The sequence below is a fragment of the Oncorhynchus gorbuscha genome, linkage group LG03, assembly GCF_021184085.1.
Source record: "Oncorhynchus gorbuscha isolate QuinsamMale2020 ecotype Even-year linkage group LG03, OgorEven_v1.0, whole genome shotgun sequence".
NCBI classification, from domain to species: domain Eukaryota; kingdom Metazoa; phylum Chordata; class Actinopteri; order Salmoniformes; family Salmonidae; genus Oncorhynchus; species Oncorhynchus gorbuscha.
In genome coordinates, this window is record NC_060175.1 from 23451745 (window position 1) to 23522344 (window position 70600).

Here is a 70600-nt window from a genome sequence, read left to right on the forward strand (position 1 = left end):
ATATCTACCAATTCAGAACAATAAAAAAATGTAAAAGTAAAAGAATAGGATAGTGAAATATATAAATATTAGGATGAGCAATGTCGGAGTCCGGAGTAAAAAATGAATAAAACAATGTGGAAAGTATTCAGACCCCTTGAATTTTTCCACATTGTGTTACATTACAGCCTTACTCTAAAAATTATTTTGAAAAATCTTCAGCAATCTACATACAATACCCCATAATGACAAAGTGAAAACAGGTTATTTACATAAGAATTCAGACCTTTTGCTATGAAACTCAAATTGAGCTCAGGTGCATCCTGCTCCCATTGATCATCCTTGAGATGTTTCTACAAGAGTCCACCTGTGCTAAATTCAATTAATTGGACATGATTTGGAAAGGCACACACCTGTCTATATAAGGTGCCACAGTTGACAGTGCATGTCAGAGGAAAAACCAAGCCATGAGGTCGAAGGAATTGTCCATACAGCTCAGAGACAGGATTGCGTCGAGGCACAGATCTGGGGAAGCGTACCAAAACATTTCTGCAGCATTGTAGGTCCCCAAGAACACATTGGCCTCCCTCATTCTTAAATGGAGGAAGTTTGGAACCACCAAGATTCTTCCTAGAGTTGGCCGCACGGCCAAACTGAGCTATAGGGGGAGAATGGTCTTGGTCAAAGAGGTGACCAAGTACCCGATGGTCACTGACAGAGCTCGAGTTCCTCTGTAGACTTGGGAGAACCTTACAGAAGGACAACCATCTTTGTAGCACCAATCAGGCCTTTATGGTAGAGTGACCAGATGGAAGTCACTCCTCAGTAAAAGGCTCATGACAGCCTGGAGGAAACCTGGCACCATCCCTTCGGTGAACAGTAGTGGTGGCAGCATCATGCTGTGGGGATGGTTTTCAGTGGCAGGGACTGGGAGACTAGTCAGGATCGAGGCAAAGAGGAATGGAGCAAAGTACAGAGATCCTTGATGAAAACCTGCTCCAGAGCGCTCAGGATCTCAGACTGGGGCTTAGGTTCACCCCAGCTACCAAACTAACCGTGATTCAGATGACCATCCTACCCATGCTAGATTGCAGAGACGTAATTTATAGATCGGCAGGAAAGGGTGCTCTCGAGCGGCTAGATGTTCTTTACCATTCGGCCATTTGATTTGCCACCAATGCTCCTTATAGGACACATCACTGCACTCTATACTCCTCTGTAAACTGGTCATCTCTGTATAACTGTCGCAAGACCCCCTGGTTGATGCTTATTTATAAAAACCCTTTTAGGCCTTACTCCCCCCTATCTGAGAAACCTACTGCAGCCCTCATCCTCCACATACAACACCCATTCTGCCAGTCACATTCTGTTAAATGTCCCAAAAGCACACACATCCCCGGGTCGCTCCACTTTTCAGTTCGCTGCAGCTAGTAACTGGAACGAGGTACAACAAACAAAATGGACAGTTTTATCTCCATCTCTTAATTCAAATACTCAATCATTGACACTCTTACTGACAGTTGTGGCTGCATCGTGTGATTTATTGTTGTCTCTACCTTCTTGCTGTTGTCTGTGTCCAATAATGTTTAAAGCATGTTTTGTGCTGCTACCATGTTGTGCTGCTGCCATGTGTTGCTGCCATGCTGTTGTCTTAGGTCTCTCTTTATGTAGTGGTCTCTCTTGTCGTGATGTGTGTTTTTTCCTATATTTTTATTTTTAATCCCAGCCTTTTGCCTTTTAGTAGGCCGTCATTATATATAAGAATGAGTTCTTAATTGACTTGCCTAGTTAAATGAAGGTTAAATTAATAAAATAAATAATAACACTCAGTTTCAAAAACAGAAAATCAGAAAGGGGGCATATACTTTTTCACCACACTGTATATGTGTGTGAAAGTGTGTGTGTGTGTGTGTGTGTAAACACCCATTGGAGAAGGCACAGATCACAGACAATAGAGGTCATGATGTGGGGTAAATGAGGTAGCATGAAGAACCATCAGCTTGACCAACAGTAGTGTTTTAGGATCCATGTTTTGCATTGAATTTGCAGTGATAAAGTATTCATAAGAACTTGGGTGCCCTTTCTATACTGTGACCAAAATGTATGAGTGTGTGAATAAGCTAAATGTACAGACAACAGGACTAATGATTAAGCCTTTTCTATAATGAATTGTGGGTCAGCATGCTTGTGTATGAGTAAATGAGAGATCCTGCATGTGTTTGTGTGTCAGCATGCTTGTGTATGAGTAAATGAGAGATCCTGCATGTGTTTGTGTGTCAGCATGCTTGTGTATGAGTAAATGAGAGATCCTGCATGTGTTTGTGTGTCAGCATGCTTGTGTATGAGTAAATGAGAGATCCTGCATGTGTTTGTGTGTCAGCATGCTTGTGTATGAGTAAATGAGAGATCCTGCTTGTGTATGAGTAAATGAGAGATCCTGCATGTGTTTGTGTGTCAGCATGCTTGTGTATGAGTAAATGAGAGATCCTGCATGTGTTTGTGTGTCAGCACATCATTCCAACACACAGATTCATATCACTCAGATCTAGATAACAGAGGGAGGAGCATAGGTCACTCCTCGACCTCCTACACAGGTTGCACTGTACACCTCTGGCAGGAAGCCAGCTCCTGTGAATGTCTCTTTGTTCATCAGATTAGTAAACCAAGATGACAGCTGATTATACTAACAGTGAGGTGTGTTGTTTTAGTTATGGCTAGAGCCAGCCACCCTATCAGCCACAAGCACAACAGATGAGAGGTCTTATGACATCAACCAACCCAATCAAAAACATTTTTGTTGTTTATGAGACCCACCTAATGCTTTTAGGCCACCAAGTCAACAAAACCACTGTTAAGTCAGCAAGTAGTCAAAGTATCCTGAAATTGTAATCTGAAGGGAATTCTCCCCAACCCACCAGTCCCAACGCACTATTTATGAAACACTAGTCTGGCATCACTTAGCTGAAGGAGGTGATTATAGGCTATAAGGGGGTTTCACTGAGTGTTTGACTTCAGGGAGTTTGTGTGTGAGATGAGTGTGTTTTGGTGCTAGGCCTTGAGATGTGTGTGTGTAGTTGTGTGTGTTGGTACTAGGCGTAGGCCCTATTCTCCTTTCAGACAGGATGCAGCCAAGGCCGTTCTAACACGTGTCAGTAATCACAAGAACTACAGGAAGCGAGGGAGCACGGAGAGCAGGGAGGACCACAATAAAGTAGGTTCTCCTCTCTCTCTGGCTCTTCTCTATATTTCTCCTAACCTCCTCTTACGTGTCTTTCTTTGTACCTCTCCTCAGTTCTCCTGTCTCAAATCTCTATTTACAGTTTCACCTCTCACTCTCCCTTTACACCAACTCCTTTGCCTCTGCTCTCTCACTGCAGCTGTTGGTCCCGATGAGGCGTTATGTCACAGCCGCCCCTGCCAATCAGGTGCTGTTGTCGAGGGAGAACGGAGCAGCAAAGCAGAGGAAAGGAAGTAGGAAGGGTTTGGTGTGTCCTGTGGTCTGCCTGGTGTAGATTATGGGTGTGTTCCTCTGCCCAGACGTAGCTGACGCATTACAGATCTAACTACACCTGGCAAGGTACTGTACATATCAGATAACCACAACATATGTTATAGCAATCTGTCTGACGATGACGTGGCATCCGACCATTGGTTGATGCATGTAAAGTCTGAGCAGGGGAATGTGACCAAAACACGGTTGTTAAAGGCTCTCCTCCTTCTGAACAGCGATGAGATCCAGATCACCATACCTCCGTGTTTAGTTCATTTTCTTGGCCTGAACAACAACCACCACGAGTTGTGATAAAGGGGGGACTAGTTGGAGTGTGGCGGTGCTGGAATGCACTGATCCTGGGGATGAGAGAGGGCTGCTTTGCCATCTGCCCCTTTGTGTGAGAGGCTGGAGGGTGCAGAGAGGGGGTGGGCACAACAAGTGGCAACCCATAACAAATGAGAAAGGTGGAGACAGCTAGTGGTGGAATGCAAAGATTCAATGGTGACCACATGTTTTGTCTCCCATTTGTTTTATTCCCAGGTTATTTTTCCACCCTTTTTTCTTTAGCCATGATTGGAGTTGTTTCATTAAAACATGCATGAATGAGTGAATTATCATTGAAGACTCACCTGTCTCTCCTGTTTCCTTGACCTATTATTACATTAAGATGCACTGTTTGTACAGTGACGTTTTATGGTGTTACTGTCTTTGTCTTGTTAAAAAAATACTTTTAAACACGCACATTATGCTGTGAACAAAACATTGCATAGGAGAAACTTAAACAAAGACAAGAAGCTAATATTTATGAAAGAAGGAAAACACCATAGCTGACAGGTCTTTCTCAAAAACATTTTCTTGGTTGAGGGGTATTTTAGGTGCGAGTCTGCCCTCTGGTGGTGAAGACAATCAGAAATAATATCATCCAGAAAAGCATTGTGAGAGACACACAGCAACGGTAAAGCTATTTATTGACAAATGTACACCTCGGCAACGTCAGCATAGATCCAGATACACGTTGCAGCTTGACACCGCTGATTTTGGGCTCTGTAGTTTTGCAGTTCATTTCTTCAATGACGTAGACAAGGCCAACTTTTAGCTCCTCAGACAGACAGTCTACCTCTGAACAGTTTCACAAGTGTTTCAGTTGAAAGAATCCATCTGTTTAAGAGCACTCTACTCTTCAAACCAAAACTTCAGAGTAGACGCAGAAGTACACAGTACTGGAAAACTCACTGCAATCAGACAAATACAAAACCAAAGTTCTTGTATCATGATATGCCAATTTGAAGAACGTATAAAAGCGTCTGCTATCACAATATGCCTATTTAGCAGACACTTATCTGTTCTTGTATCACGATATGCCCATTTAGCAGACACTTATCCATTATTGTATCACGATATGCCCATTTAGCAGACACTTATCCATTATTGTAGCATGATATGCCCATTTAGCAGACGCTTTTATCCATTATTGTATCATGATATGCCCATTTAGCAGACGCTTCTATCCATTATTGTATCACGATATGCCATTTAGCAGACGCTTTTATCCATTATTGTATCACGATATGCCATTTAGCAGACGCTTTTATCCATTATTGTATCACGATATGCCATTTAGCAGACGCTTTCATCCATTACTGTATCACGATATGCCATTTAGCAGACGCTTTTATCCATTATTGTATCACGATATGCCATTTAGCAGACACTTTTATCCATTATTATGCCATTTAGCAGACGCTTTTATCCATTATTGTATCACGATATGCCATTTAGCAGACGCTTTTATCCATTATTGTATCACGATATGCCATTTAGCAGACGCTTTCATCCATTATTGTATCACGATATGCCATTTAGCAGACGCTTTTATCCATTATTGTAGCATGATATGCCATTTAGCAGACGCTTTTATCCATTATTGTAACATGATATGCCATTTAGCAGACGCTTTTATCCATTATTGTATCATGATTATGAAGACTAGAGGTAAAATCAAACTGGAGCTAGCTTTAGTGCAGGTGCTGCTTCTCAGAAGCAGCAGGATGAGTATGCTACTGTATTGTGGCTAAAACAAACAAAGAAAGATCAATCTGCTCATGCTCACATCTGAACATTCTAAAGCCAGTCTCCATGACAACAGCTTCTCGGAGTCTCTCTCTGATTGGTTCCGAGATAGGAGTTCTGCTCACTCTGTGCCTGTTGCAGGAGACAGGGCTCCAGGAGTGCTGTGGAGCTGGTTGGCGCTAAGCAGGTACCGTGTCGTACCCAGGGAAAGATGCTCTGTTTGGGGGAGGTAGGTGTGTCTCAGCAGATCCCCTCATGTGTCCTCGTCCTGAACCAGCCCTCCCTGCTGGATGGCAGCTGTCGCCATGCTGATGGCCTCCTCCAACGTCTGCTGCTCCTCCAGCTACACACACACACAATTAACAAATCAGTGTAATGCTCAGTGTCACTTACAGGTTGTCAATCTTGGTGTGTGTACTCTATACTGACCTGAACAGCAATCTGGGTGCCGTTAGCCGTGGCCAGCAGTGCGACCTGCTGGTAGTGAGGGCCGGAGCCCTGCAAGCCGCCTGTCATAATACCCTCCGATGTCACTATGGCAACCTGAAGAGGAAAGACAAACCACCAATAACATGATGATCCACTTTACAGGACAAACATTGACATGCAAGAACAAATACTGATTCACACAGATAGCTTTAGTGTGGGCCAAGATGTGTGTGCAACATACCGGCTGCAACTCCTTGCCCTCCCCTGTAACCATGGTGATGTGGTGGTGTCCCATGGCGGCCATGTCTGTCTGGTGGGTCGGCAGGGAAATGGTTGTGCCGTCCTGCGTTACCATGGTGATGGCCGTGCTGAGTGCCTGTAGGTCCTCTGTCGACAGACCCACCTGCCAGAACAGAACCAATCAAACTGAAGGACAGAGAACCAACCGTTTTTTATAATACAGTAAAGCCCTGATAAATGCAACAGCTTGAGGTTGTCTTGACAGCATGTGCTAAACCGAAGCATGCTGCAATCAAATGAATGGGAATGGAAAACTATTGCATGTTTCAGGAGTTGACTGCATCCACAAGTCTTTGGTGGGACAGCTGAGAGCTTATGCTATTTTCTATCTATATCACAAGCTGAATTACTAGATAGGAAATTATTAACTACCTGAGAACCAATGATAACCTGGGAATCCGACCCATCCTCTTTCTGCTCCGCCCCCTCCAGGAAGGAGGCCTGTGATTGGTCATCCACCGCTTCTGCAACAGAGACAGAGGCAGCCAATGAATTAATGAATACTGTTCAGACCTTCTGTCCTCAGCTGGTGTTTGTTACAGGAGTGTGTGTGTGTACCTTCCCCGTCCTCTGTGGCCTCAAAGTCTCCGTGCGTGGTGCGTTTGTGCATGGCCAGCGTGGAGGTCTGTCTGTAAGTTTTGCCACAGTGGTTGCAGGTGTAAGGTTTGCAGTGTGTGTGAACCACATGGTGCTTGTACAGGCTGGAGTACTCTGTAAATCGCTTCCCACAACCAGGGACTGTACACAGGTAGGGCTTCTCCCCTAGAGGAGAGAGAGAGATAGAGAGGGAGGGAGGGAAAAAGAGTGGAGCACTTAGTTAATGTTAATTTTAACCGGGTGGTTCGAGCCCTGAATGCTGATTGGCTGACAGCTGTGGTATATCAGACCGTACACCACGGGAATGACAAAACATGTATTTCTACTGCTATAATTACGTTGGTAATCAGTTTATAATACCAGTAAGGCACCTGGGGGTATGTGGTATATGCTGTATCCAGGCACTCTGCGTTGCGTGGTACATAAGAACAGCCCTTAGCTGTGGTATATTGGCCATATACCACACCTCCTCGAGCCTTATTGCTTAAGTATCTAACAAAGCAGTAATGTAACCTCTCACCTGTGTGTACTCTCATATGATTTAAGTAGTGTGTGTGTCTTACCTGTGTGTATTCTCATATGATTTAAGTAGTGTGTGTGTCTTACCTGTGTGTATTCTCATATGATTTAAGTAGTGTGTGTGTCTTACCTGTGTGTATTCTCATATGATTTAAGTAGTGTGTGTGTCTTACCTGTGTGTATTCTCATATAATTTAAGTAGTGTGTGTGTCTTATCTGTGTGTACTCTCATATGATTTAAGTAGTGTGTGTGTCTTACCTGTGTGTATTCTCATATGATTTAAGTAGTGTGTGTTTTACCTGTGTGTATTCTCATAATTTAAGTAGTGTGTGTCTTACCTGTGTGTATTCTCATGATTTAAGTAGTGTGTGTCTTACCTGTGTGTATTCTCATATGATTTAAGTAGTGTGTGTGTCTTACCTGTGTGTATTCTCATATGATTTAAGTAGTGTGTGTGTCTTACCTGTGTGTATTCTCATATGATTTAAGTAGTGTGTCTTACCTGTGTGTATTCTCATATGATTTTAGTAGTGTGTGTGTGTGTCTTACCTGTGTGTATTCTCATATGATTTTAGTAGTATGTGTGTGTGTCTTACCTGTGTGTATTCTCATATGATTTAAGTAGTGTGTGTGTCTTACTAGTGTGTATTCTCATATGATTTTAGTAGTGTGTGTGTCTTACTAGTGTGTATTCTCATATGATTTAAGTAGTGTGTGTGTCTTACCTGTGTGTATTCTCATATGATTTTAGTAGTGTGTGTGTGTGTCTTACCTGTGTGTATTCTCATATGATTTAAGTAGTGTGTGTGTCTTACTAGTGTGTATTCTCATATGATTTTAGTAGTGTGTGTGTCTTACTAGTGTGTATTCTCATATGATTTAAGTAGTGTGTCTTACCTGTGTGTATTCTCATATGATTTAAGTAGTGTGTCTTACCTGTGTGTATTCTCATATGATTTAAGTAGTGTGTCTTACCTGTGTGTATTCTCATATGATTTGAGTAGTGTGTGTGTCTTACCTGTGTGTATTCTCATATGATTTTAGTAGTGTGTGTGTGTCTTACCTGTGTGTATTCTCATATGATTTAAGTAGTGTGTGTATGTCTTACCTGTGTGTATTCTCATATGATTTAAGTAGTGTGTGTCTTACCTGTGTGTATTCTCATATGATTTAAGTAGTGTGTGTCTTACCTGTGTGTATTCTCATATGATTTAAGTAGTGTGTGTCTTACCTGTGTGTATTCTCATATGATTTAAGTAGTGTGTGTCTTACCTGTGTGTATTCCCATATGATTTAAGTAGTGTGTGTCTTACCTGTGTGTATTCTCATATGATTTAAGTAGTGTGTGTGTGTCTTACCTGTGTGTATTCTCATATGATTTAAGTAGTGTGTGTGTGTCTTACCTGTGTGTATTCTCATATGATTTTAGTAGTGTGATTTAAGTAGTGTCTTACCTGTGTGTATTCTCATATGATTTAAGTAGTGTGTGTCTTACCTGTGTGTATTCTCATATGATTTAAGTAGTGTGTGTGTCTTACTAGTGTGTATTCTCATATGATTTAAGTAGTGTGTGTGTCTTACTAGTGTGTATTCTCATATGATTTTAGTAGTGTGTGTGTCTTACTAGTGTGTATTCTCATATGATTTAAGCAGTGTGTGTGTCTTACTAGTGTGTGCTCATATGATTTCAGTAGTGTGTTTCTTACCCGTGTGTATTCTCATATGATTTTAGTAGTGTGTCTTACCTGTGTGTATTCTCATATGATTTAAGTAGTGTGTCTTACCTGTGTGTATTCTCATATGATTTAAGTTTTTAGTAGTGTGTGTGTGTGTGTCTTACCTGTGTGTATTCTCATATAATTTAAGTAGTGTGTGTGTCTTACCTGTGTGTACTCTCATATAATTTAAGTAGTGTGTGTGTCTTACCTGTGTGTACTCTCATATGATTTAAGTAGTGTGTGTGTCTTACCTGTGTGTATTCTCATATGATTTAAGTAGTGTGTGTCTTACCTGTGTGTATTCTCATATGATTTAAGTAGTGTGTGTGTCTTACCTGTGTGTATTCTCATATGATTTTAGTAGTGTGTGTGTGTGTCTTACCTGTGTGTATTCTCATATGATTTTAGTAGTGTGTGTGTGTGTCTTACCTGTGTGTATTCTCATATGATTTAAGTAGTGTGTGTGTCTTACTAGTGTGTATTCTCATATGATTTAAGTAGTGTGTGTGTCTTACTAGTGTGTATTCTCATATGATTTAAGTAGTGTGTGTGTCTTACCTGTGTGTATTCTCATATGATTTTAGTAGTGTGTGTGTGTCTTACCTGTGTGTATTCTCATATGATTTAAGTAGTGTGTGTGTCTTACTAGTGTGTATTCTCATATGATTTTAGTAGTGTGTGTGTCTTACTGTGTGTCTTACTTACCTGTGTGTATTCTCATATGATTTAAGTAGTAGTGTGTCTTACCTGTGTGTATTCTCATATGATTTAAGTAGTGTGTCTTACCTGTGTGTATTCTCATATGATTTAAGTAGTGTGTCTTACCTGTGTGTATTCTCATATGATTTTAGTAGTGTGTGTGTGTCTTACCTGTGTGTATTCTCATATGATTTAAGTAGTGTGTGTGTGTCTTACCTGTGTGTATTCTCATATGATTTAAGTAGTGTGTGTCTTACCTGTGTGTATTCTCATATGATTTAAGTAGTGTGTGTCTTACCTGTGTGTATTCTCATATGATTTAAGTAGTGTGTGTCTTACCTGTGTGTATTCTCATATGATTTAAGTAGTGTGTGTCTTACCTGTGTGTATTCTCATATGATTTAAGTAGTGTGTGTCTTACCTGTGTGTATTCTCATATGATTTAAGTAGTGTGTGTGTGTCTTACCTGTGTGTATTCTCATATGATTTAGTAGTGTGTGTGTGTCTTACTTGTGTATTCTCATGATTTGTATTCTCATATGATTTAATAGTGTGTGTCTTACCTGTGTGTATTCTCATATGATTTAAGTAGTGTGTGTGTCTTACTAGTGTGTATTCTCATATGATTTAAGTAGTGTGTGTGTCTTACTAGTGTGTATTCTCATATGATTTTAGTAGTGTGTGTGTCTTACTAGTGTGTATTCTCATATGATTTAAGCAGTGTGTGTGTCTTACTAGTGTGTGCTCATATGATTTCAGTAGTTTTAGTAGTGTGTCTTACCTGTGTGTATTCTCATATGATTTAAGTAGTGTGTCTTACCTGTGTGTATTCTCATATGATTTAAGTGTGTGTGTCTTACCTGTGTGTATTCTCATATGATTTTAGTAGTGTGTGTGTCTTACCTGTGTGTATTCTCATATATGTTTTAGTAGTGTGTGTGTGTGTCTTACCTGTGTGTATTCTCATATAATTTAAGTAGTGTGTGTGTCTTACCTGTGTGTACTCTCATATGATTTAAGTAGTGTGTGTGTCTTACCTGTGTGTATTCTCATATGATTTAAGTAGTGTGTGTCTTACCTGTGTGTATTCTCATGATTTAAGTAGTGTGTGTCTTACCTGTGTGTATTCTCATATGATTTGAGTAGATTTTACCTGTGTGTATTTGAGTAGTGTGTGTGTGTCTTACCTGTGTGTATTCTCATATGATTTTAGTAGTGTGTGTGTGTCTTACCTGTGTGTATTCTCATATGATTTAAGTAGTGTGTGTTTTACCTGTGTGTATTCTCATATGATTTAAGTAGTGTGTGTCTTACCTGTGTGTATTCCCATGACTTAAGTAGTGGTGTGTGTCTTACCTGTGTGTATTCTCATTTTAAGATTTACCTGTGTGTATTCTCATATGTTTAAGTGTGTGTCTTACCTGTGTGTATTCTCATATGATTTAAGTAGTGTGTCTTACCTGTGTGTATTCTCATATGATTTAAGTAGTGTGTCTTACCTGTGTGTATTCTCATATGATTTAAGTAGTGTGTCTTACCTGTGTGTATTCTCATATGATTTAAGTAGTGTGTCTTACCTGTGTGTATTCTCATATGATTTAAGTAGTGTGTGTGTCTTACCTGTGTGTATTCTCATATGATTTAAGTAGTGTGTCTTACCTGTGTGTATTCTCATATGATTTAAGTAGTGTGTCTTACCTGTGTGTATTCTCATATGATTTAAGTAGTGTGTCTTACCTGTGTGTATTCTTTAAGTAGTGTTTACCTGTGTGTATTCTCATATGATTTGAGTAGTGTGTGTGTCTTACCTGTGTGTATTCTCATATGATTTTAGTAGTGTGTGTGTGTCTTACCTGTTCGTATTCTCATATGATTTAAGTAGTGTGTGTGTGTCTTACCTGTGTGTATTCTCATATGATTTAAGTAGTGTGTGTCTTACCTGTGTGTATTCTCATATGATTTAAGTAGTGTGTGTCTTACCTGTGTGTATTCTCATATGATTTAAGTAGTGTGTGTCTTACCTGTGTGTATTCCCATATGATTTAAGTAGTGTGTGTCTTACCTGTGTGTATTCTCATATGATTTAAGTAGTGTGTGTCTTACCTGTGTGTATTCTCATATGATTTTAGTAGTGTGTGTGTGTCTTACCTGTGTGTATTCTCATATGATTTAAGTAGTGTGTGTCTTACCTGTGTGTATTCTCATATGATTTAAGTAGTGTGTGTGTCTTACTAGTGTGTATTCTCATATGATTTTAGTAGTGTGTGTGTCTTACTAGTGTGTATTCTCATATGATTTAAGCAGTGTGTGTGTCTTACTAGTGTGTGCTCATATGATTTCAGTAGTGTGTGTCTTACCTGTGTGTATTCTCATATGATTTAAGTAGTGTGTGTCTTACCTGTGTGTATTCTCATATGATTTAAGTAGTGTGTGTCTTACCTGTGTGTATTCTCATATGATTTAAGTAGTGTGTGTCTTACCTGTGTGTATTCCCATATGATTTAAGTAGTGTGTGTCTTACCTGTGTGTATTCTCATATGATTTAAGTAGTGTGTGTGTGTCTTACCTGTGTGTATTCTCATATGATTTTAGTAGTGTGTGTGTGTCTTACCTGTGTGTATTCTCATATGATTTAAGTAGTGTGTGTGTGTCTTACCTGTGTGTATTCTCATATGATTTAAGTAGTGTGTGTCTTACCTGTGTGTATTCTCATATGATTTAAGTAGTGTGTGTGTCTTACTAGTGTGTATTCTCATATGATTTAAGTAGTGTGTGTGTCTTACTAGTGTGTATTCTCATATGATTTTAGTAGTGTGTGTGTCTTACTAGTGTGTATTCTCATATGATTTAAGCAGTGTGTGTGTCTTACTAGTGTGTGCTCATATGATTTCAGTAGTGTGTTTCTTACCCGTGTGTATTCTCATATGATTTTAGTAGTGTGTCTTACCTGTGTGTATTCTCATATGATTTAAGTAGTGTGTCTTACCTGTGTGTATTCTCATATGATTTTAGTAGTGTGTGTGTCTTACCTGTGTGTATTCTCATATATGTTTTAGTAGTGTGTGTGTGTGTGTCTTACCTGTGTGTATTCTCATATAATTTAAGTAGTGTGTGTGTCTTACCTGTGTGTACTCATATGATTTAAGTAGTGTGTGTGTCTTACCTGTGTGTATTCTCATATGATTTAAGTAGTGTGTGTTTTACCTGTGTGTATTCTCATATGATTTAAGTAGTGTGTGTCTTACCTGTGTGTATTCTCATGATTTAAGTAGTGTGTGTCTTACCTGTGTGTATTCTCATGATTTAAGTAGTGTGTGTCTTACCTGTGTGTATTCTCATATGATTTAAGTAGTGTATGTGTCTTACCTGTGTGTATTCTCATATGATTTGAGTAGTGTGTGTGTGTGTCTTACCTGTGTGTATTCTCATATGATTTTAGTAGTGTGTGTGTGTCTTACCTGTGTGTATTCTCATATGATTTAAGTAGTGTGTGTCTTACCTGTGTGTATTCTCATATGATTTAAGTAGTGTGTGTCTTACCTGTGTGTATTCCCATGACTTAAGTAGTGTGTGTGTGTCTTACCTGTGTGTATTCTCATATGATTTAAGTAGTGTGTGTCTTACCTGTGTGTATTCTCATATGATTTAAGTAGTGTGTCTTACCTGTGTGTATTCTCATATGATTTAAGTAGTGTGTCTTACCTGTGTGTATTCTCATATGATTTAAGTAGTGTGTCTTACCTGTGTGTATTCTCATATGATTTAAGTAGTGTGTCTTACCTGTGTGTATTCTCATATGATTTAAGTAGTGTGTCTTACCTGTGTGTATTCTCATATGATTTAAGTAGTGTGTCTTACCTGTGTGTATTCTCATATGATTTAAGTAGTGTGTCTTACCTGTGTGTATTCTCATATGATTTAAGTAGTGTGTCTTACCTGTGTGTATTCTCATATGATTTAAGTAGTGTGTGTGTCTTACCTGTGTGTATTCTCATATGATTTAAGTAGTGTGTCTTACCTGTGTGTATTCCCATTTGATTTAAGTAGTGTGTGTCTTACCTGTGTGTATTCTCATATGATTTAAGTAGTGTGTGTCTTACCTGTGTGTATTCTCATATGATTTTAGTAGTGTGTGTGTGTCTTACCTGTGTGTATTCTCATATGATTTAAGTAGTGTGTGTCTTACCTGTGTGTATTCTCATATGATTTAAGTAGTGTGTGTGTCTTACTAGTGTGTATTCTCATATGATTTTAGTAGTGTGTGTGTCTTACTAGTGTGTATTCTCATATGATTTAAGCAGTGTGTGTGTCTTACTAGTGTGTGCTCATATGATTTCAGTAGTGTGTGTCTTACCTGTGTGTATTCTCATATGATTTAAGTAGTGTGTGTCTTACCTGTGTGTATTCTCATATGATTTAAGTAGTGTGTGTCTTACCTGTGTGTATTCCCATATGATTTAAGTAGTGCGTGTGTCTTAGCTGTGGGTATTCTCATGATTTTAGTTGTGTGTGTGTGTCTTACTAGTGTGTACTCATGATTTCAGTAGTGTGTGTGTGTTTCTTACCTGTGTGTATTCTCATATGATTTTAGTAGTGTGTGTGTCTTACTAGTGTGTACTCTCATATGATTTTAGTAGTGTGTGTGTCTTACCTGTGTGTATTCTCATATATGTTTTAGTAGTGTGTGTGTGTGTGTGTGTGTGTGTGTGTGTGTGTGTGTGTGTGTGTGTGTGTGTGTGTGTGTGTGTGTGTGTGTGTGTGTTTCTTACCTGTGTGTATTCTCATATGATTTTAGTAGTGTGTGTGTCTTACTAGTGTGTACTCTCATATGATTTTAGTAGTGTGTGTGTCTTACCTGTGTGTATTCTCATATATGTTTTAGTAGTGTGTGTGTGTGTGTGTGTGTGTGTGTGTGTGTGTGTGTGTGTGTGTGTGTGTGTGTGTGTGTGTGTGTGCTTACCTGTGTGTATTCTCATATGATTTTAGTAGTGTGTGTGTGTCTTACTAGTGTGTACTCTCATATGATTTTAGTAGTGTGTGTGTGTCTTACTAGTGTGTACTCTCATATGATTTTAGTAGTGTGTGTGTGTTTCTTACCTGTGTGTATTCTCATGTGGTTCTTGTAGTTGGTAGCACTGGCAAAGCCTCGTCCACAGGATGGTTCAGGGCACATGTAGGGGCGTTCTCCTGTGTGTGTTCTGATGTGGACTTTTCTGATGTTAGAGGTGGTGAAGGAACGACCACAACCTTCAAACGGACACTTAAACGGCTTCTCACCTGATAGAAGGAGAAGTGTCAGGGGAAGATATGAAGAGAAGGAATGAAAGACAAAAGAGGGAGACGAGTGGGATATTAGATATGGGGACAGAGCACCTACAGCCCTAGAACACACCTAAACACTGTCCCATCGAACAAAGAGGGCGGGGAACAAGGAGGGAGAGAAAGAGTGTAAGAGGATTAGACAGGGTGGAGAAATACAGAGATGAGGAGACTGAAGAAAAGAGAAAATTACAGTAAGAGGAAAAGTAGTGGTGGGGGAAAGTGTGTTTGTGTCCGGGCCCTACCACCCGTCCCTGTCCGGGTCCTACCTACCACCCGTCCCTGTCCGGGTCCTACCTACCACCCGTCCCTGTCCGGGTCCTACCACCCGTCCCTGTCCGGGTCCTACTACCCGTCCGGGTCCTACCACCCGTCCCCGTCCGGGTCCTACCACCCGTCCCCGTCCGGGTCCTACCACCCGTCCCCGTCCGGGTCCTACCACCCGTCCCCGTCCGGGTCCTACCACCCGTCCCCGTCCGGGTCCTACCACCTGTCCGTGTCGCCTACTACCCGTCCGTGTCCTACCTGTGTGTGTCCGTGTCCTACTACCCGTCCGTGTCGCCTACTACCCGTCCGTGTCCTACCTGTGTGTGTGTCCGTGTCCTACCTGTGTGTGTGTCCGTGTTCTACTACCCGTCCGTGTCGCCTACTACCCCTCCGTGTCCTACTACCTGTGTGTGTGTGTGTGTCCTACTACCTGTGTGTATGTGTGTGTGTCCTACTACCTGTGTGTATGTGTGTGTGTCCTACTACCTGTGTGTATGTGTGTGTGTCCTACTACCTGTGTGTATGTGTGTGTGTCCTACTACCTGTGTGTATGTGTGTGTGTCCTACTACCTGTGTGTATGTGTGTGTGTCCTACTACCTGTGTGTATGTGTGTGTGTCCTACTACCTGTGTGTATGTGTGCGTGTCCTACTACCTGTGTGTATGTGTGCGTGTCCTACTACCTGTGTGTATGTGTGCGTGTCCTACTACCTGTGTGTGTGTGCGTGTCCTACTACCTGTGTGTGTGTGCGTGTCCTACTACCTGTGTGTGTGTGCGTGTCCTACTACCTGTGTGTGTGTGCGTGTCCTACTACCTGTGTGTGTGTGCGTGTCCTACTACCTGTGTGTGTGTGTGTCCTACTACCTGTGTGTGTGTGTCCTACTACCTGTGTGTGTGTGTGTCCTACTACCTGTGTGTGTGTGTGTCCTACTACCTGTGTGTGTGTGTGTGTGTGTGTGTCCTACTACCTGTGTGTGTGTGTGTCCTACTACCTGTGTGTGTCCTACTACCTGTGTGTGTGTGTGTGTGTCCTACTACCTGTGTGTGTGTGTGTGTGTCCTACTACCTGTGTGTGTGTGTGTGTGTGTGTGTGTGTGTGTCTACTACCTGTGTGTGTGTGTGTGTGTCCTACTACCTGTGTGTGTGTGTGTGTGTCCTACTACCTGTGTGTGTGTGTGTGTGTCCTACTACCTGTGTGTGTGTGTGTGTGTCCTACTACCTGTGTGTGTGTGTGTGTGTCCTACTACCTGTGTGTGTGTGTCCTACTACCTGTGTGTGTGTGTGTCCTACTACCTGTGTGTGTGTGTGTGTGTCCTACTACCTGTGTGTGTGTGTCCTACTACCTGTGTGTGTGTGTGTCCTACTACCTGTGTGTGTGTGTGTGTGTGTCCTACTACCTGTGTGTGTGTGTGTGTGTCCTACTACCTGTGTGTGTGTGTGTGTGTCCTACTACCTGTGTGTGTGTGTGTGTGTCCTACTACCTGTGTGTGTGTGTGTGTGTCCTACTACCTGTGTGTGTGTGTGTGTCCTACTACCTGTGTGTGTGTGTGTCCTACTACCTGTGTGTGTGTGTGTGTGTCCTACTACCTGTGTGTGTGTGTCCTACTACCTGTGTGTGTGTGTGTGTGTGTGTGTGTGTGTGTGTGTGTGTGTGTGTGTGTGTGTGTGTGTGTGTGTGTGTGTGTGTGTCCTACTACCTGTGTGTGTGTGTGTGTGTCCTACTACCTGTGTGTGTACGGACATGCTTCTGGAGGTCTCCGGAGGTTTTGAAGGCCTTGAAGCACATGTCTTCAGGACACTTGTATGGTTTCTCTCCAGTGTGTGTCCGTAGGTGACTCTTCAGGCCGTAACCTGTAGCAAACGCCTTTCCACACGTCAACACATCACACCTGTATGGCCGGACACCTGTGTGAGCCCTCTCATGCACCTGACAAGACAGGGTCAATGTTAATGTCACATGAATATATTCTCAAGTGGGAACAAATGTGTGTACAGTGGCAAGAAAAAGTATGTGAACCCTTTGAAACTACCTGGATGTCTACATAAAATGGTCACAACAGACAGTCTGCTTAAACTCACACACAAATTATTGTATTTGTCTTGTCTATATTAAATACATAATTTAAACATTTACAGTGTAGGTTGGAAAATGTATATGAACCCCTAGGCTAATGACTTCTCCAAAAGCTAATTGGAGTCAGGAGTCAGCTAACCTGGAGTCAAATTAATGAGACGAGATTGGAGATGTTGGTTGGAGCTGCTTTGCCCTATAAAAAAACTCACAAAATGTGAGTTTGCTATTCACAAGATGCATTGCCTGATGTGAACCATTAAGAATTGTTGCCTTGCATAAAGCTGGAAAGGGTTACAAAAGTATCTCTAAAAGTCTTGATGGTCATCAGTCCACAGTAAGACAAAGTGTCTATAAATGGAGAAAGTTCAGCACTGTTGCTACTCTCCCTAGGAGTGGCCGTCCTGCAAAGATGACTGCAAGAACACAGCGCAGAATTCTCAATGAGGTTAAGAAAAATCCTAGAATGTCAGCTAAAGACTTTTCTGGAACATGATAACATCTTTGTTGATGAGTCCACGATACGGAAAACACTCAACAAGAATGGTGTTCATGGGAGGACACTACAGAAGAAGCAACTGCTGTTTAAAGAAAAATTGCTGCACATCTGAAGTTTGCAAAAGTGCACCTGGATGTTCCACAGCACTTCTGGCAAAAATATTCTGTGGACAGATGAAACTACAGCTGAGTTGTTTGGAAAGAACACACAACACTCTGTGTGGAGGAAGAAAAGGCACAGCATACCAACATCTCATCCCAACTATAAAGTATGGTGGAGGGAGCATCATGGTTTGGGGCTGCTTTGCTGCCTCAGGGCCTGGACAGCTTGCGATCCCTTTTCTGTCCATGAATTCCCAAGTTTATCAAGACATTTTGCAGGAGAATGTTAGGCTATCTGTCCGCCAATTGAAGCTCAAGACAAGTTGGGTGATGCAACAGGACAACGACCCAAAACACAGAAGTAAATCAACAACAGAATGGATTCAACAGAAGAAAATACACCTCCTGGAGTGGCCCAGTCAGAGTCCTGACCTCAACCCGATTGAGATGCTGTGGCATGACCTCAAGAGAGCAGTTCACACCAGACATCCCAAGAATATTGCTGAACTGAAACAGTTTTGTACAGAGGAATGGTCCAAAATTCCTCCTGACCTCTGTGTAGGTCTGATCCGCAACTCCAGAAAACGTTTGGTTGAGGTTATTGCTGCCAAAGGATTTTGCACTGTGAATGTTCACACTGTGTGTTCAATAAAGATAATTGTGTGAGTGTTATTAGTTTAAGCAGACTGTGTTTGTCTATTGTTGTGACCTAGACAAAGATCAGATCAAATTTTATGACCAGTTTATGCAGAAATCCAGGTATTTCCAAAGGCTTCACATACTTTTTCTTGCCACTGTATGTGTGTGGTATCTTAAGGTGGGGTACTGTGGTCCGAGGGTCAGTGTGTGCTGTAGAGGGTGTATGTGTGTGGTATCTTAAGGTGGGGTACTGTGGTCCGAGGGTCAGTGTGTGCTGTAGAGGGTGTATGTGTGTGGTATCTTAAGGTGGGGTACTGTGGTCCGAGGGTCAGTGTGTGCTGTAGAGGGTGTATGTGTGTGGTATCTTAAGGTGGGGTACTGTGGTCCGAGGGTCAGTGTGTGCTGTAGAGGGTGTATGTGTGTGGTATCTTAAGGTGGGGTACTGTGGTCCGAGGGTCAGTGTGTGCTGTAGAGGGTGTATGTGTGTGGTATCTTAAGGTGGGGTACTGTGGTCCGAGGGTCAGTGTGTGCTGTAGAGGGTGTATGTGTGTGGTATCTTAAGGTGGGGTACTGTGGTCCGAGGGTCAGTGTGTGCTGTAGAGGGTGTATGTGTGTGGTATCTTAAGGTGGGGTACTGTGGTCAGAGGGTCAGTGTGTGCTCTAGAGGGTGTGTGTGTGGTACCTTGAGGTGGTGTGCTGTGGTGTAGAGACGTCCACAGCCCTCGTAGTCACAGCGGAATGTCTTCTCAGCCGTCTGCTGACCCTTAGGGGAACCCCACGACCCCATCACCTGTACAATAGGCTCTATGTCCTGCAGTCCATTGGTACTGCTCATGGTCTCATCCACCTCCACCTCAGACCCCGTCATCTGGGGAGAAAACAGGGGAGAACAGTGTTTGAGAGCATTATATTGATTAAAAGTACAACATGACTTATTCCACCAGAAGTAGAACTGCATAGTATCTGTGAGAGAGAAAGACACATGGGGGGGGGACTGAGCGTTCAAGAAAAATAACTGACAGGAAACCGTGAGTGACAGAACACATGAGTGATACAACAGCAGGAAAAGAGCGAGACCTTGGCGTAGTTCTCCAGGGTGGTGATGGTGTCTGTGTCCACGGTGTCGTCTGTAGCTAGCTCCTCCAGGCCACCCCCTGGCTGCAAAGTCAGGATGGTGCTGCCAGTCTGCAGGCCCGAGGGGTGGTGGATGTACGCCGTGCTGCCATCCTCCAGCTGCACCGCCTCCACCGCACTGGGATCATACCCGTCTGCAGGGGTAAGAGGTTAGATGGTCCTCTTTGAAAATGTTTGAGATGACTTCCCTTCCATCCTTTGCAGAAGTAATAATAACTGATGTGTGGCTGGATAATGATAAAACAAGATGATGATGACCACCCTATTGCTTCAACAAGCCAACCTTTCCTAGAGTGGTGAATACAGCATCTGGTTAGATGCTAATATACCTTTGGGTGTGTGGTGGATGTATGCCGTGGTCCCGTCCTCCAGCTGCACTGCCTGGCCGTCCTCAAAGGGCAGGGGCTCTGGGGAGACGACAAGAAAACAGCATCAGGAGAGGTATGAGCTCACAGAACACATAAAAGTTTATTCACAAACCCTCCGGCAGACATGTTGTTCTGAGGGTGTACACTGACCTTTCTGCTGTACAGTAACCTGCTGAATGTAGGCTGTAGTACCATCCTCCAACTGAATAGTATCGCCTTCCACTAGGTTGCCATCTGATGAAATCAGTATATTGTTGATATCAGTGGCAGTCATACATACTCATACTGGTGGACATGTAAATGTTAGCTTTGAGTTGTGCATTGCAGAATTTTTTTGCAGTGTGTGAACGTGTGAGTTTGTCACCTTTGATGGCTTGTTCAATGTAGGCTGTGGAGCCATCACTGAGGGCAACAGCTTGCAATCCCAAACTCTCCATCCTTCTGCTCAGCTACAGATGCTCTTTCTGACAATAAAAGAGAGAGACAGAGACACATAGCTACTGAAACTCCATTGCCGAGACAGGCAGTTGCTATGAGCTGACACTCTCCTACTACACGCGCACACACACACACACACACACACACACACACACACACACACACACACACACACACACACACACACACACACACACACACACACACACACACACACACACACACACACACACACACAATGGAGGATCCCCAGCAATCCTGTGTACTGCTGCATTGTGTTGTTTATTATGTAGCTACTGTCCTAACATCTTGCTCTGTAGCAAGGTTATATTCCCTGGGTCAGCTGATGTGACCTCAATGCAGTGATGATGACCTAGGGGTTGTGTGGTAGCTTGACACCTCAATGAAGAGAAAGGGAGGTGAGTGATGTGTTCCCAAAACGTGGCTGGCCTAGACACTCAGGTGCATACACTATTATGTGTATGCACCTAGGATAGGTTGAAGATGAGTCTATGGGTGGGGGGGGGGGGGGGGGGGATTTATTTTACTGTCAATGGACATAGCTATCTGCTTATGATCAAGTTTCTACAAGGGTTTATGGCAGTCCGGTTGTCCTGTGCTATTATTGAAAGTTTAGGTAGACACAGGTCAAGAGACACACTCTTGCCTGCATCTAGCTGGTATAGGGTGTAATCATTATCATCCAAGAGTTGCAAACGAGAGTTTCTATTTGACAAATTCAGGTATGTTTATCCCTGTTTTGTTCCGGTTAAGAATAGTTTTTCATCAGAATCGGAGGAACAAATACACCCCTGATCACAGGTAAACAGAGTACACTTTCATAGCAGCCACGTTGTATTCCTTTCTCTTCCCTTCTGGACTTTAATGCACAACACATCAGCTGTATGTGACCAGTTGAAAGCCAAACCTCTACACAGCTACTGTACATCGTTGTCACCATATTAGCTAAAGCAATGTCATAGTCAGCATAGCTAATAGAACTAACACGTTAGTAAACCCGCTACAATCATGCAGTAACGTTCACGTACAGTCAGTAAGCAGTTACACAGGCAGGCCCCAGTGGCAATAAATTAGTAACACCAAAAGCTTACCTTGAGTTGGAAGAGTTCCAGTGTTGTGTTGGAAAGTCATAGCCAGCTAGCTAACATAGCATCCCTCTGTTTGAGCAGGGTGTGTCAGTAGGCTACACTAGCTAGCTGTATTTGCTAGCTAAGTAAGAGAAACTGAAAGTGCTTCTTCATTTTGAAAGAAATCAATTTGTTCAAAACTGTTCAACTATTGTCTTTCTCTCTCTGTTGTTCTGCCCCTGAACAAGGCAGTTAACCCTGTTCCCCGGCCGTCATTGAAAATAAGAATTTGTTCTTAGCTGACTTGTCTAGTTAAATAAATATATTTTTAAATGCTCCAATATCTAGTGGAAAGCCTTGTGTTATAGCAACAAAGGGGACCAACACCATATTAATGCCTGTAATTTTGGAATGAGATGTTCGACGAGCAGGTGTCCACATACATTTGCTGTATTAGTGTACACCGAGTGTGCAAAACATTAGGAACACTGGCTCTTTCCATGACAGGCTGACCAGGTGAATTCAGGGAAAAGCTATGATCCCTCATTGATGACACTTAAAATCAGTGTAGATGAAGGGGAGGAGACAGGTTAAAGTTTTTTAAAGACTTGAGACCGGTTGTGTATGTGTGCCATTCAGAGGGTGAACCTTTATTTAACTGGGCATGTCAGTTAAGAACAAATTCTTATTTACAATGACGGCCTACACTGGGCAAACCCGAACAACGCTGGGCCAATTGTGCGCAGCCCTATGGGACTCTCAATCACGGCCGGTTGTGCTACTGCCTGGATTCGAACCACGGTGTCTGTAGTGAAGCCCCTAACACTGAGATGCACTGCCTTAGATGGCTGCACCACTCAGGAGCAAAAGATTGAAGTGTCTTTAAACAGGGTGGTAATAACTTCAATACTGCTGGGTTTTTCACACTCAACAGTTTGTGTTTATCAAGAATGGTCTACCTGCCAAAGCACATCCAGCCAACTTTGGGAAGCATTGAAGTCAACATGGGCCAGCATCCCTGTGGAACGCTTTCGACACCTTGTTGAGTCCATGCCCTGATGAATTGAGGCTGTTCTGAGGGCAAAGTGGGGTGAAACTCAGTATTTGGAACGCATTCCTATGTTTTTTTCCTCCACTCAAATCACATGTTATTACTGGTGTAGCAACATGCTTTTGTTTCTAGCCCCGAAAGTGCAGTAATATCGAACAAGTACACTCAGTATATACTACAGGGATCTACACTAGAGCTAATTGTCACTGTACCGGTTTAGATGGGTTCTTTGCTGGTAATGAGAGGTTTGTGAATGGTTAAATTCGTTATTCTACAGCTGGTTACTGTAGCGGACCTAACTCCACTAAGCAGACCACACAGCTAACGTTAGCTTTCATCCGAGTCAATAATTACTGGGAATATAGTATAACAATATGCCATGAATCCTATAGTTAATTAGTCAAGAAGAAATGTGGACTCAAGTCAATTTCAAATGGCAAGCTAAGTTAACTGCTTAACCAACAGGCTAGAGGTCGAGTGACAGCTAGGCATCTAGTAAGCTAACGTCGCCATTACACTGAAAGGTAAAGTTAGCTGGCTGGCTATTGGTGCTATGGCTAGCTTTAACTTCAACAAACACATTTTCTTCGCCAACTAAGTCACATAACACCATAAATTACCCTAATAGTAAATAGCTAGCGCCACAACTTTGACTACGCTTACAATATGTTTTTTTTGACGTGACTAACTAGCTAAATAGCTAAGGCGCACGGCAGTAGAAATTACAACCAGGCCTCATTCACTACAACACGTTTGCGCTTGAATCAGACATTTGCAACGCAACCGGGTTACTCCCATCGGTAACGCCGATAATCGATCCCTAACAAAGCGTTTTCTATTTCTTGATATTTCTTCTCAAACGCTAAAGAAATCCAGAAAATCACAAGCTCTTTATTTTCCCCTCCATATCCCCCATTTTTATATCCCATCTCTCCCTCGGTTTGACAAGTTGCAGCGCAAACTGGGATTACTCACCTCCAGCAGACCGCCATGCACCAGGCACCACAGAAGCACCCGGGAACCTGAATGGTATGAAAACGAGTTGGATCATTACACCACCAGTCACCAGATTGATCTAGGGTCAGTTTTTGTCGTACTGACCTCAAAGGTGTTGTTCCCGGGGTGCGTAGGACTGGTTATATATACGTTTTAGGATCAGCAATTTCTGCAGGCTGTTCAGATATGTATGTAAAAGGTGAACATTTACTTCTTGAAAATATGTAGCAGTAGCCACATAGGAAAAAGCCCTGAAAGTACTTACTTTTTGTCAATCTCTGCATATAACTGACAAGCAACACAGCACACAGTAGAGCAGAAAACATTTATTTATAAACATTATATAAACATTCAGCATCTGACAAGAGTGCAGAAAATCAAACTATTTGATATAATGCTCTCTGATTACAATCCAACACAGATTATTGCACATTTTATAAGGTCTCATTTTTTCAAGGGATATCTGAAAATACAATGGTCAAATCAGTGTGGATTTCCATGACACCTATTAGACACGCACACGTACGCACACACACACTTGTTTTGGTTGTGTGTGTAAACCTTGACTCACATTGCAATTTGATCATACAAAGCTATTATTCAAAGCCAATTTAAACAAGTTGAATTGTCTTAATTGTATTTTCAGCTGATGTACAAACTGAAAGTAAAAGGCACACAAACAAAATGTAAGAATGGGAAGAATAGAAATCCATCACATAACTCTACTACCAATTCTTAGACTTGCTTTCAATGAGAATGACAGATATATAACTCACATTTCTATGTGAATTTGGTCAGGTGGCCCAGAAAGTTAAATATTGCAGCTTTAAAGGCTGCGACATACATTACCCTGTTTTCATCAAAGTATCCAGTGCAGCCTGCTTGAAGGACAACATTAGTAGTAGTCTTAACCTTGCTAACAGAAAAAAAAAATAATAATTTAACATACTCTAAGTAAGGCGTGATAAGAAAAAGGCAAGCTTGAACTCAAGGCAAATTTTTCAGGATCAGGAAGGAGATGATAGCGGTTGGTGAAAGCTGAGGGACTTGAACCACAAATATACTTTGAGCAGCAAAGACAATGATAAAGATCTCACCCACCCAACTGGGCTTCGAGTAAAGAGATCAAACACCACCCAACTGGGTTTCAGACTGGGTTATCCACCCAGAAAACTGACTCAAATAAGGACATTTTTGGCACTATCCTCAGAGTTCATACAAAGGGAATTGGATATGTGTACTACCAAAGAACAGTTGCATTCACAGTATGTATATACACAATATGGCAGTAGTACATGCCAATACATCCCCAGTCATGAAGTCTAACTGTAATAACCACTGTTAATAGTTTAGGCTTCAATACATGGACATCATTTGAACATGACAAAATAATAAAAGCAGCTCTGATAACAGAATTCCCTTGAAAATACACAGGTACCTTCTCAAATAAAGGAAACACCAACATAGTGTCTTAATATGGTGTTGAGCCACCAGAACAGCTTCAATGAGCCTTGGCATAAATTCAACAAGTGTCTGGACCTCTATTGGAGGCACCATTCTGCCACGAGAAATTCCATAATTTGCTGTTTTGTTGGAGGAAAACGCTGTCTCAGGTGCTGCTCCAGAATTTCCCATGTATTCAATTGAGTTGAGATCTGGTGACACACCACTTAAACCCCCTATGCTCCTTTGAGACCCTTATTTCAAAGTCACTGACATCTCTTCTTCTAGCCGTGGTAGATAATGGGCAACTGGGCATTTTTATACATGACGCTAAGCATGATGGAATGTTATTTAATTAACTGAGGAACCACACCTGCTTTCAATATACTTTGTATCCCTCATTTACTCAAGAGTTTCCTTTATTTTGGCAGTTACCAGTACATAATCACATTGTTATTGATGCATTGAGAAAACCAAAGTGACAAGTCTAAAAACAGATTTACTTAAAACGGTGACAATGTATAACTTAACAATATGGCCATATCTTGACATTGTGTAAAATTGTGAATTCTGAGAGATTAAAACTGTATAAATATTATGTTCAGCAATAGAACAGGATCAAATGTCAGAACAGCGACAGTGTGACACAACATCAAACACTGACATTGTCAACAAGTTCCGGATAGCTAAAGTGCTTACATGGGCGGATGGACGACAGGGGAAAAAAGCAGAGACAAAACAAAAACAATAAGTGAAAAGAACATTAACATACAGCATTTAAAATTATGGCACAAGCACTTACTGTCAACTATATATTAAATACAATTTCTGCACTTTGTTGTCAAAAGCAATTCACCTTAAATGTCGAAATCAATTTGACACATCCTCCTAACCAACTGTCATTGTTACACTAGCAGCGACATGTTGAACTTAGATGAATACAGACCAGTTCATAAGTGAGTAGATGAGGGAGGACAGCACTGCAAAACTGTCCAATTCTGGATGTGATTTGATCGCAAAAAAAAATACATAACCGAAATAATCTTGAACATTCCAACTGAACACAGCATAGGAGCAAAGGCCTTCTGATGTTCCAAAAAATGAGTTCAGTCACCCTCTCCATTTCTCTTCTTTGGGCTGAATGGGAGAACGTTCCAGCCTCTTCCTAACCAACACACATCTCCCAGCCCGAGTGTGGTCCCTCCCTGCTTATAATCATCCAGTTACCGCAGATCTGTGAAGGGATATCAATGAAGAGGCACAGGTAGGGGCTAGAGATGAGTTTGATATTAGGCCAGAGAGGGGTGAGGTTTAGGGATTGGTTTGGTATTAGGCAAGAGAACAGTAGGGGCTAGGGCTGCGTGTAGTATTAGGGGAAACTTCAGTCTCTTTTGTGCCTGTGGAAAGTATACTTTTCCAGACCTAGAGAGGAGGGTGGGACAAGCCTACAAGGGACAGTTAAAAGGTCCAATCACAGGAAGTGATATATTCTCAGCCAGTAAGAAGTCTGGACTGGAGTGAGGGTTTAAGAGTTCTGGATGGCAAGTCCAAACCCTCCATCCTCCTCCCCTTTACTCCCATTCTGTCTCGTTCAGTTTTTCCTCTCCTCCCTCAGAAAGTGGAACCGTCACAAACAATGTTCTGGTCTCGGCCGGGGAACAGCTCCATCTGCCAGTAGCGCGGGTCAGCATATACTGGCAGGGTCAAAGCACAAAGGTCAAACTAAATGCAAACTTGTATAGGTCTATAAACATACGTTTTTAAAAAAGGATTTTGTTACAGCCTAGCACAAACTAGAGGTCGACCGATTATGATTTTTCGACGCCAACACGGATTATTGGAGGACCAAAAAAAGCAGATACCAATTAAATCGACCGTTTAAAAAAAATGTATATACATCTATAATAATGACAATTACAACAATACTGAATGACCAATGAACACTTACTAACTTAATATAATACATAAATTAAATCAATTTAGTCTCAAATAAACAATGAAACATGTTCAATTTGGTTTAAATAATGCAAAAACAAAGTGTTAGAGATGAAAGTAAAAGTGTAACACATGCCATGTAAAAAAGCTAACGTTTAAGTTCCTTGCTCAGAACATATGAAAGCTGGTGGTTCCTTTTAACATGAGTCTTCAATATTCCCAGGTAAGAAGTTTTAGGTTGTAGTTATTATAGGACTCTCTCTCTATACCATTTGTATTTCATATACCTTTGACTATTGGATGTTCTAATAGGTACTTTAGTATTGCCAGCCTAATCTCAGGAGTTGATAGACTTGAAGTCATAAACAGCTCAATGCTTGAAGCATTGCGAAGAGCTGCTGGCAAACGCAGGTAAGTGTTTGAATGAATGCTTATGAGCCCGCTGCTGCCTACCACCGTTCAGTCAGACTGCTCTATCAAATCCTAGACTTAATTGTAAGAAATAACACGCAGAAATGAGCCTTAGGTCATTAATATGGTCAAAACCGGACACTATTATTTCAAAAACAAAACGGTTATTCTCTCAGTGAAATACAGAACCGTTGCGTATTTTATCTAACGGGTGGCATCCATAAGCCTAAATAGTGCTGTTACATTGCACAACCTTCAATATTATGTCATACTTATGTAAAATTCTGGCAAATTAGTTCGCAACGAGCCAGGCGGCCCAAACTGTTGCATGTACCCTGACTCTGTGTGCAATGAACGCAAGAGAAGTGACACAATTTCCCTAGATAAATTCATGTTACCAGGCAATATTATTAAAAAAATATACTTGTGTATTGATTTTCAGAAAGGCATTGATGTTTATGGTTAGGTACATCCGTACAACGATTGTGCTTTTTTCACAAATGCACTTTTGTTAAATAAGTAGGCTGTGATTCAATGATAAATTAACAGGCACCGTATCGATTATATGCAATGCAGGACAAGCTAGATAAACTAGTATTATCATCAACCATGTGTAGTTAACTAGTGAATGTTAAGATTGATTGTTTTTTATAAGGTAAGTTTAATACTAGCTAGCACCTTACTGTGGCTCCTTGCTGCACTCTCAGAACAGGTAGTCAGTCTGCCACGCAGTCTCCTCGTGGAGTGCAATGTAATCGGCCATAGTCGGTGTCCAAAAATGCCGATTGTTATGAAAACTTGAAATCGGCCCTAATTAAATTGGCCATTCCGATTAATCGGTCAACCTCTAGCACAAACACACCATATTCAATTAATGAACTAAAAAATAAACACAGTATACATCTAAGTACGTTTGTGTTCTCACCCATATCTCCCGGTCCCAGCCAGAGGTTGAAGGAGCTACAGTGTTTTTGACAGCGGTGGACAGGGACCACTCGAACCGTGGGTAGCCCTTCTCCTACCACCAGCCAGCCCAGCACACGCACCCCCTAAAACACACACAATACCACTGTACCAACATGCTGCTGAATCACACCAAACACCATAACAACAAACATGCATGTTTGTATATTTGGGCTGTGTTAGAGGCCAGACTCACTCTGCTCTGAGAGTTGGCATTATGTGTGACCATGCAACGCTGCAGTGTTGTTCCAGCGCTATCCAGTAGAGGACATAGCTCAGCTTTGGGGAACAGCCACCTCAACACCTTCTCTCTGGCACCAGATGCAAACCTCCTAAGGAGTGGAGGGCGGAGGAGAGGTGATTTAGTCAGATGAGAATAACAGAAATGCTTCCTTGTTTTCTTTCCTTGGAGACATGTTTTTAAAGTGACCAAGTCATGCTCATTACAGTGCAGTCAGAAATAGTATTCAGACCCCTTGATTTCCCCCCCACATTGTTACGTTACAGCCTTATTCTAAAAACATGTATATTCCCCTCAATCTACACACAATACCCCATAACAACAAAGCCAACAGGTTAGAGATTTTTGCTAATGCATGTTTATTTTTAAATATCACATTTACATAAGTAGTCTGACTCATTAGTAGGTACTTTATTGAAGCACCTTTAGCAGTGATTACAGCCTTGAGTCTTCTTGGGTATGACACCACAATTGTATTTGGGGAGTTTCTCCCAGTCTTCTCTGCAGATCCTCTCTAGTTCTGTCAGGTTGCTGCACAGCTATTGTCAAGTCTCTTCAGAGGTGTTCAATCGGGTTCAAGTCCGGGCTCTGGCTGGGCCACTCAAGGACATTCAGACTTGCCCGAAGCCACTCCTGCATTGTATTGGCTGTGTGTTTAGGGTCGCTGTCCTGTTAGAAGGTGAACTGTTGCCCCAGTAGGATGTCCGGGGTAGGTTTTCATCAAGGATCTCTCTCTGTACTTTGCATCGTTCAACTTTCCCTCAATCCTGACAAGTCGTCCAGTCCCTGCCGCTGAAAAACATCCCCACAGCATGATGCTGCCACCCCCATGCTTCATCGTAGGGATGATGCCTGGGTTCCTCCAGACATGACACTTGGCATTCAGGCCAAAGAGTTTAATCTTAATTTCATCAGACCAGAGAATATTGTTTTTCATGTTCAGAGTCCTTTAGGTGCCTGGCAAACTCCAAGGGGGCTGTCATGTGCCTTTTACTGAAGAGTGGCTTCCATCTGGACACTGCAGAGATGGTTGGGTTTCTGGAAGGTTCTCCCATCTTCACAGAGGAACTGACCAAGGCCCTTCTCCCGCGATTGCTCAGTTTGGACGGGCGGGGCCTCTAGGAAGAGTCTTAGTGGTTCCAAACTTCTTCCATTTCAGAATGATGGAGGCCACTGTGTTCTTGGGGACCTTCAATGCTGCAGACATTTTTTTCTCTTCCCCAGATCCTGTCTCAGAGCTCTACGGCCAATTCCTTCAAACTCATGGCTTGGTTTTTGCTCTGACATACACTGTCAACTGTGTAACCTTATATAAACAGGTGTGTGCCTTTCCAATTCATGTCTAATCAATTGAATTTACCACAAGTGGACTCCAATTAAGTTGTAGAAACAGCAAGGATGTTCAATGGAAACTTTCAACTTTCAAATCTCATAGCAAAGGGTCTGAATCATTATGGAAATAAGGTATCTGTTTAACATTTGCAAACATTGTTTTCACTTTGTCATTATGGGGTATTGTGTGTAGATTGCTAAGAAAAAACATTTTTTTATTCAATTTTATAATAAGTCTAATGTAACAAAATGTGGAAAAGGGAACTGAATACTTTCCAAATGCACTGCATGTGTGTGTAGTTGTGTGTCTGTGTTTATCTACATATGCATGCACACACACACCAGGTAGCCTAGCGGTTAAGAGCGTTGGGCCTGTATCCCAGAAAGGTCTCTGGTTCGAATCCCAGAGCCAACTAGGTGAAAAATCGATGTGCCCTTGAGCAAGGCACTTAAACCTTAATTGCTCCTCTAAGTCACTCTAGATAAGACCCAGGGTGGAAATAGTACTTTTTGTTCCAACGGCCACTGTGGCATGCAGATCAAAACAAATCTACCAGTCACTCTTATTTTCTTACCAGCCTAAGTGTTTTTTCATCATAATCACACCAAAAATCACAAATGACAGATGAGTATGCTTTGTAATGTGGTATATTGCTGAATTCAATTTCATTTTTGTGACCTGTCTTTTAACCAATGTATGTCAAATAAATCATTTAGATACAATAGTAAAAAGTAACAATTCTACAACTGAAAATCAACAAGTGCCTTCCCCGCCACAAAATTCTGAGTGATACGACTTGTTAATTATTATTACTTCAGGGTACATATGTTTATTTATGAGCACACAAATAAATTCAGGAGCACAATTAAATTGTGTGAGTCTCTTAATGATAAGACATGACTAAACATTTATGAATAAAAAGGTTTTTGCAGTGTTCCATGCTCAATCAAGCACAATGTACCCCCAAATATTTGAGTGATTAGGTGACACAATTTTTCAGCTGCCCCTTTAAGGGCAGGCCATTACTGTGGTGGCAGCACTCAGTATCTGTCAGGGATGAGATTGAGAATCTCAGTGTCAGACAGTTGCAGAAAACACAAAATAATATTGAACAACTAGCCAAGAAACATGAGGACAAAGCCACACTTTAGTAGCATTTCATGTCAATTTGACCAACTTCTACATTTGGGCTTCGGTTTAAAATAAAATTTAAATACATATTTAAAAAATGTTCCCAAATGCTGTGTGACCAGCCGCCAATGTGGCTGGTGATATTTTTACCCGCCAATGTAGCTGGTGATACTTTTACCCGCCAATGTGGCTGGTGATATTTTTACCCGCCAATGCCAAAATCTACCCGCATTTGGCGGGTATTAATTTCCCAATCTGCTAAATGTCTAAAATGTCAAATGTAATGAAAATGTACCAGAGCAGGGTAAAGTTTGCGGGGCCCTGTGGAAAACCCTCATCATGTGACAGTAGGTTATCTTCCTCCAGTAGTATACTCATGGAGCTGGAGTGGGCTGAGTAGAGCTCCTCTAGCTGCTGCCTGTGCAGACACAGAGACTCCCCACCCTACATAAAGACAGAGGACATATGTCAGGCACAGCCGTGAGACTAACTGCTGATGTTAGCTAAATGAACTAGCTCAATAAAGATAATTCTGTGGTGGATCCGTAAACAATGAGCAGACTTGACCCTCACTTTCAGGTAAATTGTTGTTTTTCAGTCTTTCTTTATTGTTAGTGGTGGTCGTACCTTGAGCAGCACAGGCTGTGGACCTCTGCGCATGGCTGCAGACTCTCTGAGTGTCTCAGGGACCTCCAGCACAGAGGATACCTCAGCACAGCCAGAACAGTTGACCAGGCCCTGTCGCAGAGCCCCTGCACTCCACCACTCATGGAAACCTACAGGAGAGAGAGAAGCTGCTGTTACACACACTGGCTAGGAACAAAGACCCATTGTCTATACTGAACAACTATGAATAGTGTCTAAAATGGTGTTTTAGACTTACTGTACCTTGCAGGTTGTATTTCTTGGCAATGGGCAGAGCCAGCAGTCTGATGTGGCTGAGGGGGGAGGACCAGTTATGTCCTCCCGTGTACGTCACACCTAGCTGGGGCCGAGTCTGGGGGTAAGTGAAGGCCAGCACCACCACCACCAGAAAGCCTACTGCTACCACAAACTACAGTATGGAAAAAGAGGAACTAGTGAGAGGATGGTTCATCAATGCAGGGATTGATATTAAGGGTTGCCTTATTGACCAGGGCAAGTGACCTGAGCAATCTTGCAAGATGAGCCTGCTCTGTGGTTTCCCCATTGGGTAGGTGATAGTGTTTTACTGATAACAAACAAAATGCAAAGAATTCTAGCAGTCTGTTCTTTCTGGTTCCTCCCATGTAGGTGCAAATATCCACTTTAGATTTTTCTGCAAGCAATCAATCTTTGGGCAACCCAAAAATACTCCTGACTTTCCCGATGGGCAAGTGCGTTTTAGACAGTCCCAGGGTATGATCTTACATGAGTGTGTGTGTGTGTGCGCATCTTACCTTGATGGTGGCTCGAAGGATGGGGAATTGTGGTGGATCTCTTCGAGGCTCGTTGGTCTCCAAGACTTGTTTGATAAACTTCTCGATCTCCCTCTCTGACATGCCATAGCGATACCCCGACTGGCGGAGAATATCGATGCTCTCAGACAGCTTGTCGTAGATGCAAGGCTCACTCAGTGTGGTGCCCATGGCAAACAATGTGGTCCAACTGATTTCAGTCAACAGTTAATTTAGGAGGACAGTGCCTCTAGCCTTCCGGTTGCAGCTGCGTCACTCATATTGTCTTCCCTGTTTGAAGTTGAAGAGGTTGGTAAGACAGCACTTCCAAAGCCCCAGACAGAAGATACACAAACAATCCTGATTATTTGGCTGAACATGGCATTGGACTGTGGTCAAAACAGACACCGTGTCAATGTCAACACATGCATTCAGAGGCCCATGTGAACTGTATGCAATAAGTAGTCATTTGCATGTGTGAACAATATCAACAAACAATTGAGAGGTTAAAAAAAGAACGTTGGACAGAAGCTAAACAGGCAGATAAATATTTCCTTAGAAATCCACTATGTACAGAACGCATCTAACGTTACTAAGTTCAACTCGATGTCAATCTAACCATTGTATATATTTATGTTATTCTAACGTTGTCGTTTTACCTTTATCATACAGTGAGTGTGCCAGCGACAGCAGTGGGGTAAACAAATAAACAATGCTAACGTTAGCTTGCTAATTGGCTAAGACCCTAACTTAGCTGTTCTACCTTTAACAGGTATAGCTAGCTAGATTTCATAAGATCAAGGAAACGTCATATTTCAAACAGTGATCTTGAACTCACCGGTTTTTTAAAATGTTTTTTAAAATGTTTTTTATTTTTTATTTTTTACAGATCTATTGTCTCGTTCATATTTAGCTTCGTGTTGACCAATCAACCTTTCCCACTTGCCTGCTGTTTGAGAATTTGCGGTCGTCACTAGTTACCACAGCCTTAAAGTCATAACCACCTCCGCCAATTTCTACAATTTATCTTCTTAAAATCATATTTTAAACCTAACTTTAATCACACTGCAAATCTTATGCCTAACCCCAACCTAAATGTTTGTTTTCATAAACTTTTATGATAGGCCTATAGACAATTTGACTTTGTGGCTGTGGTAACTAATGGAAACCAGAATTTACCGATGTCACTTGACTTCCCTGTTGGACAGATTCACCTTGAGACTGTCAACAGCAGATTCGTGTAGTAAAACTCAAGATTGATGTTTAAAAAAAACAATTGGTAAAATATGAATTATATAGTCTATATTAATACACTTGTTCTTTTTGTATTGGCAGTATATATATATATATATATTTTTTTTTACATGTATATGAGAAATGTGTTGATGAATCTGCTTTGTCACTAAATGTAATATGTTTTTGTAATATGCAGCTATTTTATCAATCGGCAGAGGGCGCATTTTCGTGAGTGGATCGCAACTAAGCTGGACCCGTTGAATCTTTCCCCAAAGCGCCCCTCAGCGCATTGTTTCTCGGATCAGCTGTGAGTGGATCTAAAACCCCACCCAATGAGGAAGGAAAGAAGTGAAGCAAAGCAATACCGACCTCAGGAAAATACGAGGCTTCAAAGCGATTGTCATTCATTAAAAGGCGTAAAGTCAAAACACCGCCGTTTATATTGCGATTTTTAAAGACCGAAAATTAAAGACCTTTGAGCGCCGCGGCGGTGAAGACAGCCAGTCAGCTGATATTTTGCTACCAGCTCCTAGCCGCTCTCTCAAGATGATAGCCCTCTTTAACAAGCTGTTGGACTGGTTCAAGCAGCTATTTTGGAAGGAAGAGATGGAATTGACACTGGTCGGTCTGCAGTATTCGGGAAAGACAACCTTCGTGAACGTGATAGCGGTAATTTCGCTGTTTACTCGTTCTGTGTCTGTATACGCCTTCATATAACTACAGTCATTAGTGTGCACCGATTTACGACGGGAATAGACCGTGGTACAAAGTAGCGGTCCCGTGATTGAAACGCCACTCCACCCTTTAATTGCTACAGTGTCGCAGTATTATTTGTAATCAGGACCTTTTCGACCTAGGCAGAAAAAAAATATGCTATATGTGTGTGGAGTGAATAATGGTCGTATTTAATTGCGAATAGGACGGATGGTAGGCTATATTAATTGGCCTATTTGATTTATTGAGGGATGGAGACTGGCTGACTATTTCATCATATGATGTGTTCGCTAGTAGTGATGACGACATCACAAGTGACGTCCTAGTTTATGCTGTCGTGAAATACAAGCATTACAACCTTGAAATGGGGCACTGTTATTTCGTTGTAAACCAGAGTTACACAACCTAGTGCTCCACACTGCAGGCTACACTAGGTCGCACAATGCCGTAGGCTACATGACAGTTGGGCTGCTAAATACATTAGCCTCAAATACATGCTTCCTCTTTGACTGTATTCATTGTATCACCCAGAGCCCTCATTTGTTACTCCTTTATGACAACAACAGCCCTTCCACCTGCTCCATTCAGTGTGGGTCCTCATTTGACTCCTGTTGGCCTGATGAGGATTTGTGGGATTGTAGTGATATCATCTGCAGTGTGGTAGTAGGTTGATGGATGTATAATGGTTTGTCAATTCTACAACTTTATGAATGGTATGTTGAATGAAGAGGAAATGAATACCCTATCTTTATTGTTAGAATTTGTGTTAATACTGTAGACGTGTGTTTTGTTCACCCTTCTACCGGTGCTGATGAGTATTCCCTCTAAGAACACGCATAAAACCAGGCTTGTGCAGAAGAAGGTCACATGTGTATAAATTCACACCTTTACAGTCAGAGCACATAAATTCAACCTGGACATTTGTCACATGCACCGAATACAACCGGTGTAGGCCTTACAGTGAAATGCTTACTTACAAGCCCTTAAACAACAATGCAGTTTTAAGAAAAATAAGTGTTAAGTAAAAAAATATATAAGTCAAAAAAGAAATTAAAGAGCAGCAGTAAAATAACAGTAGCGAGGCTATATATAGGGGGTACCGGTACAGAGTCAATGTGTGGGGGCACCAGTTAGTTGAGGTAATTGAGGTAATATGTACATGTAGGTAGAGTTAAAGTGACTATGCATAGATAATAAACAGAGAGTAGCAGCGGTGTAAAAGAGGGGGTGGAGGGGTGGGCAATGCAAGTAGTCTGGGTAGCCATTTGATTAGGTGTTGAGGAGTCTTATGGTTTGGAGGTAGAAGCTGTTATGAAGCCTTTTGGACCTAGACTTTGTGCCCCGGTATCGTTTGCCGTACGGTAGCAGATAGAACAGTCTATGACTAGGGTGTCTGGAGTCTTTTGACAATCTTTAGAGCCTTCCTCTGACACCACCTGGTATAGAGGTCCTGGATGGCAAGAAGTTTGGCTCCAGTGATGTACTAGACCGTACGCCCTGCCCTCTGTAGTGCCTTGCGGTCGGAGGCTGAGCAGTTGCCATGCCAGGCACTGATGCAACCAGTCAGAATGCTCTCGTTAGTGCAGCTGTAGAACCTTTTGAGGACCTGAGGACCCATGTCAAATCTTTTCAGTCTCCTGAGGGGGAATAGGCTTTTTCATGCCCTCTTCACAACTGTCTTGGTGTGTTTGGACCATGGTAGTTTGGTGATGTGCACACCAAGGAACTTGAAGCTCTCAGCCTGCTCCACAACAGCCATGTCGATGAGAATGAGGTTGTGCTCGGTCCTCCTTTTCCTGTTGTCCACAATCATCTCCTTTGTCTTTATCACATTACATTTACATTGAGGTAGAGGTTGTTATCCTGGCACCACACGGCCAGGTCTCTGACCTCCTAGGCTGTCTTATCATTGTCTGTGATGAGGCCTACCTACCCTTACCACCTGGGGGCGGCCCGTCAGGGATTCCATGATCCAGTTTCAGAGGGAGCTGTTTAGTCCCAGGATCCTTAGCTGAGTGATGAGCTTTGAGGGAACTATGGTGTTGAACGCTGAGCTTTAGTCAATGAATAGAATTCTCACATAGGTGTTCCTTTTGTCCAGGTGGGAAAGGGCAGTGTGGAGTGCAATAGAAATTGCATCATCTGTGGATCTGTTGGGGCAGAATGCAAATTGGAGTGGGTCTAGGGTTTCTAGCATAATGGTGTTATTGTGAGCCATGGCTACAGTTCATACACTTCATGGCTACAGATGTTAGTGCTACGGGTCGGTAGTCATTTAGGCAGGTTGCCTTAGTGTTCTTGGCCACAGGGACTATGGTGGTCTGCTTGAAACATGTTGGTATTACAGACTCAGACAGGGACAGGTTGAAAATGTCAGTGAAGACACTTGCCAGTTGGTCAGCACATGCTGTAATTCATTTGGCCCTGCGGCCTTGTGAATGTTGTCCTGTTTAAAGGTCTTACTCACATCAGCTATGGAGAGGGTTATCACACAACCGTCTGGAACAGCTGATGCTCTCATGCATGCTTCAGTGTCGCTTGCCTCAAAGCGAGCATAAAAGTATTTTAGCTCGTCTGGTGGGCCCGTGTCACTGGGTAGCTCGCGACTGTGCTTCCCTTTGTGGTCTAAAAGTTTGCAAGCCCTGCCACATCCAACGAGTGTCGGAGCTGGTGTAGTACGATTCAATCTTAGTCCTTTGACACTTTTCCTGTTTGATGGTTCATCGGAGGGCATAACCTTAAATAAAGGTTAAATAAATACAAATAGTGTGATTTCTTATAAGTGTCCGGGTTAGAGTCCCGCTCCTTGAAAGCAGCAGCTTTACCCATTAGCTCAGTGTGGATGTTGCCTGTAATCCATGGCTTCTGGTTGGGGTATGTACGTGCGGTCAGTATGGGGACGACGTCATCAATGCACTTATTGATGAAGCCAGTGACTGATGTGGTTTATTCCTCAATGCCATCGGAAGAATCCCGGAACATGTTCCAGTCTGTGATAGCAAAACAGTCCTGTAGCTTAGCATCTGCGTCATCTGACCACTTCTTTATTTACCGAGTCACTGGTGCTTCCTACCTTTTTTAGTTTTTGCTTGTAAGCAGGAATCAGGAGGATAAAATTATGGTCAGATTTGCCAAATGGAGGCCGAGGGAGAGCTTTGTACGTGTCTCTGTGTGCGGAGTAAAGGTGTTCTAGAGTTGTTTTTGTTCTCCTCTGGTTGCACATTTAGCATGCTGGTAGAAATGAGGTGAAACTGATTTAAGTTTCCCTGCATTAAAGTCCCTGGCCACTTGGAGCGGCGCCTCTGGATGAACGTTTTCCTGTTTGCTTATGGCGGAATACAGCTCATTGAGTGCGCTCTTAGTGCCAGCATTGGTTTGTGGTTGTAAATAGACAGCTATGAAACATATAATGAAAATTCTTGGTAAAGAGTGTGGTCTACAGCTTATCATGAGATACTCTACCCCAGGTGAGAAAATCCTTGATACTTCCTTAATATAAGATTTTATGAACCAGCTGTTGTTTACAGATTTACACAGACCGCCACCCCTTGTCTTACTGGAGGCAGCTGTTCTATCTTTCCGATGCAGCGCAAACCCTGGCAGCTGTATGTTATGCATGTTGTCGTTTAGCCACGACTCGGTGAAACATAAGATATTACAGTTCTTAATGTCCCGTTGGTAGGATATACGTGATCTTAGCTCGTCTATTTTGTTATCCAATGATTGTACGTTCGCTCATAGGACTGATGGTAGAGGCAGATTACCACTCGCTGTTGGATCCTTACAAGGCACCCTGACCTACGTCCCTGATATCTCTTTCGAATGAGAGGGATTTGGGCCTTGTTGGGTGTCTCAAGTAAATCCTTCTCATCTGACTCGTTAAAGATTTATTTTTTGTCCACTACGAGGTGAGTAGTCGCTGTCCTGATATCCAGAAGCTCTTTTTGGTCATAAGAGACTGTGGCAGAAACATTATGTACAAAATAAGTTACAAAAACACACACAATAGCACAATTGGCTTATGAGCCCGTAAACTGGCAGCCATCTCCTCCGGTGCCATTCTTGCATCTACCTGCTCCAGCTGAGCCCAATCGCCCAGCCACATTCCCAGACCATGCCTCAGACTCTGCCCTTGTTCCAGCATCACCTGAGCCCAATCCTCATCCATTACCCAGCCCCTGCTCCATCCACAGCCCCAGGTCCAGCCTCATCCCATTATCTGGCCTCATCCCATTACCCAGCCTCGTCCCATTACCCAGCCCCATCACCACCCCCAGGCCCACTGTTTAGTTCATGGCTTTCAAACTTACTGTCTGGGGGCCATATCCGTCTGGTTTCACAGACCGTCCAATACCCAGGTTACTGATCCTTATGGTGTATCTGTTTAGCTGCCACAGGTGGCAGTGAGTGGGGTTGTGCTGTCTTGTTAGAGGAATGAGAATGCTGTTGGCTCTGGTCTTGGCTCCCCACTGAGTGCTAGACAGGGATTTGGGAAGACGGTGACTTAGAGACTCAGTCCTTGTTTGTCAGATCCTCCCATCTGGGCCTTTTGTGGTCTCATCCGTCTCATAACAGTCCCATTGAGCGGCAGTTAAGTGTCCTTTAAGTCTTGCTTTTATTACACAACTGAAGGCCCAGAGGCTGACTCAGCCATACACTGGGCAGTAGGCAGAGGTAGTAGGTGGCTGCAGTATGACCACTTAGTGAGAATGTGTATCTTTAAATGCGTAAACATTTTGGGATGACATGTTCAGATTAAGATGTGATGTATAGAGTAGAAATGGTGTTTGGTTCCACTTAATAGAGACGGGACCATATCAATTCTAGACATTACATTTCTATTTCCAGGTTGTTGTGAAAGCATTGAAGCAAGCTCCCACTCATGCTCAGAAATCCAAGTACAGATATGATGGCTAGGCTATAGGCTATGTGTTTCTGGTTAATTCAGATTGGATAGATGAGGTGACATACCCCCAAGTAAAGCATGTGAGACTGGGGTCCAGTGATATCAGCTATATAAATGCAATATATTATAGCTAGGTGCCTGAGTCTTTCCGGAGCATGTGACCTGACCAGGGAAAACTATAGGCACCGTTTCCAAGTTAGACTCAGGTCACATGGTCAGGAAACTCTGGACCCTTATTATATCATCATATCCAGACAATGACATCTTACTTAACAATGAGTTTCATGGGATGTTGATACCATGTTGTGAGGACAATGGCCCTACTTGACAGTGTTCTCCTGAGGATCAGAGGGATACTCTGGGATGCTCTTGGATACGCTGGGATATTAAGGTCAGATGTTCAGTGGTTATAAAGGTGATACAAAGGCCTCACTTATTTCCTCCCAAGATAATGAGGTCGCTCCATAATCTAATCAATAGGTTGGCTGTAGGCTAATGCTGTTGACCTTCTACATAGGACTTTGAGTTTATACAGTGAGGCAAAAAAGTTTTTAGTCAACCACCAATTGTGCAAGTTCTCCCATTTAAAAAGTTGAGAGAGGCCTGTAATTTTCATCATAGGTACACTTCAACTATGACAGATAAAATGAGAAAAAAAATCCAGAAAATCACATTGTAGGATTTTTTTAAATGAATTTATTTGCAAATTATGGTGGAAAATACGTTTTTGGTCACCTACAAACAAGCAAGATTTCTGGCTCTCACAGACCTGTAACTTTATCTTTAAGAGGCTCCTCTCTCCTCCACTCGTTACCTGTATTAATGGCACCTGTTTGAACTTGTTATCAGTATAAAAGACCTGTCCACAACCTCAAACAGTCACACTCCAAACTCTACTATGGCCAAGACCAAAGAGCTGTCAAAGGACACCAGAAACAAAATTGTAGACCTGCACCAGGCTGGGAAGACTGAATCTACAATAGGTAAGCAGCTTTGTTTGAAGAAATCAACTGTGGGAGCAATTATTAGGAAATGGAAGACATACAAGACCACTGATAATCTCCCTCGATCTGGGGCTCCACGCAAGATCTCACCCCGTGGGCTCAAAATGATCACAAGAACGGTGAGCAAAAATCCCAGAACCACACGGGGGGACCTAGTGAATGACTTGCAGAGAGCTGGGACCAAAGTAACAAAGCCTACCATCAGTAACACACTACGCCGCCAGGGACTCAAATCCTGCAGTGACAGACGTGTCCCCCTGCTTAAGCCAGTACATGTCCAGGCCCGTCTGAAGTTTGCTAGAGAGCATTTGGATGATCTAGAAGAAGATTGGGAGAATGTCATATGGTCAGATGAAACCAAAATATGACTTTTTGGTAAAAACTCAACTCATCGTGTTTAGAGAACAAAGAATGCTGAGTTGCATCCAAAGAACACCATACCTACTGTGAAGCATGGGGGTGGAAACATCATGCTTTGGGGCTGTTTTTGTGCAAAGGGACCAGGACGACTGATCCATGTAAAGGAAAGAATGAATGGGGCCATGTATCGTGAGATTTTGAGTGAAAACTTCCTTCCATCAGCAAGGGCATTGAAGATGAAACGTGGCTGGGTCTTTCAGCATGACAATGATCCCAAACACACCGCCCAGGCAACGAAGGAGTGGCTTCGTAAGAAGCATTTCAATGTCCTGGAGTGCCCTAGCCAGTCTCCAGATCTCAACCACATAGAAAATCTTTGGAGGGAGTTGAAAGTCTGTGTTGCCCAGCAACAGCCCCAAAACATCACTGCTCTAGAGGAGATCTGCATGGAGGAATGGGCCAAAATACCAGCAACAGTGTGTGAAAACCTTGTGAAGAATTACAGAAAAAGTTTGACCTCTGTCATTGCCAACAAAGGGTACATTTTCCACCATAATTTGCAAATAAATTCATTAAAACTCCTACAATGTGATTTTCTGGATTTTTTTTTCTCATTTTGTCTGTCATAGTTACCTATGATGACAATTACAGGCCTCTCTCATCTTTTTAAGTGGGAGAACTTGCACAATTGGTGGCTGACTAAATACTTTTTTTGCCCCACTGTATATACAGGAATGTTTGCCCTTTTGAAGAAATGGTAAAAAAAAACCAATTTCTGTTTTTTTTTTAAATCTTTCCATTCAATTTGGACTGTTATGGAAGTTTACATCAAAATAGGGATTTAGGTCAAAACCACAGTTTTGATTGATTCCATGTGAACTTTTAGCACAATATTTTAGCATTAGGAAATACACAACAGATCTAATTGTTATCACATTGAGTCCGTTGATCCCAATTGATCATCAGGGTATTTATTATTTGAAATACACAAACAGGCTACACACACTTCAGATGCACACAAGTGTATGGACTAAATCAATTTAAATTCAATCACTTTTTGACAGCACCCCTTTTGATTTGAACAAAACCTTCCATATTTGCTCATTGTAGAAGTGGTCAGAAAGTGACTTTGTAGCTTATACTCTGTTTTGCATCATCTGAGGTTTTTGTGTTGTCCCCGCCATCAGTTAAGACACAACATGCTATTAAATACAGGGCGGGTGACATGTGTCACGGCTGATACATGTACTAAAATGGGAATCAAATAGAAATGTAAATATTTTAAAATCGTACCACAAAGATGATTGGAGGTCCACACAAGAGAATGTTGACTTGAATGGGAATATCTGTTTTGAATTATATTGTCAGTCCTCCATAGGAAACCTATTGAAATCATATAAATAATAGAATAGAGATGATCATTTAAGTTGACATTCGACATTGGGTGGATTGGCCACCATCTTCTGTGGTAGTAATTAGAAATTAAAATGTACATTTACATTTCAATGGTGTACCAGCTAAATTGCAGTGGTCTGAGGGGATAGGTCCATTCTATGAATTCTATTTCTATGACTGAAGTGACACCAACCCTGTATTAAAGAGCAGGTGGGCACAACACAAACCTCAGATGAAGTACGGTCGTAACTACAACATATGCAAATTGACGTTAAAGGTCAAATGGAATTCTTATATATATATTTTTTTACAAAAAAATGAATACATTCTCAGGTAGTTTCACAACCCTGTTTTTGTAAGCTTTTAAATGATATCAAACTCAATGTATCTTTTCCAGTAATGAAGACATGGATGTCTCATGGCATGGTGGGGTTTTGCCAATGGGGCCAACTTTGAGCCATTCTCCTGAATGTTTTGGCATTCAGGTTCCAAAAGTAACTTTCTGACCTCTTCTTCCATGAGGTAACATTTAAATCTAATGGGATGTTGTCAAAAAGTGATTGAATTGAAATGGATTTACCGTATGAACCCCCTCTTGGCTTTACAGTTCTTTGGTATTAAAGTGTCGGTATGTCTGGCTGAAATATAGTTTCTGGTTACATTGCTCCACCAGTGCTTTAGCCTTGTCTGAAACACCTCCAAATAAAATCCAATTGTATTGGTCACATAGACATATTTAGCAGATGTTATTGCAGATGTAGTGAAATGCTTGTGTTCCGAGCTCCAACAGTGCAGTATTATCTAACAATTCACAACAATACACACATCTAAAAGTAAAATAAAGGAATTAAGAAATATATAAATATATACGATCAGGACAACGTCTTCAGGTCAACACATCGGCTTGGGAGGAAGAAAATTGAGCTAGGAGCAGGCCCTATATTGAGGAAGTGTCATATTTATGTCAAGTGGAGATATGGCCTTGTGCTGTATAGGGTAGCAGTGTCCTACTTGTGCTTAGTATACTGCTTTAACCTTGCCTCAAGAGAACTGACTTAGAAAATGAAGTGCATCAGGTGATGGTGTGGAATAACCTGTTTTGTAATTTTAGCCCAAGGACAACAGCAACGGAGGCGTTTTTGACTTGTTAATTTAATAGGAAGCAGGGGAAATGGCTGCACATGATGCTCTCAACTTGAAAGGATTGTTCATCACAGACAGTAGAGTAGCAGGATTTTGACAGTACAAGACGAAGGCTTTCTTCTCAAGTTAACCTACAAGTGCCTCAAATGGAGTCTTACAGGAAGGTTTATATTGTAAACTAATTTATAATTGGAGATTAAACGGACATTACCACTGCATATATTTGAACATTTCCATATTTTCCTCATCAGATCAACTAAATACATTGTTTTCCTAAAAGGTTACTGTTAGTACTGCTGTCTAGACTGACCTCTAGTGTCAGCGCTCTGCAGATTAATGACTAGTCAGAAATGTCAGCTCAAAGGGAGACGTTTCCCCTAGATACAGATCTAGGTTCAGCTTCCGCTCCCCCAATTCTAACCTTAACCATTAGTAGGGATTGGGGAAAATGCTAAACTGACCGAAGACCAGTGTCTAGGTACAACTTCACCCTGCACCAAAAGTCAACTTTTGAAAGCCCCAACAACACTGTGATCTAAGCAGACACAGTGACACCTAGCATGAGACATCAACCAGGACTTTGACACATGGAACCTGTAGGCTATTTCAGTGAGTTTTTGTCAGCTTACTCTGAAACAACTCTCTCTCTTCTGTTTAAAGAAAAACCTCTTGAATATGTTATTGGTATTACTACCTCATTTGACAATGTTAGCTTCTCTTTATTATAGTCTAGAAAGTTAGGACTATTACAGTGTATATATATCAAAGGTAGCTAGATGACTCATTGATCCTGCTTCATGAAAGGTGCTACCACCTTGCTTTCAGAGTGACACACAATGTACATATCCACACACATCCACACATGTACATATATTAAGGCCTGAGTTTGTACAGTACAGGAACCCTATTTCTGTGTCTTTACACACCTCTCTGCATGTATCTTATGCTGTAGTCTGGTGAGTGTGGTGAAGGTGCTGCTGGTTGTCGGGATCAGGTGACTTGTGGTCATGTGTCAAACTTCCACATAATTAGTGACTCATTGTTATGATTAATGTGTTTGTTACTCTGCTGAACAGTCTATCTACCCCCCTTCTCCTTCCTTCCCTCCCTCCCTCCCTCCAGTCAGGACAGTTCAGTGAGGACATGATTCCTACAGTGGGCTTCAACATGAGGAAGATCACCAAGGGCAACGTCACCATTAAGGTCAGAGCATCAGACTTGATAATGAGCTGCACTTACCTTTGGTACTAATGCTGATAGTATTACTGATCGTTTGTGTTTGTACGACTACCTTTTTGAGACTGAAGTGGTGTTTGTGTGTGTTCTGTTGTTCTCCAGTTGTGGGATATTGGGGGTCAGCCTCGATTCCGGAGCATGTGGGAAAGATACTGCCGAGGTGTCAGTGTCATTGTGTAAGTACACACACTAGGGCTGGGAATTGCCAGGGACCTCACGACACAATATTATCACGATACTTAGGTGCCGATAAGATATGTATTGCAATTCTCACGATTCTATATGTATTGTGATCCGATACTGTAATTTTGTTGCGATTCGATGTTCCAAACATATTGTTCACCATGTGCCTCTCTCGCTCTCTCTCTCAGTTACATGGTAGATGCTGCAGACCCAGAGAAGATTGAGGCCTCGAAGAACGAACTACACAACCTCCTAGACAAACCCCAGCTACAGGGGATCCCAGTGAGTATGGAAGTGGTCGATATGAGTGAAGGTATTATGAAGGTATTGGGCATCAGAAGCTCACCCTGAGCAGACTCATAGTGGCATCTGTCACATACCTAACAACACCCCCTCTCTCTGTAGCCCAGACATGAATAATGAATGTGTGTCTGAGTGATGTGGGCCTGATTTATCGAACCAAAGGGAGGGATAGATGGAGAGGGAGGAAGAGACAGACAGACAGAAAGGGAAGGGAGGGGAAGTTTGATGGTAAGTGAGATGTAAGTCGAGGGGGAGTAAGGAGGGAGAGAAATAGAGGTTTAAGAGAGACAGGGGAGAGAGGAATGGAGGGAGAGCGAAACAGTGGGCGGTGCTTGAGCATTACAGATGCTTCTAGTTTTACTAGCATCTCCAAGGCTAGTGCTGTAGCATTGCAAGAGAGATGGATGGATGGATGGAGGGAGGGAGGGATGGACAGACAGACAGACAGAGGGAGGGGAGTGTGTGTCTGTCTGGGTCCAGATGTGTATTAACTGGGGGGGAGACCATTAGCAGGCCAGGGCAGTGCAGTGAGATCCATACAGGATGATCCTCAGAGTAACGTTAGGGGAGAGAAGGTTTCCTCCTTCCATCTCTTAACACATCATTGCTCTCATTGAGATGATGATAGGGGCCTAAAAGACAGGGAGTGGATGGCAGGAGTAGCATTAACACACTGTCACCCTAACTACAGATGCTACAGCTGACCAGTGTGAAAACATGTTTATTTAAAGCAGTGGAGTGTGGCTGTCAACCATTTTTAAATGAGGGAGAAGATGAATAACAGTTTGTCTGGCTAGCTAGCTACTCCCCCACTCACAACAATTCTCACAAAATGCCTTTTTATTTCTCCACTCTAGCAGATATTGGCTTTCAACAGTAATGATCAGCTCTAGTTAGTGTGTTATAAAGCCTGTGGAATGTAAAGTTGAAATGGAATGGGTTTGCAGGAGAAAAGCCTAAAGGCAGGTGCATTGGTAAAGACAACACTCATGTGGTTTCCCTTGGACTCTCTCAGGTACTGGTTTTAGGGAACAAAAGAGATGTTCCAGGTGCCTTGGATGAGAAGGAGCTGATTGAGAGGATGTGAGTATCGGAGCTGTGACGTTTCCTTTTGTAAATGAAGCTTACTATGTGTGTGAAGTTTTCTTCTCTCTAACACTATCCTCTCTGCCTAACCTAGGAACCTGTCAGCCATCCAGGACAGAGAGATCTGCTGTTACTCTATCTCCTGCAAGGAAAAAGACAACATTGGTGAGAAAACAAATGGTTGATTCAAAACTACCTAATTACCCGATAAGGACTTTTTGATTCTTTGGAGTATTTGAAACAAATTGACTTTCTATCCTCTGGCAGACATCACACTACAGTGGCTGATCCAGCATTCCAGAACCAGGAAGACAACAACATGAGGGCTCAACTCACTGGACAACCCCTCTCCCCTTCCTCTACCCTAAGACCAACCGTACGCCTCCTCTTCTCTTCCCTTCTCTTATCACCCTGGTTCCATTTCTAGCCCCTTCCTTTATCTCGTACACCTTTGGGTGTTAACAGATCTGACAGGATTGGATAAGTGTGAGAAATATGTCAGAATATGGACCCAGCGTCACAATGCTTTATACAAATCAAATGTATACATATCTAATCTTCTCGGATCTGTGAACATGGAATAGATAGAGACTAGGAGAAGGGGCTGTCCTCATCCTCAGCTCTCCTTTCTTCTTACCCATCTGAGATCCCTAGATTTTACTCTTTAAAAACAGCCCTTCTTCCTCTCTCTACCTGATTCCATTCTTGTAAAGAGTGTGTGAAAAATTATGATTTGCACTGTTTAAATGGTTTTGTTTTCTACCTATATGCATTTTTTACACCATGTACTTCAGACTGAACAAAGTGGACTCTTGACAGTCAGCCACCGAGCAACTTTTGTTTTCGTTGACTGTTATAGATTTGTTTCTTTAAAAAAAAATATATGTACTATACTTGTACAGTGTGGATCTGATTTTGATGAGGTTCTGGTCAAGGAGGTAATCTATTTTCTCTTGCTTAAATTAATCATGTGTTGTTCAAAGTGCAAACTACTCACACACACACTCACTCACTCATTCTGCCTACTAACCTGCATCTTCACAGCTGTTCCCATAGCAACATGGTGGCCATTTTGTCTTTTTACTGGATCAGGTGACGAGCTCTGACCAATGATTTGATATTTTATTGAACACAATTATTTCTAATTTCTTTTGCATGTTACCTGACTGAAAGGAAATGCATTCCTCTTCAATAGGAAGGATGTATACATTTAATACAGAGGTCAGCTCACAAGTTTACAAGATATCAAAGAGAATTGTTCCATACTGATGCAACAGAACTCAATAATGTTTTATACATGTTCGATATCCTTGACAATAAGTAAAACAATTTGATGGTCATCTTATCCAAACAAACATATTATTCACCTTGATGCTGCTCTATTTGAACATATTTTCTCATATCACAGTCAGTCCTGTTTTGCGTTTGGAATTGAAACAATGTAATATACGATTGATATCGTGTTATTTGGGGTAGTTTTAGACCCTGATTTGAGTTGTACATATTCTTATCATCAATATCAGTTTAAACTATAATTGAAACCATTTACTTGAACCTTCCTTTAGAGGCCTACATGACCCTGTCAAACAGTCATGTTTGCTTATGGCAACTGATGGATTTGGAGAGGTTTGATGGAGGGGTCAAGTAAAGTGTAACAATTGCAACCTTGAAAGATTTTCTCCGAGAATTTAGCTAGCTATTCCTAATGTTATTTAACAATATTTGAAGATGGCAACTGCAGCTAATTGGCTATTTTTATGTCACCTGACATTAGCATGCATTGACATTCACAAGCTTTTCTGTCTGACATGTATGTTACTAACAAACACATGTCCATGAATGTTAATGAATGCTATGTGCCATCTCATATAACCATGTTTAATATTCATGAGGACATATTTATGAACTATTTTAGTCTTAGTGTTTCTTTGTTTTTATGTTTTGAACATGAAACCATGAAACAAGATTCAATACTAAAATCATGTTCTAAACATACCTCACGGGGCACAGAAATGAATTAAAGCACACAATAACCAACTTGTTTTTTTTTGTTTTCAGCAGGTTTTGTCTGATAATTCACTCTAAATATGAATCAAGCCGTTGGCTCCTCTACAGTTTCTCCTTGTTGGATTTGGAGTTTTCAGCTCAGCCTTTAATGTAGTGTCATGCAGTTAGGGTGTAGGGTGCTTCCCAGTAGTCTACCGTGGCTTCCTCTTCTTTGAATCCTTTCCTCCTTTCCTTCATCCGCACAGACATGACAGAACTACTAGACTTGTGAAAAAAAAGCATCCATCTACCATATCGCTTTCACACATGCTGCCTTTTCATATCAGTGCAGATGAAGGAAAGGAGATGAGTAGACGAAGCCCCTTCAGAATATTGAGATGCAACCTCCTAGTCCCATCATTAATTAAAACACCACTCCATTGACTTATTGCCAGTTTAAGGTTGCTATTTGTTATTTTAAGTTGAATGTTTGTACCTGACATAATGTACAATGAGTGAATTGGCTTGAAGCCCTCAAAGTAAAAAACGGTCTTGTCTCTAAAATAAAGTGAAAGGTGTCATTTGTTCCACAATGCACCTGCCATGCTACCCTGCCGCTACGGTAACAGACAGTGATGTGTTATTGGTTGACAGTGAAGGACCAGCTTGGTCTTATTCCTCTGCCTAAAAACAGGAGTTTCTTGCCTAATACTGAACAGGCCTGGGCCCAGTTTCCCAATAGTGATGGAATTTAGGCTTACAAGTGTTTTAATGATGCATCTTTCTTACAACAGCTAAACACTTCGCTGAGAGAATGGTTGGGAATGTCCACCAGAGCTGTTGACAGAAAATGTATTGTTAATTTCTCTACCATAAGCTACCTACAATGTCATTTTAGAGAATTTTGCAGTACGTCCAACTGGCCTCACAACAGTAAACCACGTGTAACCCCATTCAGGACTTTTTGGGTGCTTGTTGTCCTCACCAGGGTCTTGACCTGACTGCAGTTCAGCATCCCCTTCGATGGCCACTGGCACGCTGGAGAAGGGTGCTCTTCACAGATGAATCCCGGTTTCAAGCGTACTGAGCAGATGGCAGACAGTGTGTATGGCGTCATGTGGGCGAGCGGTTTGCTGATGTCAATGTTGTGAACAGAATGCCCCATGGAGAGGTTATGTTATGGGCAGGCATAATCTACGGACAATGAACACAATTGCATTTTATCGATGGCAATTTGAATGCACAGAGATACCATGACAAGATCCTGAGGCCCATTGTTGTGCCGTTCATCCGCCGCCATCACCTCATGTTTCAGCATGATAATCCACAGCTCCATGTCGCAATGATCTGTACACAATTCCTGGAAGCTGAAAATGTCCCAGTTCTTCCTTGGCCTGATGAATTCATTGCAATTTTATATGTCGCTTGTTTCTGTCAATTGAAAAGCCTTGGCAACTTTGTATTTTTAGTTACCGTTGTTCTGAATTTTCAGCAGTCACAGAGAAATGGATCAACCATCTGATTCTATGTTTAGCATAGATCTTCTGTATATAAAGTGACGTGGGAGGGCACTTAGCTCATCGGGGGCAGTATTTTCACGTCCGGATGAAAAGCGTGCCCAAAGTAAACTGCCTGTTACTCAGGCCCAGAAGCTAGGATATGCATATAAGGTAGATTTGGATAGAAAACACTCGAAAGTTTCTAAAACCGTTAAAATAATGTCTGAGTATAACAGAACTGATTTGGCAGACCCCGAGGACAAACCATCCAGGCGGAAGAAAAATTGAGGTCATAGTATTTCCCATGAGATTTCTATTGAAAGCCCTATTTAATAGGAACCTGATTGCAGTTCCTATGGCTTCCACTAGATGTCAACAATCTTTAAAAATTGGTTGATATTTTTCTTTTGAGAAATGAAGAAGTATGGCTGTTCTTTGTAAGTGTCACTCCAGATGGATTCTACTGTTTGGTGCTTGTGAACTGGAACGCCCTTCACATTGTTTTTTTGTATTGGAAACAGTTTATCCCGTCTTAAATTTGATCAATTATTTACGTTTTAGGATACCTTATGTTGGATTAGGAATGTTGTTTGAAATGTTTGGACCAAGTTTACAGGTAGCTTATGAGATACTTTGTAGTCGTTGGGCGAGTTGGAACCGGTGTATTTCTGAGTCAAAAGCGCCAAAAAAAATGACATTTTGGGGATATAAAGAAGGACATTATCGAACAAAAGGACCATTTGTGATGTTTCTGGGACATTTTGGAGTGCCAACAGAAGATCTTCAAAGGTAAGGCATTTATTATATCGTTTTGTGTCGCCACCTGATTTTCATGTGTTTGTATGCGGGGCGCTGTCCTCAGATAATCGGCTGCTTTCGCCGTAAAGCCTTTTTGAAATCTGAAATCTGACACTGCGGCTGGATTAACAAGAAGTGAAGCTTTACTTTGATGTATTACACTTACATTTTCGGTAATCTTGAATATTAATATTTCTGCAGTTTGAATTTGGCGCTCTGCAATTTCGCTGGATGTTGTCAAATTGATCCCGCTAAAGGGATTGGCACGCGAAGGGATCACTAACAGGTTAAACCAAAACAACCTGAATATCAGGCCTGATGAATATGATAATTATTTGAATGCAAACATACAACCACTTTTCTTACAGCAGCTCCCTGGAACCACATCAATATGTTGTGATAGCTGTGATAGCTGGTAGCTCATCATTATGACATTATTACAAAGGCATTGTGATAAAGTGTATGTCATTTTTAGTAGGAAAGATGATGGGTTGTCTGTGTCTGTCTTATGTGAGTGAACTTGTGATTGTCATCCAGAACGCCGCAGCCCGTCTGGTGTTCAACCTTCCCAAGTTCTCTCACGTCACCCCGCTCCTCCGCTCTCTCCACTGGCTTCCAGTTGAAGCTCGCATCCGCTACAAGACCATGGTGCTTGCCTACGGAGCTGTGAGGGGAACGGCACCTCAGTACCTCCAGGCTCTGATCAGGCCCTACACCCAAACAAGGGCACTGCGTTCATCCACCTCTGGCCTGCTCGCCTCCCTACCACTGAGGAAGTACAGTTCCCGCTCAGCCCAGCCAAAACTGTTCGCTGCTCTGGCCCCCCAATGGTGGAACAAACTCCCTCACGACGCCAGGACAGCGGAGTCAATCACCACCTTCCGGAGACACCTGAAACCCCACCTCTTTAAGGAATACCTAGGATAGGATAAAGTAATCCTTCTCACCCCCCAACCCCCCCCTTAAAATATTTAGATGCACTATTGTAAAGTGTCTGTTCCACTGGATGTCATAAGGTGAATGCACCAATTTGTAAGTCGCTCTGGATAAGAGCGTCTGCTAAATGACTTAAATGTAAATGTACATTTTTGATGAGTGGATGGGTTATCTTCAGTACATCTGAAATACTGCTGCCATTGAGAAGCTTAAAACTGTTTGTTTCCTCTCTCTCTTTCCTAATGCATAATATACATAATATAAATGAAACCAAACAGACCAATTCCCAAATAAAAGACCAATAAGGCTACATTAACACATTGAATATATCATCTCATATTGTTACATAAACTCAGCAAAAAAATAAATGTCTTCTCACTATCAACTGCGTTTATTTTCAGCAAACTTAACGTGCAAATATTTGTATGAACATAAGATTCAACAACTGAGACATAAACTGAACAAGTTCCACAGACATGTAACTAACATAAATTGAATAATATGTCCCTGAACAAAGGGGGGGGGCTCAAAATAAAAAGTAACAGTCAGTATCTGGTGTGGCCACCAGCTGCATTAAGTACTGCAGTGCATCTCCTCCTCATGGACTGCACCAGATTTGCCAGTTCTTTCTGTGAGATGTTACCCCACTCTTCCACCAAAGCACCTGCAAGTTTCCAGACATTTCTGAGGGGAATGGCCCTAGCCCTCACCCTCCGATCCAACAGGTCCCAGACGTGCTCAATGGGATTGAGATCTGGGCTCTTCACTGGCCATGGCAGAACACTGACATTCCTGGCAGGAAATCAAGCACCGGACGAGCATCTATGGCTGGTGGCATTGTCATGCTGGAGGATGAGCCTGCAGGAAGGGTACCACATGAGGGAGGAGGATGTCTTCCCTGTAACGCACAGCATTGAGATTGTCTGCAATGACAACAAGCTCAGTCCGATGATGCGGTGACACACCGCCCCAGACCATGACGGACCCTCCACCTCCAAATCGATCCCGCTCCAGAGTACAGGCCTAAGCGTAACACTCATTCCTTCGCCAAAAACGCGAATCCAACATCACTCACAGTGAGACAAAACCGCGACTCGACAGTGAAGAGTACTTTTAGCCAGTCCTGTCTGGTCTAACGGCAGTAGGTTTGTGCCCATAGGCGACGTTGTTGCCGGTGATGTCTGCGGAGTATCTGACTTAAAACAGGCCTACAGGCCCTCAGTCCTGCCTCTCTCAGCCTATTGCGGACAGTCTGAACACTGATTGAGGGATTGTGCATTCCTGGCATATCTCAATCAGTTGTTGTTGCCATGCTGTACCTGTCCCGTAGGTGTGATGTTCAGATGTACCGATCCTGTGCATGTGTTGTAACACGTGGTCTGCTACTGCGAGGACAATCAGCTGTCCGCCCTGTCTCCCTGTAGCGCTGTCTTAGGCATCTCACAGTATGGACATTGCAATTTATTGCCCTGGCCACATCTGCAGTCCTCACGCCTCCTTGCAGCATGCCTAAGGCACGTTCACACAGATGAGCAGGGACCCTGGGCATCTTTCCTTTGATGTTTTGCAGAGTCAGTAGAAAGGCCTCTTTAGTGTCCTAAGTTTTCATAACTGACCTTAATTGCCTACCGTCTGTAAGCTGTTAGTGTCTTAACGACCGTTCCACAGGTGCATGTTCATTAATTGTTAATGAAACAGTGTTTAAACCCTTTACAATGAGGATATGTGAAGTTATTTGGATTTTTAAGAATGATCTTTGAAAGACAGGGTCCTGAAAAAGGGTCGTTTCTTTTTATACTGAGTTTATAAAAAATATTTCCATCATGGTTCATGAATGTCTCTGCAACATCAGTAAACTACAATAAATCTTGTGAACCATGGTAAACCAATCTTTACTCCATGCTCCCAGCATAAAGAGGAGATGGTGACCAAGCCATGAGGTCAAAGGAATTGTCCTTAGAGCTCCGAGACAGGATTGCGTCGATGCACAGATCTGGGGAAGGGTACCAAAAATCATGTAGCATTGACGGTCCCCAAGAACACAGTGGCCTTCATCATTCTTAAATGTAAGCTCGGTCAAACTGAGCAATAAGGGGAGAAGGGCCTGGGTCAGGGAGGTTATCAGGAACCTGATTGTCACTCTGACAGAGCTCCAGAGTTCCTCTGTGGAGATGGACCACCATCTCTGCAGCACTCCACCAATCAGGCCTTTATGGTAGAGTGGCCAGACGGAAGCCACTCCTCAGTAAAAGGCACATGACATCCCACTTTGAGTTTGCCAAAAGGCACCTAAAGGACTCTCAGACCATGAGAAACAAGATTCTCTGGTCTGATGAAAACAAGATTGAACTCTTTGGCCTGAAATTTTTAAATGTTTACCTTTATTTAACTAGGCAAATTCTTATTTTCAATGCCGGCCTAGGAACAGTGGGTTAACTGCCTGTTCAGGGGCAGAATGACAGATTTGTACCTTGTCAGCTCGGGGGTTTGAACTTGCAACCTTTTGGTTACTAGTCCAAATCTGGAGGAAACCTGGCACCATCCCTACAGTGAAGCAAGCTGGTGGCATCATCATCCTATGGGGATTTTTTTTCATCGGCAGGGACTGGGAGACTAGTCAAGATCGAGGGAAAGATGAACGGAGCAAAGTACAGACATCCTTGATGAAAACCGAAGGTTCACCTTCCAACAGGAATATGACCCTAAGCACACAGCCAAGACAACGCAGGAGTTGCTTCGGGATAAGTCTCTGAATGTCCTTGAGTGGCCCAGCCAGAGCCCGGACTTGAACCCGATCAAACATCTCTGGAGTCCTGAAAATAGCTGGGCCGCGAAACTCCCCATCCAACCTGACAGAGCTTGAGAGGATCTGCAGAGAAGAATAGGAGAAGCTCCAATATTGGGCCAATATTGTAGTGTCATACCCAAGAAGACCCAAGACTGTAATTGCTGCCAAAGGTGCTTCAACAAAGTAAAGGGTCTGAATACTTATGTAATTGTGATATTTCCGTTTTTTATTTGTAATACATTTGCTTTGCTTTGTTTTTGCTTTGTCCTTATAGGGTAGTGTGTGTAGATTGATGAGGGGGAAAATGATTTAATCAATTATAGAATAAGGCTTTAACGTAACAAAATTTAGAAGATGTCAAGGGGTCTGAATACTTTCCCGAATGCACTGTATATTCCACAATTTGACGACATGAGGACACGAGTGACTTTACCTAAATATCTGTCTGTCTGTCTGTCTGTCTGTCTGTCTGTCTGTCTGTCTGTCTGTCTGTCTGTCTGTCTGTCTGTCTGTCTGTCTGTCTGTCTGTCTGTCTGTCTGTCTGTCTGTCTGTCTGTCTGTCTGTCTGTCTGTCTGTCTGTCTGTCTGTCTGTCTGTCTGTCTGTCTGTCTGTCTGTCTGTCTGTCTGTCTGTCTGTCTGTCTGTCTGTCTGTCTGTCTGTCTGTCTGTCTGTCTGTCTGTCTGTCTGTCTGTCTGTCTGTCTGTCTGTCTGTCTGTCTGTCTGTCTGTCTGTCTGTCTGTCTGTCTGTCTGTCTGTCTGTCTGTCTGTCTGTCTGTCTGTCTGTCTGTCTGTCTGTCTGTCTGTCTGTCTGTCTGTCTGTCTGTCTGTCTGTCTGTCTGTCTGTCTGTCTGTCTGTCTGTCTGTCTGTCTGTCTGTCTGTCTGTCTGTCTGTCTGTCTGTCTGTCTGTCTGTCTGTCTGTCTGTCTGTCTGTCTGTCTGTCTGTCTGTCTGTCTGTCTGTCTGTCTGTCTGTCTGTCTGTCTGTCTGTCTGTCTGTCTGTCTGTCTGTCTGTCTGTCTGTCTGTCTGTCTGTCTGTCTGTCTGTCTGTCTGTCTGTCTGTCTGTCTGTCTGTCTGTCTGTCTGTCTGTCTGTCTGTCTGTCTGTCTGTCTGTCTGTCTGTCTGTCTGTCTGTCTGTCTGTCTGTCTGTCTGTCTGTCTTTCTTTCTTTCTTTCTTTCTTTCTTTCTTTCTTTCTTTCTTTCTTTCTTTCTTTCTTTCTTTCTTTCTTTCTTTCTTTCTTTCTTTCTTTCTTTCTTTCTTTCTTTCTTTCTTTCTTTCTTTCTTTCTTTCTTTCTTTCTTTCTTTCTTTCTTTCTTTCTTTCTTTCTTTCTTTCTTTCTTTCTTTCTTTCTTTCTTTCTTTCTTTCTTTCTTTCTTTCTTTCTTTCTTTCTTTCTTTCTTTCTTTCTTTCTTTCTTTCTTTCTTTCTTTCTTTCTTTCTTTCTTTCTTTCTTTCTTTCTTTCTTTCTTTCTTTCTTTCTTTCTTTCTTTCTTTCTTTCTTTCTTTCTTTCTTTCTTTCTTTCTTTCTTTCTTTCTTTCTTTCTTTCTTTCTTTCTTTCTTTCTTTCTTTCTTTCTTTCTTTCTTTCTTTCTTTCTTTCTTTCTTTCTTTCTTTCTTTCTTTCTTTCTTTCTTTCTTTCTTTCTTTCTTTCTTTCTTTCTTTCTTTCTTTCTTTCTTTCTTTCTTTCTTTCTTTCTTTCTTTCTTTCTTTCTTTCTTTCTTTCTTTCTTTCTTTCTTTCTTTCTTTCTTTCTTTCTTTCTTTCTTTCTTTCTTTCTTTCTTTCTTTCTTTCTTTCTTTCTTTCTTTCTTTCTTTCTTTCTTTCTTTCTTTCTTTCTTTCTTTCTTTCTTTCTTTCTTTCTTTCTTTCTTTCTTTCTTTCTTTCTTTCTTTCTTTCTTTCTTTCTTTCTTTCTTTCTTTCTTTCTTTCTTTCTTTCTTTCTTTCTAGCTAGCTAGCTAGCTATTTGGGATATGTTCCGCATTGCGTCCAACAACAACATTGACGAATACGCTGATTCGGGGAGCGAGTTCATTAGAAAGTGCATTGACAATGTTATACCCACAGCAACGATTAAAACATTCCCAAACCAGAAACCATGGATTTATGGCATCAATCGCGCGAAACTGAAAGGACAAGAGGAATATCTATGTGAGAATGCTGTTCATCGACTACAGCTCAGCATTTAACACCATAGTACCCTCCAAACTCGTCATCAAGCTCGAGATCCTGGGTGTCGACCCCGCCCTGTGCAACTGGGTACTGGACTGGTGCACTTCACAAAATAGATTGCATCATGAAGCAGGACAATTATGTGTAGATATTGAAGCAACATCTCAAGACATCAGTCAGGAAGTTAAAGCTTGGTTGCAAATGGGTCTTCCAAGTGGACAATGATCCCAAGCATACTTCCAAAGTTGTAGCAAAATGGCTTAAGGACAACAAAGTCAAGGTATTGGAGATGCCACCACAAAGCCCTGACCTCAATCCTATAGAAAATTTGTGGGAAGAACTGAAAAAGTGTGTGCGAGCAAGGAGGCCTACAAACCTGATTCAGTTACACCAGCTCTATCAGGAGGAATGAGCCAAAATTCACCCAACTTATTGTGGAGAGCTTGTGAAAGGCTACCTGAAACGTTTGACCCAAGTTAAACAATTTAAAGGCAATGCTACCAAATACTAATTGAGTGTATGTAAACTTGTGACCCACTGGGAATGTGATGAAAGAAATACAAGCTGAAATAAATAATTCTCTCTACTATTATTCTGACATTTCACATTCTTAAAATAAAGTGGTGATCCTAACTGACCTAAGAAAGGGAATGTTTACTAGGATTAAATGTCAGGAATTGTGAAAAACTGAGTTTAAATGTATTTGGCTAAGGTGTATGTAAACTTCCGACTTCAACTGCATGTCATGAGCACAGCCAAGCTGAACGCAGTTGGCCACAGATGGGTTGGAGAACACTCTGAATTCCGCTGCGACAGACCAGGCAAAGTCAATGTTGACGCAGACACCCTCTCTCGTCCCCTGGATATCATCAAGTACATGGCTGAATGCAACGAAGAGCTGCCAGGTGAAATGGTCCGTGCAACATGGGAAGGGAGTCAAGCAGCAAAAAGAAAATATGTGGCTTGGATTGCAGCCCTCGACATCTCTGAAGGCATCTCAAGAAAACACCACACCAGCGAACCCCTGTCAACCATCAACCACAACGAGCTAGAAAGGGCCCAGCCATCGGAGAGCTCATGAGGTTGAAAGAGACAAGCAGAACCCTGAGCAGCGATGCAAGATGAGGAGTGAGTGGCTATACCAGGAAATTGTTGATTGAGTGGGGAAAGCTGTGCATCGACGATGAAATCCTGTTCCAGAAGGACAACCAAAGAAGGCAGCTTTCCTGAAGCACCTCCACAATGACATGAGTCATGTAGGTACAGAGAGAGTCCTCAGCCTGGCAAGGGAAGTGTTCTACTGGCCATTCATGAAGAGGGATATAGAAGAGCATGCTACTTGGAGGTGTCCCTGTAATCAAACAGAAGCAGCCAGTCACACATATAAGAGCAGCTATGGGCAGTATCACATCAAGTTCCCCCCTGGAGCTGGTGTCTATTGACTACATGCACTTGGTACCCAGCAGAGGTGGTTTCAAAAACATCCTGGTGGTTCTAGACCACTTCACAAGGTTCGCCCAGGCTTTTCCGGCAAACAACAAGTCCGGAAGAACAGCGGCTGAAAGAATCTTCACCGACATCATACTAGAGGTCTTCATGGATCCACATCTACATGAATAACTGAGACCTGATGCGGGAACCGAGCAGTTCCGGATCCAGAATTTTAAATAATGTCACCGGTCTGTGTTGGATCTGATATGATTGTCATGGACCTTGGGAATGTGTAATCTTAACTGACTTGTCCGGAAGGATCCATACAGATCGGGACACGACTGCTGCGGTAGAGAGAGAGAGAAATTGTATAGCTTGTTGTTGGGAAATCATAAGTCATGTGGGGCAAAAGTTAGGAGATATCTGATCAATGGAGGAAGATGGAATTAAAATGATGGAATAAAAATGTAAAGGAGAAAGATAGGCTACAACGACCAAGAGCCAACAGCTAGGTTGTTACTTTATAGTCTGAATGGAGTTGTTGTTGTTGTTTGTAACCATGTAGCCTTAATTAGCCTAACTACTTAGCTAGCTAGCTTCATTAACTCTCGGTTTGATGCAGTCAAAACAGGTACTATGTACGTAGTCATATTGGATGATAAATAACCTAGCTATGGCGGCTATTAGTCCAGTATAGCGTGAGTCAGCTTGGTTGGTTGCTGTCTCTTCCTCTCTTTTCGTGTCACTCGCTCACACTCACAGTAGGTTACACACAGCACGGTCCCTGCTAGAGCGTCACCTCTTTACCTCCTCTTCCTCACGCTTTATCAGCTCCGGTTAGTAAAGTAGCTTAAAAATGGACTTTTCTGTTGCTTCTCTCACTCGGATCGGACCGAGTCTAGATCCAACCAGATCTATATGGAACGGATCTAGTTGTCCTCTGGTTCGTTCGGAACAAGTCCCTATATTAAAACAAAATATTTATGCATATTTGGTCCGGATGGGAAAGCCCCAGTTCAATTTCGCGAAGGCCTCTACTTCATACAGAGGTTTGGATACCCCTCGAAGTTACACCACAACTAGGGTAGAGATTTTGAGAACAATCTTTTGAAAACCCTGCAGCAACTGACAGGAGTGGGTCACTCAAGAACATCACTGAACCACCCTCAGGGAAGCCCAGCTGAGACATTCAACAGAATGTTGAACCCAGTCCTGAAAATGCTTGAGGAGAAGGAGAGGGAAAGAACACCTTCCACAAGTGTTGCATGCATACAACTGCACAAGGCATCAGTCCACGGAATACTCACCCGTCTATATGCTCTACGGTCGCCAACCACACCTGCCAATAGAGATGCTGTTTGGCCTGACAGCTGAAGAGGAGACAAACTCACCCGAAGGCTATCCTGAGAAGTGGGCTAAGAGAATGACAGAAGCATACAGAATAGCATCTGAGAACAGCAAGCAGTCAAGTGCAAGGGGGAAAATGTACTATGACCGACAGATGAACGGTGTAGTCCTCCACCCAGGTGATCGAGTCCTGAACAAAAGAGGGGGTCCTGGAAAAGTAAGGTCCTATGCCAGTTGGGGAATTCCCCCCTCACTACATCCCACCACCTTTCACGCCTTATTCACCTTCATACTTACCATCTGCACCTTACCACACCTTCATGCCTTACACTGAGTGATCTACACCTTCCTAGTATTGAGTTGCACCCCCCTTTGCCCTCAGAACATCCTCAATTCATCGGGGCATGGACTCTACAAGGTGTCGAAAGTGTTCCACAGGGATGCTGGCCCATCTTGACTCCAGTGCTTCTGACAGCTTTGTCAAGATGGCTTCATGGTGGATCATTCTTGATACACATGGGAAACTGTTGAACATGAAAAACCCAGCACTTTTGCAGTTCTTGACACATTCAAACCGATGTGCCAGGCACCTACTACCATACCCAGTTCAAATTAACTTAAATATTTTGTCTTGTCCGTTCACCCTCTGAATGACACACATACACAATCCATGTCTCAATTGTCTCAAGGCTTAAAAATCCTTATTTAGCCTGTCTCCTCCTCTTCATTGTGTATAGTTTTATTTTGTATTGTTCCCAGAGCACATTAGCAAATGAGACCTTGGTCTTAATGTGTTTTTTCCCTGGTTAAAAAAACATGACTCCATTGCATTATATGTTTGCAACAACATTCAACTATCTGTCATCTTTCGACTGCAGAGAACTTAGAAATTATTTTTTGAGTGCAGACCCTCTACAAATGAATCTGGAGTTTCTTTGTCGGAATATATTTTCCATGGGGAGTAGAGTTATATTTGTTTTCACTTGTTCAGGAGCCTACAGTTTGTGTTGCACAGATGAGAGCAGTTATTTTATAGCGTAATTGATGTAATTCTCCACTAAAGCCAGCAGGAGGCGGTATAGGATCAGGTTTCAGATGGAGAGGCAGTGTGATTGGGGGAGGGAGAGGCTTGGGAAAAGTCATATGTGTCGAACACTCTCTTCTCATCCTTGAACTTTGTTCTTAACCCTTTCACTCTCTTTTTCTGTTTATCCCTGTCTCTTGCTCTCTCTCTCTCTGACTCTCTATCTCTGACTCTTATCTTTAGACTCTCTCTGAATCTCTCTCTTTCAGTCTGTATGACTGTCTGTCTCCATCTCTCTGTCTCCATCTCTCTGACTCCATCTCTCGTTCTCCCTCTCTCACATTCACATACATAATAGGCTCACCAAACTCAGGAGGTAGTGAAACTCATTAAGTAGTGTTTATGGGTCCAGCCTGCTTGGCACTGGAACCAAGAGCAAAAGAATGAAGAGATTTCAAGATGACAAAAAAAAGAAAACATGTCACTTGTTCAGAACGTTTGCCATTTAATCCACAACAGTCTAATCTTAAAAGGCCTGTTTGTTGGATTGTCTCTCAATAGATGTTGGTTTTCCAATGTCTTACGAAACCAGTGAACCGGTGAATAGAGCCAGTGAAAGAACTGTTTGAACTGGGATAGTAAGGGACATTAGTGTTATCATCAGAGGTTTATTGATGTTTCCCATGTCCCTTAAAACCAAAGCCAAACACCCTCACAGAGGAAGTGTCCTGTGGTGGTCCACCACGGGTACTAGTCCTAAGTGAAAAACAACCCCAGTTACTCACATATAGTTCCCCCCTGCTGTTCGGACTCTGTTCCAGTTCCACCCCCAGCCGTGACAATGACAGGACAGTGACAGAGCGGACTAGGCTGGTTCTGTGTTCTGCTGACAGAAGGGACACATGGAGACAGAGAGGTCCAGTACGTCTGCCCCCTCTGGGAACTGGGCCCAGGGTTCTCTGCAGGGTTCTATCCCCAGGCTTACAGAGCACCGGACTCCCAGAACTGGTTATGTTTGCATTCTCCAACGTTCTGGAGCTGGCTGCTAGGCTGCAGCCATGGCAACGTGTAGATAGGGCTCTGATCAGAGGATGTATGTTTCCTGAGCCTGCTGAGCCTGGAGTGAACATGACAAACAGAGGGCCTTAACACTAGTACACACACACGTGCACATGCACACGCACACACACACACACGTTAACCTACTTCAGGAGTCACTTCAACCCCACCTCACTTTATCTCAAATGCAGATAAGGTTTTAAAACCTTGTCTGATGAGAAATGTAAGCAGTCTGAGAGGCTGAACCTTCCCATTATGCAGCTTCAGACACTCAATGGTGGCTTGGTAGGCAGAAGAGAATTTAATGTGCAGCAAAGTGCATGAGGCGAGGACTGGTGTATGGGGCAGTACTGAGCGTCTGGCCTGAACAAACGAGAGACCAGACAAATAAGGCCCTTCATCCGTTGTCATGGAAACCACAGGGGAACTGAAGGGTTTGGGAAAGTGCGGGTTGTTTTGGTCGCCTAGTGCCCTCTTCTCCCTCTTTCTTCCCCCTCTCCTCTCATCTCTCTCTCTTGCTTCTGTTTGGTGACTGTGAAGGGGACTTGAATGTGACGGTAGCTTGGCAACTCCCCCGGTGGTTGACCATTGTAATGCAGTGAGGGGGCTGGGGAGAAGGCTGAGGAACAATGCTCTTCTTATGAGAGCCCCCCTCTCTCAGGCCCAGGCAGAACTAAGTGGGAGGACAAATATTTCAGCTCAGGGAGCCGAGACGGAACACACAGGACAGGGGCAACCAGATGAAAAATCCTCACTGTCAATATCCCCTCTACTGTGAGTGTGTGTGTGAGTGGATGATGGATGAATATGTGTGTCTGTTAGAATGTGTATGCGTGTAGGTGTGTGCATTGTGTGTGGGCAGACGTGGTGGTCTCTTTAACATGACACTGACTTGTTCATGCACTGATAGATGCATGCTTTCCCTCAGCCATGATTCATTTTCCAAAACAAGACCACAGACATTGTCTCACTGTTTATTGGGTACAACTGAATACAAAATAGACAAAACATCTGATACACGGTCAGTTCCGATAGGAAATACTACCTCAGATACACAATGTTAAATTCAAACCAGCCATAATTACAGTATATTCACAATACAAGAGAATACATACCAATTCCCCCCAAAACTATAAATGTTTTTATTTATCATTTTTTACAACATTCATATGATTTGACTGATCTCTTTTTGAGGAAGGAAAGTTAGGAGAAGTACAGATTGTATACATGTACAAGGTAATATTGAGGACAATGAAAGTTGTTCATTGGGACCTGATATCTGAGCAAGTCAAAATGTTCCACTGTTGTGTCACGACAGTATAACACAATATATCAGCATTGTATCGGTCAGATTGTACTCTACACAGATTCACCATTTTTGTAGGGATTGGTTAGGTTCTATCTCGACATCTATCAACATATTGACACAAGAGCCATTGTGTGGACTAGTGGTTACATTAAAAGCTTTTAATAATCATGAATAATGTTAATCTGTAGAAGAGATGTGGTGTTAAGATCTGGGCCCGTATGCACACAGTGTCTCAGAGTAGGAGTGCTGATCTAGGATCTGGCCATATAATATTATTCATTGTGATCTAAAAGTCAAAACTGATCCAAGATCAGCACTCCTACTCTGAGACGCTTTGTGGATATTGGCCCTGAGCAATGTTACTAGCTCTGCAGAAGATGCTCAGCAATAGTATGGTTCTTGAGGGGAAACATGTTGAGAAAACCCTGAGCTGCACATCTAAAATACTACAACACAACAGTGAACTCTTAACACAGAAGACAGTTGATTTGCGCCCTATTTCTGGAGAAATGGTAGGAAGACTACACTGTAGTGGTTGTTATTTACTCAGATAATGACCAGTAATATTTACTCCACGTGTAAGCAGTCAGTCACCAGTGGTGATGGGTGTTATGACGTGTGTTTGACGGGTACCATTGTACCACATTTCTTCCCCTGTAGATCACTGTGAGATGAGGTGCAGGCCAGGGGAATAGAGAGGAGTTAGAGAGAGAACAATTAGCCCACAGACAGAGGATGCCGCAATGGCTCTTTCTGTTGTTCATTTCCACTAATAAAACACAGGAAATTAGAAAACACAACTTGAATCCAGACCATAATTCACAGCGAAGAGAATTGTTTGCTTTTTAAACTGTTATTTATCAAACGAGAGTATACTAGTAAAAGACAGTGAAGAAAAGTTCATGTCAGTGTATCCAGCTCTGGATGTCTCCCAGCATTCAGCTGGGCCACTACAATTGATATGTTGTCTCATGTCATAATGGATTGTCTGTAATGATCTTCATCACTTATCTCACGGCTAGGAGGGATTGAAGACAACCAAAGCCCTAGCCATGAGTATATTCAGTAGTCTGTCTGCAACCACAAGTCTCTCAAAACAAATTGCCTTAAACTCAAGAGGTGTCTTTAAGCAGAAAGTCGCCCGCTGTGCATGATGATGTCCATAGTGCTGTCTACCTTTTATTCTCAAGAGTCTTCTTGGTAAAATAAGTGTCCCTCTAAGGACCAAGGATTATAGAGATCATTTATCTTCATTCAGTGCAATGCCCAGCACAGCCAGTGTGGGCAGAGAGACGTTGGGGTAAGAGAGCTGGGTTCTTGAGGTCCAAGGGTAGCGTGAGCATTTTGTCCTCCAATGAGGTGACTCCTGGCTAGGCAGGGAGAATCAAGAGAAGACTCAGCAGGGTGTTCCGATGGCCATGAGAGAGGAGCTGTCTTTGGCCTTGTCATAGAAGATGGCTGGTATGGTTCCAGACACAATATGCAGCTTCTCCTCTTTGGTGGAGGACGGAGAGAGTGATGACGGGGATGAGAGAGAGGAGGGGTAGGTAGAGACTGCGGTGGTGGTAGTGGAGGATGATGAGGATGAAGAGGCTCCATTGGGTAGACATTCCTCACAGCAACAACAGCAACAGTCCATGAAGGCTTGGCCCAGAGAATGACACAGACACAGGAACAACACCGGCGTTGCCGAGCAACGGACAAACAACAGGAACTGGCCAATCAGAGCCAGCAGGGCCTCAGTCGTTGTGGAGATGGGGTTGGCGATATAGGCCAGGGCAATGTTACAGACGTTCTCGGGGAGGTTACACACGGCGTAAACGATGGCCAACGCCACGACTGTAGAACTACACCTACGGTCTCTCTTCAGCTGCTGCTTCTTGGAAGAGGAGGAGGACGACGACAAAGAGGACGAGGAGGAAGGGCGTATTCTTTTTCCTCCTACTACTGTGCTGCTCCCATGTTTCATCCGTGCCTCCTCAGCGACAACGTGTCTCGTCACCAGCTGGCAGGCGAGGGTGAAGAGGAGCGGCAGGCAGAAGTAGCAGCCGAAGTACCACCACATGCGGGCCTCGTGGTAGGTCAGCACCAGGGAGTAGACCGACTCAGGCAGGCTCAAGGAGGGCCTCCGGACACACAGGTCCACCACGTAGCCCCCTGGCTGGACGGAGACCTCCTGGGTGAGCTGCCACAGCAGCAGCTCTGGAGCGGCCAGGACCATGGAGCCGATCCAAACCACAGACAGCTTGGCCAGGATGGACTGGCAGGGCTCCACCCGTGGGGCCTGAGGCTGGGGGCTGGTTGCTGCGTGGAACCGGTCAATGCTCAACGCACACAGGCTGAATGTGGCTACTCCCAGAGAGGTCACCTAGAGAGAGATGGGGAGAGAGGGAGGGGAAAAAGGCAGAGAGGGAAGATGGGGGAGAGTGGGGTGAGGGAAAAGAAGGAGAGAAAATAAGAGGACAGTGGAAAGGAGAGAAAGAGACTGAATGGGATTGAGTGACACTGGTTTCAACAGAAGATGCTCATTTGGCAGATCTTGATGCTGATTTTGAGGGTTCTCCAACCCACCAAGAAAAAACTGGGGGAAACACTACTGCTCCAAATAAATGCCCCCTATGAATATGCAAATGAACCTATTCAGCTGGGTTGAAAAGAGCATATAGAATAGCATTAGAAGGTCCCTCTGACCCAGATCCCCTCCTTGATAAGAGTTCTTAAGAACCTCAGTTAATTACACACACCCCACCAGACAACTAACGCGAGGCGCTCGTTAGCATAACAATAGGCTAACTACCATAACACATAGGCAGCTGGCAGACGGGGGCGATATACACGGGCAGTGGTGCACAGTGCAATTACAACATATAAAACACACACATTATGGTGATTAAGTACAGTTTGAGTCTGAAAGACATTGGAAATACCCAGACCAAGGGAACAGCCAGAGCAGGGCTTGCACCATCAACCCTGAAAATGCACTCTTCCAGCCCTTATAAGCAGAGGCGGCCCCAGTGCACTCACACAGGGACTATATTAAAAAGCTATACGAATAGTGGGTTATAACCACCATCCTGTCGTCCCTATATGTGTAGGTATAATCATTTTTATTGCTGCAAAAGTATAACTTGTGTGTATGACTGGTATACTGTTCAATAATGGGAGAACGAGGAAAGATAGAGGTGTGATGCAGAAATAACGGGACACATACGCGTGACGCAACAGGTGCATCTCTTTGTGCTTGTTAATGCACACTGCCGAAATGCCCTCACGTGCGTGGACGTTCAAGGTGAACTGTTTACCTCCATGTAGGGCACGATCCGACAGGACAGGTCCCCTAGCAACCTTCTCTTGGTGAGCTCGTTGAAGACGACCACGGGCAGACAGAAGAAGAGCACGAGGAAGTCCCAGAATGCCAGACTGGCCAGGATGCAGTTCCACGCGCTTTTCAGGTAATAATTGTGCCAAACGATACACATGAGCGCGAGGTTACCAACGATGCCCATGGCGAATAGGATGAGGGCGAGGAGCATCACTGCGTAAGCCCCGTATGAGCTGTCGGTTACCGGGTAGAGCGGGTTGTGGAACAGCACCGAGCCCTTGGAAGAGTTTCCCCGGGTTCTGCCGTGCCTGTCCGGGGTGCTGTTGGCCAGGTGTGGGCCCTTGGGCGTTGTGAAGTAGCCGTCCGGTTCATACGGTCTGGGGTGTTGGTAGCTGTGAGGAGACTGCTGGTCCTGTTTCCTCGAGCTCCCATCCTTGGCGCCCCGGGGGATTCTCTTTTGGTTGGCGTCTGATTCATGCATCAGCGGTTCGATATATCCCATATCACCTCCAATCTGATTCAGATTCAACTCAGAGTCTGACTCCCCGGTCCCCGTCGTCAGTGCACCTGCAGCCCCGTCCGTCTCATCAGTCCCCAGCGCTGTGTAACCAGGAACGACATGACGGGGCTCCGCAGCGCTCAGAAAAAGTAGCAACAAAGCAAAAAGAGGAGTCATTTTCAGAGTTGAATTATGTTTGTCTTTCACCTTGATAGAACGCTGAGAGCAATGTAGTTCTATGTTCTGCAAGTGTTGCGCTAGTTTAGAATGATAACTCCAGTCTATAAGTCAAATATATCCACAAATAGTTTTAGAAGAGTGTCCAAACTTCAGTCCGCCGGCTGGTTCGTTCTGATGTACAATTTTGAGCTTCTGTCTGGCTCAAACTTGCATGCCGTTATTCATTATGTTCTGCAAATGGAAGAGACCACATCTGCCCTCTTGTGGCCGAGATAGACGAGGCAAGGACCTAAAACTGTATTCAGAGCAAACGCATAGTTCAGTTCAATCAAAGCAAGTCAATTCATCTTTATCTGGGAATCCCTATATTGGCAGTGGTGGAAAAAGTACCCTATTGTCAGACTTGAGTAAAAGTATAGATACCTTAATATAATGTTACTCAAGTAAATGTGGAAGTCACCCAGTAAAATACTACTTGAGTAAAAGTCTAAAAGTATTTGGTTCTAAATATACGTAAGTATCAAAAGTAAAAGTATAAATAATTTCAAATTCCTTATATTAAGCAAAGCAGATGGCACCATGTTCTTGTTTTTTACATTTACGGATAGCTAGGGGCACACTCCAACACTCAGACATCATTTATAAAAGATGCATTTGTGGTTAGTGAGTCTGCCAGATCAGAGGCAGTAGGGATGACCAGGGATGTTGTCTTGATAAGTGTGGGAATTGAACCATTTTCCTGTCTGCACGCACAGTGAGGTGAAGACTTTTGGAGGATGGCCTGGTGTCAAGAAGGGCAACAAAGAAGCCATTTATTTCCAGGAAAAACATCAGGGACAGACTGATATTCTGCCAAAGGTACAGGGATTGGACTGCTGAGGACTGGGGTAAAGTCATTTTCTCTGATGAATCCCCTTTCCGATTGTTTGGGGCATCGGGTAAAAAGCTTGTCCGGAGAAGACAAGGTGAGCGCTACCATTAGTCCTGTGTCATGCCAACAGTAAAGCATCCTGAGACCATTCATGTGTGGGGTTGCTTCTCAGTAAAGGGAGTGGGCTCATTCACAATTTTGCCTAAGAACACAGCCATGAATAAAGAATGGTACCAACACATCCTCCGAGAACAACTTCTCTCAACCATCCATGAACAGTTTGGTGACGAACAATGCCTTTTCCAGCATGATGGAGCACCTTGCCATAAGGCAAAAGTGATAACTAACAAAACATCAATATTTTGGGTCCATGGCCAGGATTCTCCCCAGACCTTTATCCCATTGAGAACTTGTGGTCAATCCTCAAAAGGCGGGTGGACAAACAAAACCCCACAAATTCTGACAAACTCCAAGCATTGATTATGCAAGAATGGGCTGCCATCAGTCAGGATGTGGCCCAGAAGTTAATTGGCAGCATGCCAGGGCGGATTGCAGAGATCTTGAAAAAGAAGGGTCAACACTGCAAACATTGACTCTTTGCATCAACTTCATTTAATTGTCAATAAAAGCCTTTGACACTTATGAAATGCTTGTAATTATACTTCAGTTTTCCATAGTAACATCTGCCACAAATATCTAAAGACACTGAGGCAGCAGACTTTGTGAAAATTAATATTTGTGTCATTCTCAAAACTTTTAGCCATGACTGTATATATTATACAGGGTATTTATTAACTTTAAAGTCCCATTTATAGTCTAAATTATGTTGTTCCTGTGTTTTATATCATACAGCTGATGAAACTAACACTGTAAAAGTGTGGAAAACATTTGATCAGTGTTATTTCCGGATAGTTGCTGGTTGAAAATGCAATCTACACCAGCCTGGTCTCATAGACTAGACGTAACATACTAAATGTAAATGTGAAACAACCAAATTATTATTATATGTTATGTTGGGTATGGTTACATGAGACAGACCCTTACTTAACCTTTTCACGGATGAGTTCCAAATATCTCTAACGGTCACCCCCAGTGTGAGTGTTTTTATACATGTGATGTCAGAATGCATTCACTGGTTCAAAATGTGATTGTTACGCAAATGGCAGTTAACCCAAGCTGTACTCAAACCAAGGCACGCAGCCTGCTAATTATCTATAGGCTATGTTTCAACTTCTCAATTTCAATTCATTTTCTAACAAGTTTATTTTCTAAAAACAGTTTGATTGAGGTGTGTTCCGCCTTCTCATTAATTCACATAGAAGTAGCCATTTTAATGTTGCGGACAACTTATGTTTGTGGCTTTACTGAGCCAGACAAAGTTCACGCGGGACGGTTGAGCTAACGTAGACTAATGTGATTAGCATGAGGTTGTAAGTAACAAGAACATTTCCCAGGACATAAACAAATCTGATATAGGCAGAAAGTTTAAATTCTGGTTAATCTAACTGAACTGTCCAATTTGCAATAGCTTTTACAGTGAAAGAATACCATGCTATTGTTTGAGGAGAGTGCACAGTTATGAAAACTTGAAAATGTATTAATAAACCAATTATGCACATTTGAGCAGTCTTGATACAACATTTTGAACATAAATAGAATGATACATTTTATCAGTCTAAAGCATTGCATTTTTTTTTAACCAGCTTGTCACGCCTTGGTCATTGTATTTTGTGTTTTTGTTATATGTTTGGGGTAGGCCAGGGTGTGACATGGGTTTATATGTTGTGTTTCGTATTGGGGTTTGTATTATTTGGGATCGCGGCTGATTAAGGGTGTGGTATAGGCTTGGCTGCCTGAGGCGATTCCTAATCAGTCAGGTGATTCTCGTTGTCTTGGATTGGGAACCGTATTTAGGCAGCCTTAGTTTTGCTTTGTAATTCGTGGGTGATTGTACCTGTCTCTGTGTTGTAGTCACCAGATAGGCTGTAATTAGTTACACGTTCCGTTCTGTTGTTTTTGTATTTAGTTTCAGTTATTTCATGTACCGCGTTTTCATTCATTAATCTCATGAGTAACCAACACACTGCATTTCGGTCCGACTCTCTTCTTTCAACAGACGAACACCGTTACACAGCTTTATTTAACCAGGTAAGCTAGTTGAGAACTTGTTCTCATATACAACCACAACCTGGCCAAGTTAAAGCAAAGCAGTGCGACACAAACAACAACACATACAGTCAATAATAATAAACATGCATACAGTCAATAACACAATAGGAAAAAAAGTATTTATACAGTGTGTGCAAATGGTGTGAGGAGGTAAGGCAATAAATAGGCCCTAGTAGCCAAGTAATTACAATTTAGCAAATGAGCAGATGGTGATGTGCAGGTAGAAATGCTGGTGTGCAAAAGAGCAGAAAAGTAAATAAAAACAATATGGGGATGAGGTAGGTAGATTGGTTGGGCTATTTACAGATGGACTATGTATAGCTGTAGCGATCGGTTAGCTGCTCAGATAGCTGATGTTTAAAGTTAGTGAGGGAAATATAAGTCTCCAGCTTCAGCCATTTTTGCAATTTGTTCCAGTCACTGGCAGCAGAGAACTGGAAGGAAAGGTGGCCAAAGGAGGTGATTGGCTTTGGGGATGACCATTGAGATATATCTGCTGGACGCGTGCTACGGGTGGGTGTTGTTATGGTGACCAGTGAGCTGAGATAAGGCAGAGTTTTACCTAGCATAGACTTATAGGTGACCTGGAGCCAGTGGGTCTGGCGATGAATATGTTGAGAGGGCCAACCGACTAGAGCATACAGGTCGCAGTGATGGGTGGTATAAGGGGCTTTGGTGACAAAACAGATGGCACTGTGATAGGCTGCATCCAGTTGAGTAGAGTATTGGAAGCTATTTTGTAAATTACATCGCCGAAGTCGAGGATTGGTAGGATAGTCAGTTTTACGAGGGTATGTTTGGCGGAGTGAGTGAGGGAGGCTTTGTTGCGAAATAGGAAGCCGATTCTAGATTTAATTTTGGATTGTAGATGTTTAATATGAGTCTGGAAGAAGAGTTTACAGTCTAGCCAGACACCTAGGTATTTGTAGTTGTCCATATATTCCAAGTCAGAACCATCCAGAGCAGTGATGTTAGTCGGGCGTGCGGGGGCAGGCAGCGAA

At 42.6% G+C, this 70600-nt stretch overlaps 4 protein-coding genes and 1 long non-coding RNA gene across 6 annotated transcripts; 2 read left to right on the plus strand and 3 right to left on the minus strand.

Moving 5' to 3' along the window:
- Window positions 1-3059: 3059 nt before the first annotated feature.
- On the plus strand, window positions 3060-4100 carry LOC124019054. The gene is made up of 2 exons (XR_006835730.1): window positions 3060-3190; window positions 3357-4100. It is a non-coding gene; the product is annotated as an uncharacterized LOC124019054 (long non-coding RNA).
- Window positions 4101-5310: 1210 nt separating this feature from the next.
- On the minus strand, window positions 5311-23880 carry znf76 (zinc finger protein 76). The gene is made up of 13 exons (XM_046340796.1): window positions 23756-23880; window positions 20568-20667; window positions 20354-20437; window positions 20165-20242; window positions 19779-19969; window positions 19384-19569; window positions 17117-17318; window positions 14903-15082; window positions 6830-7033; window positions 6644-6735; window positions 6213-6374; window positions 5972-6085; window positions 5311-5885 (listed from the first exon to the last, which is right to left on the minus strand). The coding sequence occupies exons 2-13, from the start codon at window positions 20638-20640 to the stop codon at window positions 5796-5798; spliced, it is 1656 nt and encodes a 551-aa protein (XP_046196752.1). The 5' UTR covers window positions 20641-20667; window positions 23756-23880; the 3' UTR covers window positions 5311-5795.
- A 202-nt stretch (window positions 23881-24082) lies between these two features.
- lg03h6orf89 (linkage group 03 C6orf89 homolog) lies at window positions 24083-33815 on the minus strand. Of its 2 annotated transcripts, none has more exons than XM_046340809.1 (8): window positions 33487-33815; window positions 32652-32939; window positions 32122-32287; window positions 31861-32009; window positions 31529-31677; window positions 28725-28860; window positions 28491-28614; window positions 24083-26913 (listed from the first exon to the last, which is right to left on the minus strand). In XM_046340809.1, exons 2-8 carry the CDS (start codon window positions 32838-32840, stop codon window positions 26831-26833), a joined length of 996 nt encoding a protein of 331 aa, XP_046196765.1. In that variant the 5' UTR covers window positions 32841-32939; window positions 33487-33815; the 3' UTR covers window positions 24083-26830. The 2 variants fall into 2 exon arrangements, with proteins under 2 accessions (XP_046196765.1, XP_046196760.1); XM_046340804.1 differs by having other exon boundaries at window positions 32652-32972.
- Window positions 33816-34115: 300 nt separating this feature from the next.
- On the plus strand, window positions 34116-48826 carry LOC124028906 (ADP-ribosylation factor-like protein 8A). The gene is made up of 7 exons (XM_046340816.1): window positions 34116-34553; window positions 44529-44609; window positions 44745-44818; window positions 45014-45107; window positions 46144-46211; window positions 46309-46379; window positions 46482-48826. Exons 1-7 carry the CDS (start codon window positions 34431-34433, stop codon window positions 46535-46537), a joined length of 567 nt encoding a protein of 188 aa, XP_046196772.1. The 5' UTR covers window positions 34116-34430; the 3' UTR covers window positions 46538-48826.
- A 13383-nt stretch (window positions 48827-62209) lies between these two features.
- On the minus strand, window positions 62210-66771 carry LOC124028919 (G-protein coupled receptor 37-like 1). The gene is made up of 2 exons (XM_046340822.1): window positions 65861-66771; window positions 62210-64926 (listed from the first exon to the last, which is right to left on the minus strand). The coding sequence occupies exons 1-2, from the start codon at window positions 66554-66556 to the stop codon at window positions 63955-63957; spliced, it is 1668 nt and encodes a 555-aa protein (XP_046196778.1). The 5' UTR covers window positions 66557-66771; the 3' UTR covers window positions 62210-63954.
- Between the last annotated feature and the right edge of the window lie 3829 nt (window positions 66772-70600).

Excerpts from the sequence above, each read along its gene's own strand:
- lg03h6orf89 (XM_046340809.1), bottom strand. The coding sequence starts at position 32,840 with ATGGGCACCACACTGAGTGAGCCTTGCATCTACGACAAGCTGTCTGAG. Across the intron at positions 32,288-32,651 it reads TCCTTCGAGCCACCATCAAG|TTTGTGGTAGCAGTAGGCTT; the intron begins GTAAGATGCGCA and ends TCCATACTGTAG. Across the intron at positions 32,010-32,121 it reads CAAGAAATACAACCTGCAAG|GTTTCCATGAGTGGTGGAGT; the intron begins GTACAGTAAGTC and ends TCTCTCCTGTAG.
- znf76 (XM_046340796.1), bottom strand. The coding sequence starts at position 20,640 with ATGGAGAGTTTGGGATTGCAAGCTGTTGCCCTCAGTGATGGCTCCACA. Across the intron at positions 20,243-20,353 it reads GGTTACTGTACAGCAGAAAG|AGCCCCTGCCCTTTGAGGAC; the intron begins GTCAGTGTACAC and ends TCGTCTCCCCAG. Across the intron at positions 5,886-5,971 it reads GCACCCAGATTGCTGTTCAG|CTGGAGGAGCAGCAGACGTT; the intron begins GTCAGTATAGAG and ends GTGTGTGTGTAG.
- LOC124028919 (XM_046340822.1), bottom strand. The coding sequence starts at position 66,556 with ATGACTCCTCTTTTTGCTTTGTTGCTACTTTTTCTGAGCGCTGCGGAG. Across the intron at positions 64,927-65,860 it reads GGATCGTGCCCTACATGGAG|GTGACCTCTCTGGGAGTAGC; the intron begins GTAAACAGTTCA and ends ATCTCTCTCTAG.
- LOC124028906 (XM_046340816.1), top strand. The coding sequence starts at position 34,431 with ATGATAGCCCTCTTTAACAAGCTGTTGGACTGGTTCAAGCAGCTATTT. Across the intron at positions 44,819-45,013 it reads CGAGGTGTCAGTGTCATTGT|TTACATGGTAGATGCTGCAG; the intron begins GTAAGTACACAC and ends TCTCTCTCTCAG. Across the intron at positions 45,108-46,143 it reads CCCAGCTACAGGGGATCCCA|GTACTGGTTTTAGGGAACAA; the intron begins GTGAGTATGGAA and ends GGACTCTCTCAG.